Source organism: Copadichromis virginalis, linkage group LG2, assembly GCF_057382275.1.
Source record: "Copadichromis virginalis isolate Kocher_CV1m ecotype Utaka linkage group LG2, C_Virginalis_male_GT1.1, whole genome shotgun sequence".
NCBI lineage: Eukaryota > Metazoa > Chordata > Actinopteri > Cichliformes > Cichlidae > Copadichromis > Copadichromis virginalis.
The window spans coordinates 5,405,034-5,458,613 of record NC_140619.1 but is presented as its reverse complement, the minus strand read 5'-3'; the positions used below and the strand labels follow the sequence as shown (position 1 = coordinate 5,458,613).

Here is a 53,580-nt window from a genome sequence, read left to right as displayed (position 1 = left end):
GCTGGGTATGAATAGAGGTTGTAGTTCCTGGCCTCTGTTAATTGTCATGCTGGGCAAGAGGAGGACAAACAATTTAAGGATAATCTGCTCTCTTCCACCGTTCTCTATAAATTACTCATTCTGCTCATTCCTTCTGGGAGCCAGAAGAACTTCGAGAGATGACAGTATAACACACTGACTCTTCATTCACACACACAGGACACAAAACAGAGGACCTACTGTGTATGCGGCATGTGTAAATTGCACTCGTACTGTATGTATGCCATTTAAGAATGACTCAAAAATACCAAAGGTTGATTTAGTTCCTTAATAAATGACAAATTCAGTATTGTAAGATTCTGTCTGACAACTTTCCATGCAACATCTGTCTCCTTGTCTCTGCCTACCTCCATCTTAAACAGATATCTATCTACATTCACAAAGCACACATGTAAGGGGGTGGGGAGAAAGCTAATAAGTTGTTATCATGTGGGACCTTTTTTCGTCCCTGCCTCATTTCTTGAATATCCCACATTCTGTTGGAGCACTGAACTGCAAATTCTAGAAGATCTTGCACCATTGCTGGACTTGCATGTGCAAAATTTACCATGGGGGTGTTAGGAATTTCAATCTTTGCTTCCAAAACAGACTGGCAGCCCAGGGGCCCAAAGTAGGGACTGAGCAGGATCCAAACATTTTTTTTCTGGGTTCAACACTGCACTGACAGCATTACCCCCTTATTCTCTATCTCAGTAGGGTTTTGCATTCCCTTTAGTGTGACATCCACGGGTATGTAAAGCTCCACTCTCTTACTAGCTTTAAAGCATTAGACAAAGGATGCTAAGAGTCCACAAACCTACAGTACGTAATCCTGGAGAATTTTTGTGGGCCAGTGCTGATAGTGGGAATGCTTGAGAAAGAGTGAAGAAGACCAGCAGGGACAAAGTGCAGGATTATGCCCGAGGCAATGATAACAGTAATATTGATCTATTTTATGATGCAAACCGCTGGAGCCTTGCTGCTCGGTACGACATGCTGGGATGAGCACCTATTGCAAGCAGGGAGCAACAGCAGCTGTACGGGTGAGTATGAAACCTCTCCTAACCAACAGTCCCAACTGACCGTACTGGAAGAAGTAATGTTGAAGTGTACTGCTGTCTGTGTGGTCTTTTCACTTCAAAACAAAGATTTCTAAAATACATATCATGATAGAAAATGAACTAGCTTAGATTTAAAGACAGATATTACAAATACATATTTATTTAATATTAAAAAGTGTGATTGTTCACTGTATAACACTTTGTGTCCTAAAAATTAGTGAAATTAGTGTCTTGGGTTGTAATTTCAGTTACACAAGTTCTTCTGTACTCCACATGGATATAAAGCATTCATGCAACAGCTGCTATTCAGTACTGGAATGATGCTTAGTTTAAAAAAAAAATGTAATCAAGTAGAACCAAACATGTTGCTTGCATTAAACATGCTACAGTAAGCGGTACAGCAAAGTGAACTTGGCAGACTTGGCACTGTACTAAGCCAGACTGTGTTTGTGTGGGTGTATCTCAGGTTGAGTTTTTGTGGAGTACCACAGAGACGTTACTTCAAAAATACAAATGGTGATGACCAAAAAAACCACATCTCAGCAGGACATAAAATATTAAGTGCAGTACCGTGATTTTCATCCAAAAAATAATAACACTCCTGTCTACCAAACAGAAGTCAGCTACAGAACATCATGCGCTGATCTGGCAGCACAGATTTTTAGGAATACAGGTGCAAAGCAGAGTCATAACAGGACCTTTTCACCTGAGCTACATAAATCTGTTGCCCAAACACTGTGCATGAAACTAGAAACTATGTTCTACTACACTACATATTCCTTAAATATCATCACTGTTTTCAGCGTGTATTTGGGGATGCTAATAGAGGTATGTGATATGGCTGCAATCGTTTAAATGGTAACTTTAATTTATTTTGTGTGGTAAAACAAAATGTATGGCATGACCTTCAAGCAATAATATAATAGTATTATTATTATAGCATTTTTTTAGTTAATATAATTAATTAATTAATAATTAAATACCTAGTCATTATTGATTCAACAGGACTGCAAATCCAGTGCTACCATATAATACTAGCACCTCAGCTAAAATCAAATATGTGACAAGATCTTTCAACAATTTCATGTTATAGTGTATATTGTTATTTAGCCCAATCATTTTAGTTACTGTATAGTGATGTTTATTGCAGAGTTAACAATTCTTTTTTTCATATTCTTGCATTTCTTTGTTTTTATAGGTAACTAGTCTGTAACTATGTGAACTGAATTATCATCTGAAATGCCATTAAATACATGTTACATCAATGCAAAATAGTAAATCAATGAAGAATTGATGAATTGTAGTATATTTTGTGTTAGAGTTCACAAATAAGTCCAAGTGACAAAGCTGAGTCAAGAATCATACTGACCTTCCAGTGAACTTGTCAATCAGTGATTCAGCAGGATGCATCCTAGCAACTCATTAGCAATGGCAGACATTTCATTATGTTGTTTGTCTGGTTTTGCTCATTGTTTTCTTCATTCCACAGAGTTAAGAGCGGCGTCTATGGTTGCATATGACAGTGTCATTACCTTGCCAATGTCATTGCTCACTCCAAGAGTAAAAAAAGAAAGTTTAGTTCTAGGACAGCTACATTTATCTGACAACAAATGCACAGCAATCATCCAATATACAAAATCAGAATATGTAGAAATATCATTGTTGATCATAACTTCCCAGCAGAATCCCAGAGTGATGTTGTGACCTGAATCAAAAACCTTTTAGAGGACACTAACTGCCTTCCCCTTCATTCATTGCAGAGTATTGTCAGAGTCAAAGGAAAAAGCAAAAGCTATTTGTTGCTAAGGGATGAGGTTTTACACAGAGGCAGCTGTGGTTGCCTTGAACTTCCCATTGCAGGGATGAATAGGTTTTTTAAATCAAATAATGTGCCAAATTGAACGACAACAGCAGCGACACAAAGAGGGGGGCAGGAGCTATTGAAACGTCAAATGCTGCCATAGTTACCTATATATACTGTGGATTTATTTGGTTAAGATAAGAAAGTAAATATGCTCATTCACTGTGAAAATGATAAAAAATTTAAAATGTGGCGTGATTTGTGACTTTTTTGTGAATTTCCTATTAATTAAAAATGCTAAATGTTTGCAATTATATAATTTTTATATTTTATATAATGGCATTTTAGTCTGTTATTGTAAACCTCACAGAATCATTAGTCACTAAATCTAAATATTGTTGAGTCATTATACAACTGTGTTTACTTAAGATATTATTTTTACAGAAGTAAGGCGTTCAAATGATCTTCACTGTAAATTTTTAACTTTAATAACGTGTGTAATGATTTGCTAAGCTTCACAGCCTTTCCTGATATTTGGCCATGGTAAAGCTATTCATCGGATGGGCCTTAATGGCAAGAATCACAGAAGGCTTGTGCCTGGCGTCGGAAGCTCTATCCTGCTTGACTTTCATTTCAAAGAACAGAGAGTTTACTGGGTTGACAGGCACACTGGGGTCATCTACAAAGCATCTGTGAAAGGAGCACACAAACAGGTGATTATGTAACTGTGCCCAAGTGTAAGTGGACTTTTTCTCTGTTTGATTGTTTTCCTGTGTGTGTAACTTATTAGTGAAAGCCTTTTTATTTCCATGCTAGACTAAAAGGGTGTGCACCATTTTATTACAAATTGCTGAATTATAAAATGACAGGTTATTTTGCAAGTTTTAAAACATTTTACGTACTACTACTTAGTATATCCTTTGGATGACAACACAAGAAAATTTGATATTTAAAGTATTTTTGTGTTTTGTCTTAATTTACAAGTAGATTCCATAACAATGTTAAGATACAAAACTACCAAATATTTGCATAAAACTACTTATAATGTGCTCACAGTCTGACCAACGTTTCACACACTTTAGAAAAGTCACTCTAAAAATCCCAACAAACACATTTTTTAAACCAGTAAAATAAACAACAGCAGACCTATTTTCCTTAATTTTTGCAAGTATAATGGAAGTAACGTGATCTGCTTTATATGTGCTTTTCTGAATCATTTTTGATCTTCTAACAAAGAAACTTCCAAGGTCCCCAATAGTGTGAAATGTCAAAGTATGGAATACAGCGCTAATAAGACTTAATACCCCCAAAGCTAACCAGCAGCTTAGGATCACTTTTAATGATTTAGGAATTTTTAATAACCTAATTAGTACAGCATCTAATTTGGAGGCTTTTAAAAGATCTTTCAGAAACTGTAATTACCATAATTAAATTGTTTAATGTTAATGTTATCCTGCATTGTTCTGGAAACTTTCAGAGCCGCAGATTTAAAATGATTAATTATGAATGCTTCTTTTGCAGAAACTGTATTCATATGACAAACACATCTCTGGCCTCGCAGTGGACTGGATTTGGAACAGCGTATACTGGACAAGTGGAGAAAAGGGGGAAGTAAAGAGAATCGATATAAATGGGAAGAAACAGAGGACTCTTTTAAGACACTTGACCCAGCCCAATTCTATAAGCGTTGACCCCTCTAATAGGTAATCTATGCAGATGTCATAATGACAGCAGTTTTTTGTTTTGTTTGCTGTTTTTCATTTGATCCTTCCGATACTATATGGAAGGATCAAATGATATAAAAATTGACTGACTGACTCTCATATACCTCTGATCAAGGACAGCAGTAGGAATTTACTTCCCTTCAGTTTGGCCTGATGGATAAGCAACACTGAATAATTTCATTTAAAAACATTTTTCATGATTAAAAAGTGCCAAGAGCATATTTAAATTGCTTTTTACATAACTTATTATCGTACACTTCTCTCAGGCTTTAATTCAATTGGGCTACAGTTTATTAAGCATTACCAAAAATGAGTTTGAGGCAAAAGAATTATGAGTCTCCTGATTTGGCAGGCTTAACATATGAGGAAATGTCTAAGCAGTGCCCTTACTGGAAGCAACTAAGTTTCCATATTTCATAACAGATGCAAAGCTAACTTCAGAAAAAAATATTTTGGAAAGGCTCATTGCAAAACCTTTTTTCCCCCAAAACATGCATATTGCAGGTTTCTGTTTTGGTTATCTGGGGGGATGTCTCCAAGTATCCAAAGGTCTGATGTCACAGGACAGATGAAAATTACACTAATTAAGATAACTGAACAACTGAGAGCACTGTCGATTGACCGAGTAGACAAAAGACTGTTCTGGGTTCAGTTTGGGCCACAAGGAGAAAGTGCCATTGCCTCTTGTGATTACAATGGGAACGCCCTACACACCATGAATCTTCCACTTCAGTGAGTATTTAGTAAAAATACAATTTGTTACTCATCCTTTAACTTTGTTAATAAAGAAAATGTAGATCAGAGTGTTGATGTAAATGATCAAATAAGCCAGTCGAAAGCCACTCATTATGTCTTCTTTTTTATCAGGTCTCATTCAGTTGGAATATCTGTTTTTCTGGAGCACATATACTACACCGATTCTGAGTCTCGGGTTATAAAACAAGTAAACAAGTACACTGGTGGAGAGCCACATGTTGTTAACATAAAACAAATGGGTAAACCTCCAGTTGATATCAAGATCGTGCATCCACTTAATCAGCCAACAGCAGACCCGCTATCACCATTTCCAGGTTACAGCTCAACATTATCATACATTTAAAGTTCTTCTTAGTTAAATGAATTGTGTTTATATTCTAGATAATGTATCAAGCAATCACTTCCAACAGGTTGTGATGACCAAGGTGGCAACTGTGTTAACGTCTGTTCCAGTTTGGCAGACCAAGGCGTTTGTCAGTGCAGTGAAGGTTTTGTTCTCAGTATGGAAGGCACTTACTGTAAAGGTTGGTATTAAAATAAGAAGGCAGTTACAAATACACCAGCAAAAACACATTTTTACTTTAGTCAGAATAACACTGGAAGCTACTTTAATCAGCTAAGAATAGGAAAAGAAGGATACTAGACACTGAACAGTAGAAGACTTCCTGATCTGATGACATTAGTAGGGTCAGAATTTGGGATAAATAACATGAAAGCCAACATAGAGTCATCCTGTCTTCTATCAGTGTTCAAGGCTGTGGATGGTGTAACAGCATTGGGGATATTTTCTTGGTGTTCTTTGGTCCTTAGTACCAACTTCATTGTTCAAACACCATTGACCATCTCTATTCCTGTATGACCACAATGTACCCAACTTCTGATGGCTGCTTCTAGCAAGATAATGTAACATGTCACAAAGCTCAAATCATCTCAAATCAGTTTCATAAACATTACCATTCAGTTCAGCTGAAAGCCCACTACAGTCACCAGTCTCAATTTAGAAGAGCACCTTTAGGATGTGGTGGATTGGGAGACTGGCATCGTGGATGTGCAGCCAACAGATCTGCAACAACTGAATGATGGTATCATGATAGCATGGCCCAAATTCTCTGAGAAAGCATGTTGTTGAATCTGTGCCACGAATACTTAAGGCACTTCTGAAGCCCAAAGGGGTCAAACCTAGTACTAGCAGGGATCACTGTTACAGGGGACAGCCACAATTAAAAGGACTTATATATAAAGCACAGAAAACATAAATATTAGCATCTACTTGCAAAAAATATTACCATCTTTGTCTGTGTGTACCATAGATGTAAATGAATGTGCCCACTGGAATCATGGCTGCTCGCTTGGTTGTGAGAACATTCCTGGATCTTATTTCTGTACCTGTCCTAAAGGATATGCCCTCTTACCAGACAGGAAAACATGCCAAGGTAAAGTATAACCATGTTTATAATATCAATATAGCTTTGTCATGTGTTTTACAGTGAAAATAGAAAAAAAAACAAGTAAAATGTATATTCAAGATCTGAACATGACTAAAGCTTGGGTTGCAGATCTTCTTTGTGCTGCTGTCAAAGGTAGCATTTATCTACCAGATACTACTTTGACCCTAGAAGGCTTGAGGGTCACAGGCCTCAAGACAGACTAGATATATGTGAGCTGACAATTGTGTGTTAGGTCACTTGGGTCAAAACAAAACACTGAAACTTTGTCCAACTTCTAAACATTTAAGAGCACTGAGACGATCAGGTAGAACAAAGGACATCACGATAACGCGATTATTTTTGGCTTTCAGCTAAAAGTTCATTTGTCAAGGTTATGTATAAGAAATAATTATTTAGTTAAATAAACTTGGATTTTATTTTATTAAATTTTATTTTTACTTGTATGTAATTTTGACTTAAATTTGATGATTTTTTGACATTTTTTCAAACATTTATAGTTTCTGTTTTTTTAATTTCAAGATATAGTAAAACTTTTTTAAAAAAAGTATATTTTTATAGTCAGATCATAATCTCTTTTCTACTCTCACAGCAATATGCTCAAGACAACAGGAAAAGTTCACAGACAATGAGATTAGATGATGAGGTGACATTTGCAGTAGGGAACATATCTGGTCAGCAGCTTTGTCTTTCTAAGCTGCTTAGCTGACAACCTTTGCCAAGGTCCAGTATGAAACAAACATAGAGCCAAGCAGCAGGTTAGACAATGGAGATTACAACAGAGTTTACTTGGTTGCACAGACGACAGAAGAACTGTAGTTATTTACCTACTTGAAGTGCCATTTTTAATTGTTTTATATAAAGACAAAAAAATGAAAAAGCAGTAGTTTTACCACATGCACTGTTGACATGGAGCGTTTCTGGCCTAACTGAAAGGTTTAATGGAAGACTATAAAAAGATCTGAAATAAATTTAGCCATGATAAGAAGAATAAACTATCCTATTGTTTACTGTACAAAACCTATATATGAAATAAATGCAGAAAAAACAGCAATAAAATATCACATTATACAATAAATGATAATGTTCTCAGTAAGATAAAACTTAAATGACTTGTCTTATGATTCACTTATGATGATGGCCACTTGTGTCCTCTGATACATCTTTACACGATTCATACTTTATTCTTATAATTCTGCAGCATAAATAAAACGATAGACACTTGAGTAAATGAGTAAATCATGTGTCTTATAATATAATACATAGAAAACTTAAATGTCACATTTATCTACTGCTTTTTAGTACTGGTACATACTCACCTCAGGATCTCTGGTACAGGAGACCCCATGTGCCTTTTAACTAGCATTACATCACCCTCAGTGTTTGGGTTTGACTTTCTTATCACACTTTCCACTATTTTGATAGGATTAGAGCTGACTTCATCAAAGGATTTTACCAGAACAGGGGCTAAGAAGCTTGCTGTCCATCCAGCTGATCCACAGTCTACTGGCCCAAAAATAGACTCAAGTCTATTTTATTTACATGGAGCATCACGTTGCCTTTATTGGCACTATGAATGACTGTAAAAAAATGTAATTAACTCACATCAGTTTGAGTTGAAGTTCATGTAATCTTTATGTTAATCTACATGAATCAAATCCATTTGATTTTTTTTCTTTGATTTTTTAATTGTTATTTTATCGTTAAAAATCAAAGATTTCTTGTTTTTATTTTTGATAGAACTGTCTTTTTTCTATTACAGAAATCATACCATGTGAAAGGAATATGACAAAGTGCGGCAATGGGTGCCTGTCAACAGGAAATGGTGCTGTCTGTGTTTGCCCTGAGGGATCTATACTACAGGAGGATGGACAAACATGTACTGGTATGGCCAGTATTACACCACTTTGCCCCATGTTCCAATACTAAAATCTACCTTTTATTAAAAAATTATATAAATACACTTAGTAAAAAAATGTAGCGTTAATAATATTCTCATTTACAACACTAACCTTATAGTATATGGCTAACATACAGAGTATACACATACTGGATTCAGTTTCCCATTACGTTTACATTTTAACTATAGCATCGTAGTAAAAGAAAAGGAACAATAGCATGAATCTATCAACTGACTGAATGACAGTTTAATGGAACATATTGGTTGCTCATTTCCAAAAAACTAAGCAGCAGATACAGTGCCTACTTTGTGATTTGGAGCCAAGACTGTATAAATATTTCATGAATAAGAGTTGAGTTGATGTGGTCAAACTGAGGATAGATGGATCAAAGAGATGAATGTGCAACAGTGTAGTAACTGTTGTAATACTTTCAGTTTATTGTGGGCCAATATCTTGCATCAGTTTAGAATATAATAATTAAAATGATTAACTTTTTTATGCATATGATTTAATGGATAAACTGGATTACAGTGAAATCTGATGCCAGAACCAGTGTTGACACAACATAATTTTGTGTTAAGAGTAAATACTGCAACTAAGCAAAGGTCTGTTGAATTTTAACAAATTCATAAGCTTAGCTGTGCCCACATTGTTTTTCATGATTCCAGGCTGTTCATCTGCAGATAGAGGAGGATGCAGTCAGCTCTGCAACCCTGTCACCCCTGTAAGCTGGGAGTGTGGCTGTCTGCCTGGCTACCAGCTCCACCAAGATGGCAAGCACTGCATTGCAACTGGTGAGTCAAACAATGGCATAGCAGATAGCTGAGCTACATGTGCCCACAAAGACACACACACCGTCTACCTTTTTGCATCTGTTTCCAATGCAAAAGTCAAAAAACACAAGGTGAAAGCTGCAGTGCATTTGACCACGAAACACTGTATTTTCTTATATTTTTCTTCAGGACCTCCATCTTATCTACTAGTTGCTAATCTAGTAGATGTCCGGAGAATTAACCCTGATGGCACTGTGGATCAAATCTTGGCAGAGGAGCCCAGAGGAATAATCGTAGCTTTAGACTATGACCCTGTCCAGAACAATGTAAGATGGAAAGCGTTCCAAGAGTATGAGTATAAGGTCGAATGACTCATTGTAATAGAATTGAGTTAAATCAGGAAATGATTTTGCTATGGATCTGCAGTGTCACCCAGTGGACAAGCACTGTAATGCATGCCCCTTACTATTACCTCATTATGCTTGTTTGGACAATGATCCACATGTTTTCCTTCCAGTTTATATTATATAATTATTCATATTTATATTATAAATGCAAGTATTCATAAATGATATATTTTGCATTTAAAGGTGTACTTTGCAAGTACAAGCCAGAAAACAATTGAGCGAGTTGACATAAAAGGTGGCCCAAGAAACATTCTCATCTCTGATGGTTTGGATTCACCAGAGGGGCTTGCAGTTGACTGGGTTCATCGCAAGATGTACTGGACGGATAAAAGGTGTGCAGTGTGTGTAAGAATTACACAATGAAAACAGTTTCTTCATACAGTGCTGGTCATTTGCTGTTAGTAGATGTTTGCTTTCTAGTTCTATTCAATTGTCTATCTAAAGTTTATCGTTTAGGTCACACCCAGCTTTCTTAATCTCTTTTAATCTGAATGAACTTCATCAGGAAATAACTGACACTGGGGAAATTAAACTTCTGCATGCACATATTTTGCCCCTCAGGCGGTCAACTGTTGATTGCAGTACTTTGGATGGACTTCACAGGGAAACTATTGTGAGAAAAGGTCTGGAAAAGCCAAGAGGAATTGCAGTTCATCCTCTTGCAAAGTGAGTATAGCCATATGCATCACTCTTTCACCAATACAATTGACTAAAGACTAATCAATAAACAACAAATACCACATTAATAATTACCAAGCAGTTTGATTAACTTTGACTAACACTCACCAGAGTCAGTTCATTAGGTACACCTTGCTATTGCCAGTTTGAACCCGATTTTTTACCCCCATTTGTCTTTAGAACTGCCTTGCTGGAAGCACTAACCACAGATTTTGGTTCATATTGTTACAGTATGTTAGCATCATACACTTGCTACAGATTTGAATCTCCAATTTCACCACATCCCTAAGATGCTGTACTGGATGGACCATAGAAGTCATTGAGTACAATGAACTCAGTGTGTCAGGGTTCCTGGGTCGTTGACCCAGTGTTTTCAGTTTAGTCATGTTCTCTGTTTAGTTTCCATATGTACACATGTCCTGTTTTATGATGTCAGCCCTTTGTCAGTCTCTGCGCATTATGTTCTAGTTCCGCTTCCTGTGTCATTAGTCGGATTATGTTCAGCTGTGTACTCACCGGTCTCCAATCGTCATCATCATCAGTCAGGGTATTTAAGTCCTCAGTTTCCTTCTGTTCACCGTCTTGTCATTGATGTTGTCTACTTCGCACGTGTGTCCAGTCCAGCCAGCCAGTTCAGTCATTTCAGTCTGCCAGTCATCTTATGCTCTGCTCATCCGTTCGTTATAATAAACTCCATCAACCCTCACCGTGAGTCCTGCGTTTGGTTCCCTTCCTCTCATCCACACACGAAGCCCCTGACACATGAAAACTAGCATTAGAAGATGAGTATGCTGTGGTCATATAAGGAGCCACATGGCTAACAGCAAAAGATGTTGACAACAATGCTGAGTTGGTCCCAAAGTGCACCAAGAAAATACTACCCCACACCATTACACGACAAGCAGCTTGAATTGTTGCTACAAGGCAGGATGGATTCATGCTTTCATGCTGCTTACACTAAATTCTGACCATTCATCTGGCTGTAGCTGCATAAACCAAGACACCAGGTACTGTTTTCCAGTCTTCAGTTGCCCATTTTGTGGAGTAAATTGCATCTTTAATTTCATTTTTCACCCCTAGAGATGTTTGTGTGGGGAAATCCCAGAAAATGAAGAGTTTCTGAAACAATAAATATTAAATATTTACATTAAAAATTGGTTAAAGAGATATACCTAACAAAATGGATAGTGAGTATATAATCTCACAGTGATCTGGCCAATAAAGGTCATGTTTTAATGACATTTTAAACAAAATATTTTGTAACAATGAATATCACAAAAAGATATAGATGATTTGTATATACAGTGCTTAACAAATTTATTAGACCACCACCAAACTAAAATTATTAAATTATATCTTCAAATTTACTGTTTTACAAAAAAAGCATACAATGCAGTAAAGCACATCATTATTTTTTGAATAAGATGCCAAATTACAGTTATTTATTTGCATGCCTGAAAATTAGTTTTAGAGGTTGACTGTTATGCTTGAACAACTGAAGACTTCTCAGAGTAGTCCAGTTTGGGTTTAAAGACATGAATTCAGTTCAGTTTTTTCAGATTTCTAAAATATTTGTATTTTTGTTTTCTTTTTATCACAGATGGTCTAATAGAATTTGTTAAGCACTGTAAACAGGTGGTTTAATAACTTTGTGTACCACTTGCTCTCTATTTCTTTCTTTTAACTTTTTGAGGAAGTTATTCTGGACTGACATAGGGACCCATCCTGTGGTGGAATGTTCCTCCCTGGAAGGGAGAGACCGTGCTGTCATTGCTAGGACCAACCTTGTGTCGCCCACTGGCCTGACAATTGACTTCACAGAGGACCGAGTATTCTGGTGTGATCAGAGGAAAGGCACAATAGAGACTGCCGCCCTGGATGGTTCAGATCGACGAGTCCTGTCAAAGAACCAAGTAGGTGAGGTTTATGTGAAATGTATATATCTAAAAAAGCAGATATAAATGCATGGGGAATAAGAATTTCATTGTTGTAAAATGAATATGTAAGTTAATATATGATAAGTTACTCTAGGATATATGACAGATAATTAATACTAAGTATAACTGATATAGTACAGCTGTCCTACTAATCTTGACTCAAATGGCAAAAGTATACCTCTTCTTAAGTTAACTTTCTCATTCATAGCATCATCCACAATTCAAATGTGAGAAAATCCAGTTTAACCAGTATCACTGCATTTACAGCTGAACACAAGCGCCTCTCACCTGGAATCACTGAGTCAACTCAGATTTTCTTGCCGTCTGCCCTAATTTGTTCCAGGCCAACCTTTTGATCTTGCACTATTTGAAGACAGGCTCTGGATCTCTGATCAGGAACGCCACCAGCTGACCAGTGTGCATAAGCGGACTGGGAAAACATTGCAATGGATCCAAGGGAGCATGGTGCAACCAGCATCTATTGTTGTAGTTCATCCCCTTGCTAAGCCAGGTACAGAGGAACAACCATGATTACAATGATCTAAAAAAACAAGTGCCATGCATATTTAGATACATGCAGATTGGACACATGTGCCAATAACAAAAACAAGTGGCACACAGCATCCATCAGTTCTAAAGAATTCCTGGGCTTATACTTCTGTCCTGTTTTTTAGGGGCAGATATGTGCCTTCACCTGAAGGGAGGTTGTTCCCAGGTGTGTGAAAGCAAGATGGGTTTTGCCCACTGCTCTTGTTTCTCACACTATATCCTATCAGCTGATGGAAAAACTTGCTTGACTGTTGACGCTTCAAATGGAACAGCAGGTGATGTATCCTGTGTTCTTTTCTACACAGTGTAATGTGATGATAAATTTGAATGTTTTCTTTATGTATTAATTTTATAGAATATGGAAACAGTGGATCAGTTGATTTAACACCTCTGAAAAACAAAACATTTAATACTGCGAGCTTGCCACTGACAACTGATGTAAGCAGCCAGCCAACTTTCTTCACCGACAAAATGATTTCAGGTAACAGTGCACCTTGAAAGGCGTTCTATCCACTCAATATCTTGCCCAGCCTAAATGTTACGTTTGCATATGCCCCCTCTCTGTCAGACCAGAATGAGTGCTACTCACTCCGCTGCGATGTGAATGCACAATGCCTGCTGAATTCTGGTCACCCAAACTGTTTATGTCAAGAAGGTTTCACAGGTGATGGACAGTTATGTGTGGGTGAGTATACCTTCAATTATACTGGGAATATGCATTAGAGAGATGAGGTAACAGACCCTGAAATAAGCTTACGGGATTACATTTGATACAAGTGAGCTTTTTTTTAATCTCACCTACAGTAGCAGGGATCTAGCAGAACTGAGTTTTGGATTTTGAAATAAAATTCAGAGGTAGGGTTGCTCTGAAAGTAAAGGTAATGGTATTATTCAAGATAAGCCTTAATGGAAAAAGTCAAAATGTTCAAAAAGTCCTAAAACCATCCAGTAATTCCTCCTATCGTTTCCTTGCAGACCAGTTGAAGTGTTTTGAGATTATCAGCTGAGTTTGTTTGCAAAGTAGGAAGCATCGAAAAGACATAGTGTGGCAACTTTGTTAAATTAATAAAAACTTAACTTTTTTCACTGTACCAGGCCAGGTTATGGAGGATTTAAAAAAACAAACAGTAATTACATTTTATTTAGCTAGTAAATAATGTCACAACATTTTTTCGAAGCTTATGATTCTTCTTATTTGGTAAAATTTTAGGTTACAACTTACTGCTCCTATTTTTGTCCTAGATATTGATGAGTGTAACCTGGGAATCTACAACTGTGACAAAAATGAAGAATGTCAAAACACTGCAGGGAAATACTACTGCAAGTGCCTGGCTGGATACTACAGCGATGGGCAGACATGTCAAGGTGATCGTTTCCTTTTGTTAACATATCCTGGGCCGTATTGGCACATTCTCATCGTCTATCATTATCTTATCTGTGAAATCAGATAGTTAATTTAGATTGAATACAGTGTTTATATGAACCATCTCTTTTAAGCAGTAGAAAATGAATCTAAGTTAATGAACTTATATCTTCAATTCTCTCTAGAGTTGGAGTCCACATCACCATGGGTGACACCTGGTACCTCTGCTGATGTTACCACCAAACGCCACAACGGAAATGCAGAGAGTTGTCCTGCAACCTATGAGACCTACTGTCTGTACCATGGTGTTTGCTTTTACTTTCCTGAATTGGACTCTTATGCCTGCAAGTAAATAAACCCGCTTGTCCTTCTACTTGACCCATGACCCCATCCCACCCCTCATAACTGTTTGTTTTTCAAAGAAGGGCTCACGATATTCATATTAGGGCTGTGCGATACCACATCATGTACAATACTGCAATTATAAATTATTACATGATATAAGTGTCAAATCATAATACCATTGTATTGGAGCAAAACTCTTTAAAATCCCCTAGTGTGCACAACAGGGAAACAAGCCATGTCTTGTTTCCCACGGAGAGCAAGACTTAAACAACATCCAACAATACCTAGCAATTTGAAAAATATGAAGTAAAACTGTTACAGTTTAAGGTGAAAACCAAAAAAGGTATCTTAAAAGAGGCAAAAACATACCATCAAGTATAACCTTACTACAAAGGAGTTGATATTAGCAACCTAAATGTAAACAAATGACTCAACCAATCTTTGCTGGTGCACTAACTAAGTGCACTCCATATGACAGGAAGAGCTGATGATGGATGGAAATAATGCAGTTACATGGTGGACATGCACGGCTTTAAGCAACTGGTTAAAAAGATCGACCCAAGACACAAAATACAACAAATATTCTTTGGTTTTATGCGACATTGTGCAGGGTGCTGAATAGTTACAAGGTTAAATTACTTTAATTATTGTTAAACTAAAGTGTTAAGCAGTGATTTTATAGTTTAACTTAAAATTTCCAAGCACCTCCATACTTGGCTACTTCTGTACTGTCGCTGCTATTTTACTATTATACTGCTGTTGGCGCCTTGCTTCAATAGGGTCTCTCTTTTTTTAAACAGAAATATGATTATGGCTAATTTTATTAAATATTGTAATATAAATATAATAATTATATAATCAAATATTTTCTCAAATATTCAGATATATTCATGCAGTCCCACTGTTAATTAAGACAAGAACACTTAGGTGAAAAGTATTTTATGACAGCTGACAAGCAGCAGGTGTCACTGTTGTTCCATGATTAAAGCCCACGCCTCACGAAAGTGTTTACAGCAGAGACAGTCTACTTCTGTCCATGAAGTATGCACTTCAAATCAGATCAACAAAAATGTAAATTATGAGTTCTAATGCACAGACTTAAAAATATTTCATAATTTCAGTGGAAAGCTGCAGATAATGTATACACATTTAATACAAATTATAATGAAAACGTATATTTAGCAACAAAAAAGAACAACTGCCTATGAGTGCCCAAACAGGTTGAAGAGTTGAAGAACCCCCAAGTGGTATCTGGTCTCTGAGATAGTGGGCAGAAATGTCAACCTGGCACTAGGTATGGATAAGATTGGCCCCAGGATGCTGACAGTTCTGCACACTTTTGGACCAGCTTGTCTGACCTTTTCAGTGATCTGTCGAGTTCTCGGGGGGTACCCTTGGCACACTGAGGGGGTAGCTGTTTTTTTTCCCCCTCCAGTGTTTTCCAATGATTCTCAGGATTATGAGGATCATTTGAAAAACAAAATAACTGAATTATTACTGAAGCCAGTCAATTCCATTTTTTCACTAACCTTATGTCATATAACTCCAAAACCTGTGACTGTAATCTTCCCTGTGTATCTGTTCTATGAAATCCAATCCAGTCTTTCAAAAACGACATTTAATTTGCCAAGGGAGCCCAAACATTTAAACACAAAACTAAGCAGTTGCTTAAGCAGTAACCGTTTTTGAATTATAAAGTAACTGGATGTGTTTTAAACAAGTTTGTCTTAAAATATAAATTGTTTGCAGTTAACCAAAAATGATTCCTGGATATGATTTTTTGTCATGCAGTTGTGTATCAGGCTACATGGGGGAACGATGTCAGTTCAGTGACCTGGAATGGTTGGAGCTTCAGCGGGCTGAAAAGGAGAAGAAGAGGAACGTGGTCATTACAGCGTGCATGGTGGTCCTCGTTTCCTTGCTCTCTATCACAGCCTGTGTCACCTACTGCTATGGGTAAGAGAAAAAAGGGAAAAGGAGAAAAAGGAGGCAGCAAAAAGTAAAAGGGGAGAAAAAGGAAGGGAAAAGAATAGACAATGGGTAAAAAAAGAATAAGGACAATGGAAAAAAATAAAAAAGGAAGAAAGTAGGGAAATCAAAATGATCAAGATATGCTATTCGCTGTGAAAGGATCAAAAGTGACTTCCTAAAAAGAAAAACAAAAAACATCTATGAATATTTAACTATTTCCTCACTAAACATACTAAATATACTATTCAATTTGTATGGGTTTTATTAGACTGGTAAAAATGAGAATCATGTCTTCATCTTAAGGGACTATCATGCTTTTTCTAACTGATGGTCAAAAAATAGACCAGGGAGGACCTGCTGCTGTAATGAATGAGCTGACAGCATTTAGAGATGTCTATCAAACCCAAGATGCATGAGGCGTGTAATGCCGGTTTCTCAGTACGACAGCAGGGGGTCAGGGAGCACATCACACGTGGAACAAATGACAGCATGCAACAGTGGTTAGCTGAGTGAAGAGCACGCATAAACTACACACTGTGGCCCCTCCTCCTTTTTATTTCCACCTGAGATGTTTCTAAGTAGCTGATTTGTTTTATGGTTGTTTCGCTGGCTTATGGACAAGGCTGTTTGGCATTCTACACTCTTTTGACTTACAAAGCACACTACCTACTACATCCTAACGTTTACACTCTTGGTTCCCCTGTGGAAGTGGCACGCTTTCAATTACATGGTTCGTTTAGCTTGTTCTACAGCAATTACACATAAAAATAGGTCATTTCTCAGCTACAAAATGGAGCCGGTGAGGTATGACCCCAAAGGAAACGCTACATGGCCGCCAATAGCTCTGCCTTAAATTGCCTTCTGCACTTGACTGCAGGTGCACTTGTGCGGTTTTTGAGTTTGGTAGTTTGGTTTCCCCTGTAATAAACACACAGAGAGTACAGAATCACACTGTACACAAAGATAGAGTCTAAAGAAACAACTGAAACTTATGAGCACGTAGAGTAAATGCACACACGGCCTCCGGCTTGGTCTATCACAACATTCAGATGTATTATCTTTGGTCAACATTCAGGGGGTGAGATATGCAGAAAGCTAAGAAACAAACATTAAATAAATCAAATGTGGTGAAATTATTATTTTATAATGCAGTGATAAATGATGCTGTGAAGGGCAGTACACAGCACAGACACTCATTTCTCATCACGATGAATTTGAGTACACAACTTCTGTTATAACCTATATAAATCTTCTTTAGGTACCTGACCTTTTATATTTCTGTGAGATAAACTCTCCATGTGTATATTATTCTATACATAACTTGTGCAGATTTTATATTTACTTTTCAGAACGAGAAAACGCTTCCACAAACAGCCATCAGTGGATAATGTGAGTGAGACCAGCATGACGGATGAGAGCATGTCAGAGACAACCACTACCACTGTTCCTCGGGTAAGGCCATTATTACAAAGCTCGGTCATTAATACATACAGTTTTTATGTCACGCAGTAATATAATACATCAATGTAACAAAAAGGACAGTTAAAATTATGTTGTTAATTCCATTATGTGGGCTTTTCAATTATTTGCCAGATGGGGAGAAAGAAAGAAAAAACAGTCAAACATGCCTTGCATTCTCCTTGATGTTGGACTGAAAAGAAGAGCTTGCGAGTGTGTCCTCATTAGGATACATACTAGGGCTGTGCGATATGATAAAATATAGCGGATGACGAAATTAAAACATCTATCGTTTCATATTATACGCTATCATTTGTGTAGATTGGTCAAACAGAAGGATGAGTCAAAACAAATCGAGGACCTTATTCCTAAACGATGGGCTACCTCTGTAGCATGGACATGGTTTGATTATGAAAAGTCTGACACCTACCAGAAAACTGCACTCTGCAAATTATGCCGCAAACCGGTCCCCACCACAGACTGGTGGGGACAGAAAATGCCAGCCGTTGCAACTTATATCTAAAAATATAGTTTCATGCATCGGTCGAAACACTTGACTCCAGGTACATGATGCCCAGCTGAAAACACTTAACACAAGTCGAGCACTATTTTGTGATATATACTGTTATCGGGGTGAGAAATGTCCTATATCGAGATATGAGATTTTGGTCATATCACACAGCCTAATACATACTTATGTCAGTGTATGGGACTGTAGCCTAGGGTTTAATTGTAATTATTTTACAAAGCATCTCAGATCAATGTAAAAGTAATGGAATGAGTGGTGTAACAAATTACTTTTTACGCAGAGTAAATATGTAATGGCAGTTCCCAGCAGTCATAACATTTTTGTTCGCTTTGAAAGTAACATTAAAGACTGCAGTTTAAATCCCAATGTCTTATCAGAATTATATGAAATGTTTCTCTTTGCAAGAGCAATTCATGTCCATCACTCACTCTGGGAGTAGGTAGGCTGCCCCCCCCCCAAGAAAAATGCATAAAACTTTTAATGTTTATAAAAACTCAAACGTCTTAATGTATAAATCTGCAGTTCTACATTGTGGCAGAAAATGGTGTTGAAGGGAAGGTAATTCCTGCCATGGGCTGTCCAAGGAGAGCTGTGTGTACATCCTGCTCTTCAGAAACAGGTACCTGAAACTTACATTATTCATATTATATATGTAAACAACTCCAGTGATTTTTCTAACTATAGTCTAAATTCATTCTTATACAAGTTTTTTTTTTACCAACTGCTTAATTCCGCATTTTTTCCAGGTGCCAATTCTGAAAGTGATGAGTCAGGAAAACTGTCCCAGCACAACAAAGGTTACGAGTGTTCCATGGTGTCTGCTGCTGCCACTGGAACAATGCAACCCACTGTGCACCTCTCAAGTCCATCACTGTCAAGCTGTACATCTTTTAAACCAACAACGTTACCCCAGACTTCGGGCCCAGAGTCATGGCTCAATGGAAACAGCGTACAATCAGCTGTTCAGCAATGAAACATTAAAAAAATAAAAGCTTTTAGAAATGTATACGTTTGTTTGAGAAGTCAAAAAATATCAAGCGCAAAGTTTAAAAACATAAAAATATCATCATTATAGTTTATGAGAAGAGTATGCCTCCTCAGATGAGTATGGCCGAGGCAGTTTAACAATAAAAAAATACTGACCATGTTTCTTAGCAAGGTGGTCCAGAACCAGCTTCAGTATTTCGGCACTGAGTCTCTGAGACTCTGCTGGAGGGATGGCATGTTGTTCCAACTGTAATATTGTTATCAGTGACATGTCGGTCTAAATAGTCCCCTTGGCATCAAATTAGGTTAAGACCTAGTGTCTATACAGGCCAAGGCATATCATTTTTACACTTGACTGATTCATCAAGCCATTCAGTGATCTGGGCGTTATAATTCTGAAAAAAGAATAACCCATACCGATCTGTGACACTTTCCTCTAAGGGGAAACGTGGATCTAAACCATGCTATTTTTTTTTTTCCACAACAAAACAAGAGCCACTGGATCCTCTCACTGCAAGTGTAAAGAGTTCAGGCATCATGCACTGAGATAAATCTTAGATAAAGAGCTACTCTTTTGTTTTTCTTTAGATATTACACCAGTACACAAGCATAAAGGTCATCAAATCTGAACTGTGAGCCACACCCTATTTACAGATGGCTTTCCCACTGATCTAAATGCAGTAATTACTTTGGTCGGTTCACACAGTAGTAAGTTCTGGAGTCTTTATGACCCTTTGCTGCAGATACTATGATTACAGCATTTCTGAATTACCCCAAATATTGTTTTGTGCATTAAGTTAAATGTTGAAACTTCAAAAAATAAATACATCTAATTGTTGTTCATCACATAGTATACAGGCTATGTGATAGATCAGAATAAACTCATCAGTGTCAGCTAACCAAAAGATCACTCATATTCTCCTTGCACTTGCAAAACTTTTGAGACTATTTCTATATTATCATGTTAATTTTAGTAAGTTCAGCGAGTTTTATATATTTTAGCTCTTTACATATTTTTGTGTTTGAAATGTTTAAGTCACTATAATTTGCTTTGCTCAGGCTCGCTGCTATGTAGAAAAGTTGTTTTTTCTTTTGTTCCTCCCATGTATCAACTGGTGTAGATGCCTTTTTGTAGCCTTTTCATCAAATTATTAAATGTTTCATATAGGAGAGGGTTAAGGTTACTATTGCAGTTATATATGTGAACATTGTAAATTTCATTGACTTGAGGTAGTTATAGGAGAAATGAACAGTAACTGTTAGCTATTTTTTACAGTAAAAGGACAGTGCTGTTTAAAAATCATCTTCCATTTTTTCTTATAGAGTATTAGTGTATTTGAGGTTTTCCCATCAGTGTGTTGTATTTTGACATCCAGCTGTCTCAGTTTCAGTGCAGCAGGCTTCATGATCACATAATTTCAAGATTTAAGCAAAAAAACGGACATTGAGCTCCTTTTGATATAAATAACTAATGTGTCACAGTACAAAGAACTGCCATGTAACTGCCATGACACTGCACCACTAAACAACCCTTAATTGTGATCATTTTAAATATTTTATTTTGATTATTTTTACATTAAACTGTGGTTATTTTTGTCTAAATTTTATGATTCCATGATTTATATTCTAAGAAATAAGAGGGCAATAAACTCAAATGGGCTGAATGGTCAATAAATTAAAGTTGAATGTGGTTTGGAAAGGGATGATATCTTATCTTCTTTACAGTTAGAGGCAACTCTCTTCTTTGCAGAGTTTATAATTAAAAACAGAGAAAAACACTGCTGAACGACTGACTGATATATACTGTGGTTTGGAAAGGGAAGGTATTTTAGGATTTATGTTCATTTTTTTAGATTCTAATTAGTATAAAAAAGAAAAAGAATAAAATGCAGTCATTATGTTAACAGACCAACATTCAACATTTTCATTAAAACTGTACCTAACTCGGATTGCATATTATTTTCAGCAGCTATGGGCTATAACTGGAATTAGAAATTTGCAAGATGAAACTTGCTTTTTTTTTTTTTTTTATCAATAAAGGCATATTTAAATAAATGTACACTGTGTCAATAACTTCCTTTAGCACTGACATTTATTTGTATTTGTTTTTATAGCAAAACACACATGACATAATTTCCTCTCCACTGAAAGACTATTTTGGCCATTCTGTCTTTCTGTTACACCCCATCACTGTCATCATTCTTCTTTGAAGGCCTTCTGTGGTCCATTGATGGTGCTTTTCTATCCTCCACCAAATCTAATGCTCTAGTGATGTCGGCGCGAATGCCGCCACCCTTCACCATCACTCCATCTGTCTATTTCTATTTCTACCTCTATCTCAGTCTGCAAGTCTGTCTCAAGGTTGACTGGGAATTGTTAATAGACGGACCCACAGCCTCTTTGTTTCAAGGCAATGGCAGAAAACAAAGCACTTCAACTCAAAAACCATCAGGGGCCACATCGATATTGATTTTCGTGGCAAGACACACTTATCTATATATTGGGCTCCATTAGGGCTGACAGATAGGTTAGGCCACCACTCTAAACAGCAGCAGATCAGTGTTCAAGTAAAGATGAAATTGGGCCGAGTGTCAATTTATCTTGTATTACTTCTGAATTGGGGCAACAGGGGGCAATCGAGTCACTGACACTGTAAGTAACAGAAGATGCAAGGGACTCGTTTTTGTATCGCTTTAGGAATAAACAATGCTTCACAATACATATAAATACATTTTTAATGATATTTCTTCATAGATTTGTATTTTTTCCTATCCAAAATAAAATGATTGTGAATTAATTGGAGTATGTTCCACAGGTTTGTACATCAAGTTAATGCAGTGGTGTATAGCAAAGGCAACAGCAACACAGTTTAGCTTACTGTAACAGAGAAAAAGCAGGCACCAATGTGAGCATAATAAGGGAAATGCTATACCAATGCTAACTACTTGCATAGGCTCCAAGGTGTCAGGCTACACCACAGCTGATTTACACCACCTTATAAATAAAATAGCATCTTGAGACTGTCATGTCATCAACAGGGATGTTGTAGTAATGGATAATTTATTAATTCTGTGGCAAATTTGTATTTCACCTACTACATTGCCTATGCAAGTGTCCAACACTGTTGCCAGCATTTATAATCAAGCTGGCTTTATTGACACCAAGTTGTAGTTACATTTCTAGGAAGGTCACTGCAGGTTAGAACATTAATACTGGGTCACAGAGAGGTATCCACCACACAATAATAACCCTAAAAAGACAATGATGCTGGAGACACCTATGCAAAAAAGGGTCCAAGACCCAAAAATGAGCAAACAGGTGAAACTCCCCAAATTTCAAAATCAATACCTGTTCCTCGTGGAAGTAGGATTAACTCCTTAGATTGCTAAAAGTGACAAAGCCCACCAAGCTGATGCACACGCTGTAGCAGTCTTATTCAGCAGCCTAGCCAAAGCTACTTGCACACTTCTAGCTTAACTCATCAATGGCAAAATTCAGAACTCAACACTCACACAACACAGAGATTTCAAACTGGAAACCTGAAGACACAATTATGTTGTTTAATCCATCAGAAAGCTACATTTCTCAAAAGAGAGGTCTTAAAGAAGAGAAAAAGTTACACTAATTTTACTTACTTAACTAGATACACTGCACTGTGTTATTCTCAAGTCATTAGCTGTGAACACTTTTAAGTTTCAAGTTTATGTTTTGTCCACACTTGTTAAGTAATGAAATGTCATCGATTGTATCCACTGATAGCCAATGACAAGAAGCCAAAACCCCCCCAAAACATCTGATGCTTACTTTACTTTTTTGAATTTAAAACCTGTTATCCAAAACCCCATATCTAATTAAAACTGTACAAATAGAACATAGCATTTGTTATCTTTGTACAGAAGAGAGTCCAGAAGCACTGTGTTACCTCATGTCTTCTTTAAGCAACTCCCTAAAAGCATTTTGTAACTCAGGAGATCAAGTTTTAAAAGCCAAAATGTTATCCTGTCCTTGCTCAATATAGGATTCCAGCTCTTTGGTTTATGGCCTCCTGGCCATATTTTTTATTTGATAAAATGTCAAATGTTTTTAACTGGCAACCGGTCAGGACTTTGGGAATGGTTTCTTACATTCTCTAATACACTGCGGTGGTGCTGTGCTGCAGAGTATGCCATCTCTTTGTTTTGCTGAAAAAGATACTGTCTGAATGGTAGCATGTGTTTCTCCAAAACCTGTAACATTTGGAAAGACTTGTGCAGATGTATGAAATGTGCACATTCAAAATACAAAAAGCAAACCAAAGCATTAAAATATAAAAATGTGAAAATATTTTCTTAAATAAAATATGGGGTTTAAATGATATTATTGTATTTTTTGTCTCAGATTTTAGGTTTTGCAGACCATCATAACTTTTTGTAACTGGGGTTATAGTTTCTGCCAGATGGGTCTAGCTTTGTCTTATCGCTCACGGTCCCATTCCTGCCCAGAGGACAGCTGATGAGGGCTAAAGCAGGAATTAGCCACCCACTCAAAGGCTTTGCCCTGATCCTTCAGGTCAGTATTTGGTCCCTTTAGCTCTTGAGCAGGATAGCGCAACACTGGTTTTCGAGGATTTGTCCAGAGTTAAAATCAGAAGGGGAGGGAAGGTCTAATGCATGTATTGGACATAGACACGTGAGCCAGAATGTATGATTGCACCATTGACAGGAGGGAAAGTCCCAAATCTGGCAAGCTGTCTTGGTAGTTTTGTCTCAGGGGAGAAATGAATAACATAACAACAATGAGCACAACTAATCACAGATACACCTTCACTTAAGTGGCACACAATCCCAACTTAATTTCAATTAGCCAATTTTCCCATTACATAAACTGAATAGGATAGTTCTTCATCACAACTATTTAACAATTAAAGAGAAATGCTCCACAGTACTATCATTAATGACCTAGAAATCAATCGTCAAGAAAAAAAAAAAGCCAGGTTGGCTTTTTTTCACTAGATGGCAGCAATGTTACAAAGAAATAAAATAGCTCACCGATGAGAAACTAATAGTAATAGGGATATATAAGGATACAACTGCAACCAATACAGAATAATCGGTTATTAAGTAACTCTGTTCTTATTCATTTTTCATATGTAGCAAATGCTAAATATAAACACAAAAACAAAAACAAAAAAATGCTTCAGTGACCTCTCTTTACATCAAGATCGCAATAGCAGTTCGAACCTGCACTCATTATCATAATCTGCATTCAGTTCAGATAAAGAGCATTCCTGTTTGAGAGGGGCACCTGAGATTCAAGCCTTTTGTAGCACAGAGCAAATCATTTTATGGTTATGAATAAACTGAAATTAGATACAACTTCTAGACTGTAATCAATTCTGCAATAATTCAGGAAAAGCTGTCAAAATCGCAATCATTATTTTCTTGTAAGATAATATAAGAATAAAGTAGCCATTTTTTTTAAATACCTTCAGAAAACTCAGAATATTAATAGGAACCAAATTGGTATGGTCTAGTTGTCTCTCACTACTAGTGCATATTACTGAACATTTATACAAAGTATAGCTTCTGCTGTTAATTCAGGATATCATCAGTAGTTTTGTCACCGGTAAGTTTTGCCACTCCCATGACTTCTATACTAACATGCTCCATCACCCGCTAAGCCTGTAGGAGACATTTAACTGGAAAAAGACCTTTGCACGTTTCCATGATGTGTGTTCTGGAAATGGTCCATTAGGCTGCTTTGACGCTTTTATAATATAAATTGTATATATAATAGATAATATATAATATAATATATAATTGTGATATATTACACATTCAAAACTGAATAATTAAACCATAAAAGTATTCAAGATTTGTGCTTGTGGGAATTTGTTTTTGAGTTTGTTAACACTTACCACAGTTTCAAAGCCCCTTCAGTTTCTTCAGCCTGAACAAAATATCAAACTTGTTGAACAAATTTTACTCCCCTCTTTTGTCTTGATAGCGTAGCATTTTATTTCGTTGGCTAACTCATTAGTTACCAAAGATGGTAGCCGGAAGTGACAGGAACGATAGGCGGCCACATCCTGCTGTTTTGTTTAACTTATTTAAAAATTATAATATGATGGGGCAACGTGTTCTTTTCCCTATAGAACATGTATATTGCATAAATTTACCATTTGTTATTCTTTTTATGGCTTATGGAATTGTGTCTGTACAACAAGAATAAAACGCAACCATCACTTCACAGGATTTGCTTTTTGGTCTTTCTTGATTTGCTTTACTAGGTCTTTCCAACTAAATGATTAAGAATCCATGTTTATTATGTGATTAACTTTTCTCAGATGAAAACATTTTGATTCATGCCATGTTTGTCTCACTCCAACCTCAACTAAATGGAGCCTCAAACAACCTGTAATGTGACCTCTAGGGGGCGGTCAGCACGCTTTTTCAATACTGAACCAACAGTAATAGTGGATTACTATCATTATTTAGATGAAAAGCTGCTTAGCTTAACTACTCGTGCCATTTATGCCCACAACTACCGAAGTGCATCCAGCAATGATACAGATCAACTTTAGTGACTCAGCTAAAAGCAGAAGTGTAACACCTGATGTTGAGAGGTCAGGCATAAAACATGTTTGATTGCTGCTACACTTTGTCTTTCAGTTCTTGTAAAGAAAGACTGGATGTCTGGGAGTGATAATTAAACTCTGGTAATTCTTAATTTCAAATGCTTAGTAGTACTTTAGATGGCTTTTCAGGTTTAGCACTAAAATAGTTTCAATGGTGTGCAATACCAAGAGGAAAAAAACAAAACAAACACAGGCATGTCACATTTTTGCACTTTGTTCATATGTTAAGTTTGTCAGCAACATATTTTTTACATTGATACAGTGCAAATGCACAATAGCACAACAGACACCATTAAGGATACATACTATTTTTTCAATACAGCAGATTTTGACAATTTGCATGTTTGAATTTTTTTTCTTTTGCTAGACAGAAATATGCTCTTCCTCCATTTAAGCATTCATTGTCCAACAGACTGGTTTCGTCACTGGTAGGGACACTTTAACACAGCGAAGTGCTTGGAAGTCAATGGCAAGTAATTTTCCAAGTGTGGTCGGCAACTTCTGCAAGGTCATGACAAGTGGTGAAGCAGGGCACTGTCAGCATCTGTTTCCCATCACGGCCGGGAGCGGTGTGGTCAACAGTCAGTCCAATCAGCTCCATTCATACTTTTTTTCTCAATTATGCAGACATTCTAGATGAAATTCAGCCATACTGTAAAGTGGTGCAGATGTTAAACATGTCTACTTTGTCTTGATATGCATATTATATTAAGAAAGAAATAACCTAAGACCTGAGAAAAATATCGCATTTTGCAATGTAAGACAGACGACACAGTGCCGTTCACCCCATCAGCTCACCTCAACCACCAACACTTCAGCTCCATGTACTCACCAGCGATCCAAACTTTTGCTTTGACAGATCTAACCAAAAAAAAAAAAACACTGACGACAGACAGACACACAAACAAAAACATACTCAGATGGCCTGTGTTAATGTTAACTCCATCTTCATATGTACCTTCTTTTTTTCAATATACATATATATTTAAAAATATATATATATACTATATAAGTAAACTTATACTTGTGGTAGATGTAATTTGTTTTTAATCTGGTGATTTTGATCCTTTTGTTATCCTTTACATTTGGAAAAACTTTTAAATGTGAATTTAAAATGGGGGCTTTTAAACTTCAGGTGGACAGATTGTGATGGCTTCTGATCATGGTGGTGCTGTTTCTATAGCATCCCTCAAGGGAGACAGAACCTTCAATGTTTTTTTTTTTGTTTTTTTATTTTGTTTTTTTTAAAGACCTGCACATTAGTAATAATGCTCAAGCACAAACACCAACCATTTCATGACCCTCCCACTCCCACTAGACTTCGTGGGCTATATGCCACCTCTCTCACACCTAAACCCATTCATTTCTCAAGACACTGGTCCCTGCTCTCAATTTCAAACTCCCTTTTTACATTATCTTCCTTCTTTTCATACTTATGGCATTTATTTTTTACTCGCTTTTCTTTGTGGCAGCCATAGCCGATGATTTGGACTTGCCGATGTAGGCTTCAAAGAAGAACTGGACAAAGAGCACAAAGTAGCTGAGGTACATGAGGGAGGACCAAACAATGTTCTGCATGTGGGATGGACACTCCTGGCCCTGCTGCATCCACGAGTACACCAAGTAGTTGACTACGCAGCCCATCAACATCTGTGTGATTTGGGTCAGTGTGATGAACATGGCAAACTTGCGTGACAGCTTGAAACCAGCTGCACGCAGTGCGTAGTAAGAGTACATGACAGCATGGACCAAGTAGTTCATGGTCATGAACCACCCGCCGCCAGCCACCATGTCCTTGTAGGAGTACCAGGAGTAGAGCAGCACAGTAATGTGGTGGTACCAGTGGAGAAAGATGAGCTTCTGTTTCCTCAAGACAATGAACAGAGTGTCACCTGCGAATAGGAGAGTGGAAGTTAGGAGTGGATAAGACAGAACGGAGCAGCAGAAAAAGGAACATGGTTATTATTTGTCCAACAAAAAGTAACTGGCTGTGATACAAATCACTCTCAAATATGCAAAGCTGTGTAAAAACACAAAGCTTTAGGCACACACAGAGAAGCACTGAAATGTTTGACAACTTAGGACCCAATAAACTGATAAACACAAATACAAGTGGTAGCAAAAGCAGTTTTTATTATACCATTTATCACCCATAACAAGGCTAAGGCCGATAAGTACTCTACAATAAACAGTTGCGGTAACTGCAAAAGCTGAAAAAACAGAAAACATGCCCTATTACAACAAAGTACATAGTAAAGTACTGCTACAAATACAAAACACCATAATATCAATGCTTCATATCAGTGGTTTCCAGGTTACAAAATGTATTTTTCCTTATGAAAATTTGGGGCTTTTGTTTTCAAATTTATGTATAAATGTAAATGTAAAAAAATAAAAATGTAGGTAAGTGTACATCAGTCAAAAATATTGCAATATATATATTAGTGAATGTAGTGGCTGAATGACTTTAAATGCATGGAAAACTAATCCTGCAGTAATTGCAGTATGTTAAACAGTTGGGATTTTAACACAAAGCATGATTAACTCAAGCATAATAGAGACTTTTAATAACCAAGTAAGGTTCCACTAGTCACATACAGTGGGGCAAAAAAGTATTTAGTCAGCCACCGATTGTGCAAGTTCCCCCACCTAAAATGATTACAGAGGTCAGTAATTTGCACCAGAGGTACACTTCAACTGTGAGAGACAGAATGTGAAAAAAAAATCCATGAATCCACATGGTAGGATTTGTAAAGAATTTATTCGTAAATCAGGGTGGAAAATAAGTATTTGGTCACCTCAAACAAGGAAAATCTCTGGCTCTCACAGACCTGTAACGTCTTCTGTAAGAAGCTTTTCTGTCCCCCACTCGTTACCTGTATGAATGGCACCTGTTTGAACTCATCATCTGTATAAAAGACACCTGTCCACAGCCTCAAACAGTCAGACTCCAAACTCCGCCATGGCCAAGACCAAAGAGCTTTCGAAGGACACCAGGAAAAGTATTGTAGACCTGCACCAGACTGGGAAGAGTGAATCTACAATAGGCAAGCAGCTTGGTGTGAAAAAATCAACTGTGGGAGCAATCATCAGAAAATGGAAGACATACAAGACCACTGATAATCTCCCTCGATCTGGGGCTCCACGCAAGATCTCATCCTGTGGGGTCAAAATGATCATGAGAACGGTGAGCAAAGATCCCAGAACCACACGGGGGGACCTGGTGAATGACCTGCAGAGAGCTGGGACCAAAGTAACAAAGGTCACCATCAGTAACACACTACAACGGCAGGGAATCAAATCCCGCAGTGCCAGACGTGTTCCGCTGCTGAAGCCAGTGCATGTCCAGGCCCGTCTGAAGTTTGCCAGAGAGCACATGGATGATACAGCAGAGGATTGGGAGAATGTCATGTGGTCAGATGAAACCAAAGTAGAACTTTTTGGTATAAACTCAACTCGTCGTGTTTGGAGGAAGAAGAATACTGAGTTGCATCCCAAGAACACCATACCTACTGTGAAGCATGGGGGTGGAAACATCATGCTATGGAGCTGTTTTTCTGCCAAGGGGACAGGACGACTGATCCGTGTTAAGGACAGAATGAATGGGGTCATGTATCGTGAGATTTTGAGCCAGAACCTCCTTCCATCAGTGAGAACTTTGAAGATGAAATGAGGCTGGGTCTTCCAACATGACAATGATCCAAAACACACCGCCCGGGCAACAAAGGAGTGGCTCCGTAAGAAGCATTTGAAAGTCCTGGAGTGGCCTAGCCAGTCTCCAGACCTCAACCCCATAGAAAATCTGTGGCGGGAGTTGAAAGTCCGTGTTGCTCGGCGACAGCCCCAAAACATCACTGCTCTCGAGAAGATCTGCATGGAGGAATGGGCCAAAATACCAGCTACTGTGTGTGCAAACCTGGTAAAGACCTATAGTAAATGTTTGACCTCTGTTATTGCCAACAAAGGTTATGTTACAAAGTATTGAGTTGTATTTTTGTTATTGACCAAATACTTATTTTCCACCCTGATTTACGAATAAATTCTTTACAAATCCTACCATGTGAATTCATGGATTTTTTTTTCACATTCTGTCTCTCACAGTTGAAGTGTACCTCTGGTGCAAATTACTGACCTCTGTCATCATTTTAGGTGGGGGAACTTGCACAATCGGTGGCTGACTAAATACTTTTTTGCCCCACTGTATTTACCAAGGTCACACTGACACCGCCATGCTTACTGTCATGTAACCTTCAGACCCCAAGTTCCATTCTAAGCCAGGAAACCAGTCAGTGACAGCACAAAGTACTGTTTTGGTATTATATTTATACTGCTAGAATTTGCCCTATTATGCACATAATAGGGCATTTGTGGGAATTTCTCTTTTACAATGCAAAATTATGAATTACTTAATCATTCAAACATGATTATTATTTATATTGATTTATTAAGGCTTGCAGCAGCCAGTTTACTACAAATAAACCTGAGTTTACTGTTATAAATTTTATGTTATTTTCCACCTGATTTTATTGCAATAGTTGTAGTGTTAATTCACCTGGAATCACAGATGAAGATGTTGTCCATATGAGTGTGTATTGGCAAAAGTGGATGGCTAAAAGATGTGAACACGGTGCCAAAAATTTGGCTTCTGACCTGTAGCTCTTAAATGAGTACTCAACTCAAATCCTTAAAGCCAAGCCATACATATTTTTGGTCCTGATAATAGTGGTATTTTGATGAAACAGAGCAGTACTTCATTGAACATAACTACTTATATGTGCCTTGTGTTCGTTTTTAGAATGTGCAATGGGATTGCAGTGTCTCAAATTTTTAGTGACATATCTAGAGAGACATCCACCCATGACAAAAAGGTCTCTGTCCACCTTCTTATGTTTCCCTAAGCCGCCTGCACCTTTCTGTACCTAGTAGATACAGAAACAACCAAGTCTCCAGTTTCCAGACTTCACAACATGATAGTTTGGACATTAGCCAGACAGAGAGAACATGGCATCTGCCACTCTTTATTCCTGCTGAGAGGAACAACTGCTCTAGGTTTAGGCTTGCAGATCTGACACTAGGAAGATAAAGATGAGCAAAAATAAAATTGTATTCACACAAAATCTTTAAAAAGAAGTGTACTGGTGGTGGCCAATTGTATCCATCAGCCTCCTAGCAGATACACCTATTGTATCAATTTCAAAATTGTAGGTGACTTTCTTCTTCAGTCATCACATTCAGACGATTTTCAGAAACTCTGACCCCTGACCTTAAGACTGAGGTTTCTGGGATTTAAACTCGTCCAAGATTATTAGTAAATACACTTTTAGTATTAGTTTGAAGGCCGTATGCCGCTTGGTTCTTAAGTTATCAAATTCACAAACTTGGGTGACCATGTTGACCACCTGCCTGACGGGGTGATGACATCATCAGCCTTTTACAGTATTTGCAGTATTGTAGAAAAAAATATGCAAAAGATACTTAAAATAAATAAATAAATGAAATGGACTTACCCAGCTCTGGTGCTTTACTGAGTACAAAAGCATATGCCCAGAATTTGCTGACAGGCCCGTTGTAGAAACTCTGGTCACAAACTGACTGTTTTAGCCCTTTCGTCATCAGGATGTACATCATGTAACTCCCAGTACGGATGGCACCAAAAATACTACATGGGGGTGAGGAGGACATACATATACAGACAATAATTTGTGTTAAAAGTGTGAAAGTGCTTCCCACATTATAGCTAAAATGTTTGTATTTCTAGCACTTTCTACAAGGCTGAGGTTTTCTTACTGTGCACATTGCTACTGTTTCTAGTTGTTGTGAAACGCAGCGACGTTTGACAACTGAAGTCAGTTTACATTAAATAATCATTAAACAAATGTTAACCCTCTTACCTGAATACAGCGAGGGTGAGTGACCACAGCACCAATGGTTTCCTCAACTCAAACTTCTCCCTTTGTTTCATGACATGGCGGCCCCCGAGGATACAGGCAGCATAGAGTGCAGAGAAGAGAAAGGACTTCTTCCTGCAAGCAACAAAAAGAGAAAGCATGACTTACTATACACAGGAAAATATACTGATAGACTGATGTTCAATGCAACAAATTAGGAATGAAGGTTATAAAGTATCACTAAAGTGACTAAAATAGCCGAACGTTAAGTCTTGAAACACCCATCAGTTCTTTATATTTTGCTCCCAAAGACGTCAGACGTTCTTGTAAAGCGATCTTGAGCAAAAGGTTTCAGAACTTTCTGACACTCTTTCAAAGTTTTTCTTAGGACACTGGTTCCTTTTCACTCATTTTCAGTCCACTACTTGTACCTCACTTTTTTTAGATGAATGCTTTTAAAGTCACTTTAGACTAACTTATGAATCATTCAAGCATAAAACGGCACCTAAGGATTGGCCGCTGTTTTGTCTACACAAAACAGACAATTTAGCATAGAACCTTTTTTAAATTGTATCTCTAGGCACTTTGTTACTAGCAGCCTGCTGTAAAAAACTTAATCTGTTCCCATTTCTTTAGCTGAACTCATGGAAAAAAGCCAAAGATAACACTGTTTGACAGTAGTGTTTTTGCACCCACAAGGCAATTCCTTGTTGACCATAACCAGAGTTATTAGCCACACATTTGGCATAGAGAGCTGTATCTCCCTTAAAGATTTTAAAAAGCTAGATAGGTGGAGAAAGAAGTGGCAGGCCTAAAAAGCTATATACAGCAGATGGACAGTATCTCAAAGTCATATCCTTGAGAAATAGGAAAGAAATACAGCAAAGATGTGACAGCCTTCAGTTGATCCATCTACTCTTTGGTGAAAACCCATCAGAAATGGAAGGATGGCTGTCAAAAAGCAACTCTTAAGAAAAGGAAACAGGAAGAAGAGGCTGAGGTCAACACTAGATTCTGATGCACCATATAGATGATTGGCAACAGCAATCCAGTGAAAGCATATCTTGACTCACTGTATTCCACTGTATGTTTTTCTATCAATCATGGATTGGCTTTCCCAGAGTCTGGGCCTCAACATTCTTCAGATGTAGAACCATCTTGACAGAGAGCAGAAGAAAAGGCAGCCAACATCCAAAGAAGAGCTTTGGAATGTCCATCAAGAAGCTTGGACACTATTTGAAGAAATTCCAAAAAACTTGCCTAAGAGAGCTCTGGCTTTATTCCACCTTTTATTCCTCAATAAAGGTTTACACAACATATTGATTTTCAAGCTTCTTTTTTAATATATACACTATATTTTCATGTACGATTGGATTTCAATAAATTGCTTCACTGCTTAAGACTTGCACTCTACTGTAATCCATCAAAGAAGAAACAAACATTATCAAAGAGCAAGCTGGCAAGCTTCATCCTTAGATACTATGAGGGAAAAAAAACTGACATTTTAAATGAAAGCAGTGTTTATTTGCAATTTATTCCCACCATAAAGTAATCATTTCTAACAATGTAATTTTTGTATGCACAGAAGTTCTTCTTCCAGCACTGCTTCATAATGTACACAAGACATGTTTTACATAATAAAGTGACTTCACATGCAATGCCTGAAGCAATGATTTAATGATCAGAGTCCAGTTCCAACTGCCATTTAATACTTTGCTGCAAGTTAATTGCTATTGCCGGGATTCAGTTTCAGCTCCTCCCATCCTGTGATTTAAATTTGTGTTAATTGACTTGTCAGTGAAACACCACCTGGCTCAACTGAATCTAAAGAAAAGTATTTGTCAGTGCTCAGCACAATTACAAGGTGCAGGTAGTCTGACTTGACAGACTGGATGCTGAATAGGGCTGAAAAACACTAAACCAGCATTGTCGAAAAACGATCTGCTCTATTGGACAGAGAGCAGAGTAACTGCTTCGAGCAGCATAGCCAAGAAAATAACCCCCCAGGAAACCTTCAGGAAAATAAACCTTATGAGAGTAAGTTAGTAGGTTCCAGTTAGTCAGGCATCAGACCTACAGCAGGGTAGCCAGAAGTAGATATGTGTATGTAACGGCAGGGTGATACTGGAAAAAAGAAATATCAGCAGCAGCAACCTTGGAAACATTAAAAAAAAACAAAACAAAAAAAACATTGTGTTTGCTGTCAAGAGGACAGTGCACAGCAACTAGGAATGAGGCATTCTTGGAGCTTGACCAACAGCTCTGGGATTAATTAGCTGAGTAAAAGTAGCCCAAGGAGTGATGTTCCACTTCAGTGAGGTTTGTGTTGTTATTTAGAGGTTATACAAAGACAACAACATGATTTTAAGCCCTAGGTATTTAGTGCTTTATTATACAAAATTAAAATAAGGCCTCTAAACAGAATTGCCAATTGAATTGTGATATATGGTATATAAGCACAGGAGTACTACATCAGGCATTTTTTGCAGTTTATTCTTTAAAAGCATATCATGCAATTTATTTCAGTTTTCCATGGGATGGGGGTTCACACTGATGTAGACGTCCCAAAAACGCGTGTTTTAAACATGATATAGTTGGCTTTAAAGGGTTAAGACTTACATTGCTAACACTGCTGAACATTTCTCACAGAGCCCACACATGTGCAACCTTGTACACAGTGAACAAACCTGTTCTGCTGCCTTAGCAGATGACACTCTCGACAACAGCGCTAAAATTTGCTGATCAAGAATGTAGCCACACAAAAAAGGCGTAATTTATTTTCTTTAAAAAAAAAAAAATTTAAAAGGCTATGTGACAATAATCAGTTAAATCTTTAATTCCATGACATCAGTTTCTCAAAAATGAACTTCAAGAATGAACTTGATGCCAACTTTAGGATCCCACTTTGTAATTTCAATACAGGAGGGTTGTGTAAGACGGTCAGTCAGGTTAAGGTGTATGTCAGTAGATGGTTATGGGTCAACCAATGCTAGAAGATAAAAAAGTAGTGCTGCTGATGCCCTTTCTCTTTTCAAACTGAATAAATGAATACTTTTACCATCACATAGTGTATCAACTCTTTATTTTCCATCTTTCAACAAAGGATATAGGATGTCACCTAACTGTTCTTGCAGGAGACCATAAAATGCTTGAGACCACCTCTGAAGAACAAAGGACAAACCTGTCAAAGTCAAATTCAGCTGCATTTACAGAATGTCAACAGGGTTGGACTGCAGAATGACATCACTGTTTTTCAACTACACAGGAAGGAGGGGGGAACGGAGCAACACACAATACAGTGCCCTATATAATGTGGAGTGGCTGGAGGGGATTGCAAAGGAGAAACAATCTCAGCATTACCCTTTGGTTTACTGTCATTCACGGTTAAAGGTCAAAGGGTAGCACGATGAACATAGTCTAAGCTGTGATTTCAAAGGGGTAGCCGTGGCTCAGGTGGTAGAGCAGATCAGCTACTGATCGGAAGGTCAGTGGTTCGATCCTTGGCTTCCCCAGTCTGCATGTCAAGTATCCTTGGGCATAAAGGAATTTATTGAGTTAAAGTAATGTGCCTTGAGCTACCCCTCATTTTTTTTTTTATATTGTACTTCCTAGAAGCCAGGCTTTCTGGTATTTTTTTAAGCACTCGAGCACTAATTCGCTAGGTTCTCTGGAGCCCTTTTTCTGTAAACACTGGCTTATTATTCACAACTTCTCAGTCCTTATCCCTGAGCATTTTCTTAAAAAACATTGATAACGGATGAACACTATGTAAAAGTCATGTCCTTTAGAAATACAAAAATGAGTAAGTAAACAAATAAATAAAGATACATCAGATGCATCTGGCTTTTCAGTTGTTCCATCTACTATTTGTTGAAGGCTTATTGGAAATAGTCTTGGTGAAAGGGTGGCTGTCAAGGAGCCTTACAGAAGGGAAATGGGGAGGAAAGGTGAAAAAATCAGCAGCTTATGGAGTGATTACTGCACATTTGAAATTTTTGGTTTTAAAGACTATTGAATTTTCAAAAAACAAACAAAAAATATTGTTATGATGTACAGAGAAGCTTAGGAGAGAGGTACAAAAGTGAGTTTCTACAACCACATGGAAGAAGATGGTGGAGATTCTGTCATAATTTGGGGGCTGCATTTCAGCTAGTGGTGTCAGAATCTGGCATGCATCATCATCTGGAAAGCATCTCATCACTTTTCAGTGTCACACTGATAACAAACACACTGCCTATTTTCCTAGCATTATACAAAGAAATAAGGAGTGGCTCACGGCTGGCATAGTACTGCAGTTTGCTTGTGCTACTGATACAAATTATTTTTTACATTTATTTGTAATTACCATGTCTATCATCAGTGGTCACAGTTTGGCAAAGGTTACACAGATTTTATTTTAAATAGTCTTTTGTCATCTATTAAGTAAAAAGTCCATTAAAAATAGTCATTTAAAAGCATTAAAACACAAAGCACTTGACATCATGTGACATTTTAATTACCGTAATTGTCGGGCTATATGCCGCTACTTTTTGCACAAGCTTTGAACCCTGCGGCTTTTAGTCAGGTTCATTTTCAGTTTATTCTCTCATAAATTTTGATTACTCCAGAGACTCGATTCTGTTTGCTTGCTGGAGATTAGGGGTGGGCGATATAAACGATATACGATAGAAATGATATAAATTTGGCCAACGATAGAGATTTTGACTGTACCACTCTGCTGACCACAGTGTCAGACGTGATGGTGGTGAAGATAATGCAGAGGCTGATTGGCTCAAAAAAGGCAGGCGAGAAGATGATTGGACTAGAGTAATGATGTCAGTATTGACACTGAGCGTGTGAGAAAACGGCAGTCACGCAAAGAACAGGAAAGCAGCTGAACATCCGGGAAAGCAGGCAGAGGGATGATTACAGATTTTCCATACTGAACTTACCCATAAGCTTAATTTAATTATATTCTGCTTGGAAAATTATAAATAGGTTAATCAAGTTATAGAAATCAATATTTGGTGTGACTGCAGCACAGTCTGAATTCTCCTCAGCAAGTTCTTCAATTAGTTTTCTGTGATTGTTCTCAAGGCTTCTTGAAGCACTCTTCTTTGAAGCCCTTCTTTGACATATGCTTTTATGAAACAGGTGTTTATTGATGATGTGACTAGTGATAGAACCATCAATCACAGTGAATTGTGAGATGCATAGGTGTCAGACTGCAGCAAAGGCATTTACTGCAGCTACACACCTGTATGTGTGTAATTTCATTGTTTACAAATGATAAGAATGACACGAATATAATGAAGATAACCTTTATAACATCCTATGGTTTAATTTTCATAAAGCTTAAAGTTAATTATGAACTTAAATTTGAATGAATGAAGAGGTTGACAGGTGTTTTTTAACAGGCCAGTGTGAGCTTCTTTTTGCCCCACACCTTTAGAGCCACCCCTGTGGTTTTTGCAAGTTGCTCTGTCAGCATCAAGCAACAGCCACAGACAGGCGAGAGTAAAACACTGTACTGGTCTGATAAGCTGCTCAGAAAAATGTAAGCTGCAGTCTGAGGCCTTTCATTATGCTCACATGCACTCTGTTGTAAATGATTAGGTCTATCTTCAGATTTCAGTCCCTCATACAGGAAAGCTCCATGGATTAAAGTAATCTTCGATCCAGCAGGTTATGCTGACCTGCCTTGGTTGTAGATGAGGAAAGCTTTCTGTAGTCATGACAATATAAGCTGAATGTTGATGATGTCATCAAACTGCGCCTGTTTTGGTCGAAAGCATCGCAGCGGCTACAACCATTATCATCTGCAAATTATGCCGGGCGACAGTCATAGCAAAGAGATGAAGCACTTTTGAAATATGGGGAAAGCCAAAAACTGCACTTCCTCCACTTCCGTAACATTGATTCATTAATGCTGAATTCTCTCGCAGTTGCTCTATTCCCATGTTGTTGCAGTATATTAATAGCTAACCTCGTATTGTGGATGAATAATCTCAGTTGTTCACCTGACTGAATTTTGCCCCGTGTATAGCATCCTGCTATGAGATTTCATTTATCCCTGACCACCAGAATCCCTCACGTGAATTTTTATCGAGTGGAAGAAAAGTTGGCGTTCATCCTCCAGCTTTACTGTGCATCAAAACATTTTTTAACAGATTTCTGCACGCCCAAATCGGTTCGAGGTCAGTAAGCACAACCAGAATTCATACATAAGGCACACTCGATTTTTGAGAAAATTAAAAGATTTTAAGTTTGCCTTATAGTGTGGAAAATACGTTATACAGAAGAAAAGAATATATCGCGATATATATCGTTACCGCACATGCTTCAAATTATATAGCGATATGGATTTTAGGCCATATCGCCCAGCCCTACTGGACATATCGTTTTCAGGGGGAGAAATGTTTGACTCTTATCATCCCCACAGACACAGCGGCCAGGGAATCAGAATGACATCATTACAAAAAGGCCATGAGTAAGTGTGATTATCCCAGCTGGACCTTTGTCAAAGCTGGGAAAGCCCCTACAGAATGCTCCAGGCGATCCAGGAGAGAAGAAAGACAACTGCTGCCTAAATGAAAACCTTTAACAGAACAGCTGAGACGCATTTTGTCAAAACGCGGTGTCTGTAGCTTTCAAACCCCACGACACACTATGCCAACAATTGGTCCACCTGACGGATCGGATCCTCTTGCACAAACAGAATAATATAGTGTACGTGGTGAAGTGCCAGGAAGATTGCTGTGAATTACGCATCGGGGAAACCAAACCACCTCTGGATAAGCAGATAGCACAACACCGAGAGCTACCTCATCATCACTCTTTCAATGACGATGGTATGCACATCCTGACAAAAAGCAAGACTGGTTTGAGTGGGGAGTCAAGGAGGCCATTTACAACCATCTCTAAGGATATATGTTTCACCATCTTACAGTACTGTGATTACAGCCATTCCCCCAACTGTAATGGTAATGCACAGACATTTCCATTGATCAATGGTAATGAGAATTAGCACAATAATGATCATGACTGATTGCAAGGCCCATTGGTAGTCATTGGTGGTAGTTTTGGTTAATATTAAAAAATATTATTTATAAGGTTGGGAAAAGCTGCAGTCACGCATCCTGTCACTCCATTGATGGTTCAATTCAATTCAATTCAATTTTATTTATATAGCGCCAAATCACAACATAAGTCGCCTCAAGGCGCTTCATAGATACAGAGAAAAACCCAACAATCATATGACCCCCTATGAGCAAGCACTTTGGCAACAGTGGGAAGGAAAAACTCCCTTTTAACAGGAAGAAACCTCCGGCAGAACCAGGCTCAGGGAGGGGTGGGGCCATCTGCTGCGACCGGTTGGGGTGAGAGAAGGAAGACAGGATAGAAGGAAGACAGGATAAAAGACATGCTGTGGAAGAGAGACAGAGGTTAATAACAGATATGATTCAATGCAGAGAGGTCTATTAATACATAGTGAGTGAGAAAGGTGACTGGAAAGGAAAAACTCAATGCATCATGGGAATCCCCCGGCAGCCTATGTCTATTGCAGCATAACTAAGGGAGGATTCAGGGTCACCTGGTCCAGCCCTAACTATATGCTTTAGCAAAAAGGAAAGTTTTAAGCCTAATCTTGAAAGTAGAGATAGTGTCCGTCTCCTGAATCCAAACTGGAAGCTGGTTCCACAGAAGAGGGGCCTGAAAACTGAAGGCTCTCCCTCCCATTCTAGTTTTAAATACTCTAGGAACAACAAGTAGGCCTGCAGAGCGAGAGCGAAGTGCTCTAATAGGGTGATATGGTACTACAAGGTCATTAAGATAAGATGGGGCCTGATTATTTAAGTCCTTGTATGTGAGGAGCAGGATTTTGAATTCAATTCTGGATTTAACAGGAAGCCAATGAAGAGAAGCCAAAACAGGAGAAATATGCTCTCTCTTTCTAGTCCCTGTCAGTACTCTTGCTGCAGCATTTTGGATTAGCTGAAGGCTTTTCAGTGAGTTTTTTGGACATCCTGATAATAATGAATTACAGTAGTCCAGCCTGGAAGTAATAAATGCATGAACTAGTTTTTCAGCGTCACTCTGAGACAGGATATTTCTAATTTTAGAGATGTTGCGCAAATGGAAGAACGCAGTCTTACATATTTGTTTAATATGTGCATTGAAGGACATGTCCTGGTCAAAAATGACTCCAAGGTTCCTCACAGCGTTACTGGAGGCCAAGGTAATGCCATCCAGAGTAAGAATCTGGTTAGATACCATATTTCTAGGCTTTTCAGGGCCGAGTACAATAACCTCAGTTTTATCTGAATTAAGAAGCAGAAAGTTAGCGGCCATCCAGGTCTTTATGTCTTTAAGACATTCCTGCAGTTTAACTAATTGGTTGCAAACATGTTTCAAAAGCAAAATGCAGATTTTCTTGGTTCATTAATGTTAAATGTGAAATGCAAAATTAAAGTTTTGAAAAGAGTGAGAACAAAGATTTAGTAATGATTCTTCCACCTAACCAAAACTCACTGCACTCTTTCTCTGTTCTTAGCGCTACAAGTAGATCGCATCTGTTGGAGGCAGTATTCAAAGCATGTGGTTCAACCTGTTTGTGGGCAACTCTTTCATCATTTTTAGTCCTTCAGCCAGCTGCAAAGTCCTACATACAAAGACCCAGTATTACCAACAATCAAGTGTCCACTGCAGTCACCATTTGTGATTTTCATTTCTTAATCTTTGGAGTTATTATCTTTGCTGTCCCTTCTCTCTTGTCCAACAATCAGCATTCGACCTACACAGTGTCATCTACATTTGCATAGGCTGAAAACCCCTGTTCATAGGCTCTCCATAAGCAAATTCCTATGCAAATGATCACAATGGCAGTACCATAAAACAAGCCCAGCACTACCCTTGAGGAAGACTGTTTCCTCAACCCATTAGAGAATGCTCTACACTCAATTTGCTTAAGGCAAAGGTTAAAAACTGGTTATGGACAAATCAAGTGTGTGATCATGTATGAGTTGTATAGTTTTAATGTTTTATTTGGGAACAGAATGGTGTGTATGTGTAATTTTGGTGATGGAGTTTTTATTATGAATGAATGATGAATTTTTATGAATTATTATGTCTATTTTTTATGGTTAAGGACAACAGATGGAAATTAGCCCTTGGCTATAATCTGGTATGTTTACATTCATGTAATTTTTTTTTTTTTACATTTATGTTCATTAACATGCACTGTCCTAAATAAAATAAATAAAAAAAGATGGCCAAATGTTAGCTGAATAAGAAAATTCTTATTTTGCCAAAATGTAATTACTTGGTTGGCTGCAGGGAAAAAACCCCAAAATAAATAGCCTAATGTTAGCCATGTAGCACAGCTACTCACCCTCACATTAGAACCTGTCATGAGGGTTTTTTTGCTGCTTTCGCTCATGTTTTTAAGACCTGACTCACGTTGTGCATGTGCTTGTAAAGATCACCGTATATATTTTAAGACTCCTTATTACAGTTTTCTGTTCAGTTCTCTCTTAAGTTTCCTCAGTCCTCGAAGTACGTCATAATGCCTCCCAAAATATAATTTAATAAATAAATTAAGATAGTAAACTGCACAAGGTAAAAACTACTTGTGCAATATATTAAAGGGTTGTGGCAAATGGCCTGACTCTGCTGTTTGCCAAAGTGGGCCGAGGCAGCACAAATAAAAAACTACAAAGTCAGAGCTCTTTTGGGAAGGATCAGCATGAAGCAGTAACAGAATCAGCAGAGATTTCTTTCTTGCAGCAAGGCTGGCAGCTGCATTCATCTAAATGAGCACAAGAAGCACTAGCTTAGAGGTAAAAAACATTAAAATAAGGTGAAATCTATGACTGCAGAGCCGGCTCTCTATGTAAAACTGCACACTGAGTGTAGTCTACAAGAGCTGCTCAGTCAAATCAGGAAAGCATCACACTCCCTCTCCCTCTGGTGCGTAACCATTATTACAGCTTCAGACGCTGGGCGTTGGCTCATTTTTCACTGCTGCCAAATGATGAACAAAAGTTTAAAAAGGGAATTTAATTTTGAGAGAATACTGATGATGGAGCCAACAAAGCACAGCTCCAGAGATGTCCTCTGACACTACAGTCTCACAATATTATCACCACCATAAAGGTTCAAATGAAAATGGTCTTTTAGCCTGTAAAAGTTGAGTAGTCTAACTTCAAACATGACAAACGGAGAGCCAAGCCATCCAGCCCAAATTACAGTTTTATAGCAAACAATTCGTTCTAGACATCAAGTTGAAGTATGCCAGCATATCCTACCACCTTATGGTTTTGGTTTTGTTGACTTATGTACTAACTTCTTTAGTACATTGCACATTATAATAAGAATGTTGATCCCATTGGCCATCCCCTCCCCCACTGACAGTGTCGTATAAAGCTGCTGGATAACCTGCTGTGAAACTTGGATCTGTATTAGCTTGTCCAGGAGATTTCATGTCTTATGTAATCCTGTGCTTGCAGTCTGAGGATGAGTCTGCATGCCTGTGACACTGAGCTGGTGTCTAACTGTGTGTGTGTGTATGCTATGTCACAAAGACATATACAACTATATACACACAGCAGAACTGTGTATCTGTGCGCACACTTCCAATATTTTAGTTTAGTTCAGGACAGTTAACTCCTTGGCAGTACTTTCTGTATCCTATAAAGAGTAAAAGGAGTAACTTTGTCAAAGAGCAGACAAGCAGAAAAAGAGAAAAAAAAGAAAAAATACCGCAAGTTGCAGTGAATATAATCTAACTATGTTACATAATAACCAGTCATCATCCAAGAATCACTGAGATGCACTTACAGGTCACTTAGCAGCATGTACAAAAGTCAAAGTTACTTTAAGAAGTTTGTGCATGAAGTATTAACATTTGTTGTGCAATAATTGACATTATCACACAACAATCACGCTGAAGCTGTGATTGTCATTACATAATTGACAAAAGTTGTAGGATTTATAAAATAATTAATTAATTAATTATTAAGTAGCACTGATTTGTTTTTTTTTAAAGAAAGGATGGCTTTAAAACCTTTAGTCTGAGAATTGCATCACCAGTATGTTATCTATGTGCCCAAACTTTGTTTTCATTGGAACGCACATCATCAAGTACAACGTGAAAAAGACACACACTCTTGTAACTACAGTGAGAAGAAATGTAGTCCAACTGCATTCATTCCATATTGACTCATGTATGTAACTACTCAAGAAAAACTGCAATTCACCAGAGGAAATGGGGAAACAAAAAGTCCACCAACTAAAAACAAATGTAAGTGCCGTTTTGAAAAGATTTTCCAAACGATTGTAAAAAGTAAAAAACTGAAAATTCTGTAGAAATATATTTTTGTGTTAGTGGTTTATAATTTGGGCTTAATGTGTTATTTCCTAAATGTACATTTTAACCAAAGGTATCCATTATAAGGACAAAAAGCACTGGGCCACCTACATATTACACCTACAGAAGCTGGTGATTTACATGGCCACACTAACAGAGGGTCTGTTGAAGAAATGACAAGGCAGTCAGTTGGGTTGATCTCACCCATACCAATGTTCAGTCTTTGCATTTCTAGCTTGAACAAAATAAGGTAATAAACACAGGCTTGCAAAGTCACACATACACACTAACACAAAATAGCTGTAATATGAACTGCTTTTGCTTGCATTAAAGATTTTTACTGGCAGCCCAATAAAAACTGAAAGTGTAACAAAACTGCAGCAACACCGCAGGCAGACATCAGTTCCCGAGGAGTCAGCGCATGTCTCTACCTCGCCTCACCAGTGGTGAGAAGAAAACAGGCCAAACAAACATCAAGCCTGAAGCATATTCTTGGTTAACATGGTCAAGAAAGATTAGCATCACCATGTGCTGCTCTTGTTACAAAGGCAGCAGCATCCATTTACTTATAGCTACGGATCCAATTCAGGAAATCATCTAAAAAACACAACAAAGTGTCTCTAATACCTAAAAATAATTTCTTGGATAAAAATACTCAATATTCAAAAAGGATCTCTCTAACGTCGTCTGCGCTGCTTTGAATCATGAATTTTTTTTAAAAGTTGCATAAGAGAATGCACACAAATGCATATATTATTTTTCAAGAGAAAAATGAAAACAAGCTAGTTAACATTTCAAGCACTTTAACTTTAGTTTTTGAGGTGGTTGCCCAAGTACAATTGCTAAATCATTTTTGAATTTTTATTATTATTTTCACAGATTTCCAGAATAATAAATGAACTTTTTAGTGTAGTCCCTTGCTCATATTTTAAAGGTTGACTCACTACTAATCCCAGATCTTTCTCCTCATTTTGGTCGGACCAAACAACTTGCGAGTCATAGTAATATTTTTTCAAAAGAGCATCTCATCCTATCAAACATTGTCCAACTGCACCTTCTTGGACTGTAGTTGCTCAAGCATATGTGCATACTCTACTCAATACAAGTAAAAGTTTAAATCTATGGGAAATGCCACTATGCACTAACCACTGATGCAACATAATTTTTTAATCCAGTCCATCTACTGGTCTCATCTGTACAATAATAGGGCATGAGAACTCCGAAACAATGGAGAAGGCTGCACTTGGACTGAATAAGTAATATGAAACTGTGATGGAAGACAGCTATCTCCCCAACTTATCGAGTTCCAGAAACATGATCTTCAAGATTAGTCAGTGAGCCAGGATACTTCTGAATTGAAAGGCAAATGGTTAGCTAAAAAGAAGCAATGCTACTGTTAAAAGTAATATTCATAAACATTTCATGAAGGCAGAGTCTAAACATTATTATTTTACTCTAAAAATACGTTTATAAAGCAACAGCAAATGAAGCAAATTTTAGAAGAAACATTAACAGTCAGACCACACTCAAAATTTTCATTATTCATTCCCTGCAGTATTCTACGACTGTGCAGCCCGTGTTATCAATCCAAAGCAAAATCACCAGAGATCCATCAAAAGAGCAGAGACCCATGGGGATGCTATCCACACAAGGGGATTTTCAAAAAACAGAACATAAGGTTCTAAACAATCTGCATGCTAATGAGAAATGATGACGTTTGTGGAAGTGCAGACTGAGTCAGCAGGTTGAAGGTGAGTGTATAACACTGAATAATAACAAAGTGTCTTTTATGGATAGTAAGGAACACTGCAATCTTAACATACATCAGGCAATATTGAAATGGAGCAGGTTTTATCCATTGCACTGGATCACATCTGAGGTTTTAATATATTTAGGAAGATAAGTGTTTTCATTTGAAGTGATGACAAACCAGTTCAGTCACACAGTCACACCAGCTGTAATAACCAAAGACTGCAGTCCAGATATTACCACATTAGACTGGACATGCTATCGCCTATCAAAATGAGAGAAGTGCTTGTTTATTCATTTCTTCCCAAAATTTGAGCTGCAACAACAAATACAGAAACCCATGCATGTGTTTTTAAACAGACTTTATTCAAAACAGTAACATGATGCACATGTTATGCTAAACAATTTTATATCAAAGACAAGTTTGCAAAGTTATGTTAATAAATGCACTATATGTGCAATTACAGTCAGGCATTGCATAAGGTTTACTGTGTGTTAAGTGATTAAGTGTTGAAATGGGTTGTGAAGGGCCAAGGAACTGAGATGAAGAAAAAAATGATCTTATATTAATATGATCTAGCTGACGAGTGCATCTGACTTCAACTGACTCAGGTCCCAGGAGAAACATGCTGCTGAGACTTCCGAGGTAAATGGAAGTCGTTATCTTGGGGTTTTTTAAATTTTAAACTGGTTTTCCAATTTCCTAGTGTGACTTAATCACAATTAAATTTGGGTTGTGCACCACAATTTCCTTACCAAAGTCAAATCAGACAATCTTTTGCCACAAGATTGAAGTGGAGAAAAAATGAAAACACCCTGCCCCTATAATATTTAGGTTTATATTGTACTGAATACATTTTGTTGTCAAAAAGGCAAGATGCTGATGTTATCACACAGTATTTAGTTCTTCCTCCTCTTCTTAGTTCTTCAACCGACTCTTTGACCTTTCTTATACAATACTGAGCTGTCTCCTGTCAGTGTCCAACAAAGACATTAGATCAGGGCACCAGTCTCCATTCATCCCTGCAGAACAATGACATACACACAGTATATAACAATGTACACTTATGTCTTGTCCTGTTTTAAACAGAGGGGTTACTTTAGCTGGGACTTGGCTGAACATGAAACAAGAAAAATTAACTTGTGCATATTTAACATCAAATAATACAAACTGAAACAGGCAACACTGACCACACTAGAAATAATACATAATATCTGACAGCCAAAGAACAGGATTCATGGTTCAGTTAACATACATTTTGCTTGAAATGTAAATGACCGTCATGACTAAAGCTGATGCTTTCCTATATTCAACAATGAGAATACAGTACATGGAAATATTAGGAGAAAAATGTAACAACAGTGTAACAAATATTCTGATTAAAGATATCTTTGCTTTTGACTAATAGAATAGTTTTAGAGCTGTTTGTTTTTCCAGCTTATCATCATCAACACTATTACATAACTAGGTTCAACAGTCACAGTCTAATGGTGTTAACTTCAGGGCCAATTTCATGCTTTATCAATGACTCCTCTGTCATGCACACAAGCTTTTATATAACTCACGCGTCTACTCAATAGCCAGTTAAATGCAATGCAAAATAAACATTTATTGTGATTTCCAAAGATAAATATCAGATACATATGTTATATGATAAATATATGATCTGCCTTACCTTCAGAGTCTGAATTATTCCCTGGCACATCCATCAAAAGGGATCCTCCTGTTCTTCTAGTCAAACAAGACTGAAAACAGCCAAGCCAGAGATCTGTATGCAATTCTTGACATTTGCTTTTGCAAATATGAACTGAAATCAGTTCATATTTGCACTTGGCCTTGTTAATGGTTTGCAGGATAAATACACAAAATAAATACATAAACGCAAACTGTGCAAATTAGATTAAAGTTATTGTGTGGTGGTTTAAGTACTGCACTGAGCTAACCATTAAACAGAGGCATTTTTTTTTCTAAGGCACATGCTTTCATAAGAGCTCCTTATGTCTCACCCTTAAGCCATAAAAACATGTCACCCTTTATTACATTCCTAATGTCAACTCATAAACTTATACAGTCCCTCTTTCCATAGTTGTTGTCTCTATTAGCCATGTGCACTGGCCCTGTCTGACATCTTCCACTACAGGAATAGCAGAGAGAGGTCATCACAGATCAGCTGCAACCTGATTGGCTAATTCTCTGTCAGCAGACATCAGAAGATGAACGTTATTGGTTGGTTGTCAGTACTAGGGTATGGACAGCTCCTACACATTACTCCCATGTGGTCTCTCACTCACTCTCTCTCTCGCTCGGTCTCTTTCTCTCTCTCTCTCTCACACTCACACACAGGTTTAATTTTACTGAATAAGACTGAAACTGTTCTATAACTCATTCCAAGCACTCAAGGAAAATATGCTTTAAAAATAATCTGCCTTTTATCAGGCAGTTGAAACAGATGAAGCTAGACAAATACCTCTTACTTTCTGTGTGCTGCCTTCTAAAAACCCACTACCAGTGAATGAAGCTCATACTAACTTTACCCATGAATCATTTTGTTTTGCTTGGAACCATTTCTTGCTCAACCTGGCGTGGACCTGGACAAAAATAACCCTCTATTAATTCATGCAAAAGATGGGTGGACAGACCAGTACATGACCCACGATTGCAATGCATGACTGCACACAATCATGAAGAATATTTACTCATCCGTTAGTAGCAACAGGGAAATTTCAGCCTGGAGTAATGTTACAGATTGTGCAAAGCATAGCAGACACCACCCTAAGTAAACAATGAGACATTTTAAATATTGACGCTTCTTATCAATGAACAACGATGCCAGAAGGTGACTTCAGCTTTAATTTGCAGCATCTTGTACTAGTACAGGGTATTTTGAGGACAAGCCACCTCACTCTTATTTTGAAGAAGAAAACAAGAATATTCAGCTGCCTTCCACGAAAGGATCTCATCCTGCTTTCTCATATATACTCCATCCACACCACCTTGGACAGCTGTTGGGAGAATAGTCCTTCTGTTCTGTAGATCAGCTGCAACTTGAAAGGCCACTCTAACAGAATCTGCAGCATGTGGAGAACTGCTAATCCAGTTTCTTAACATCACTCAGATTTTTGTTTTGCTTTGTTTTTCCTCCCCCTAACAAGATACTTAAAAATGAAATGTCTGTAAAAGGTCAACTTATACACTCTATTGTAAAAAAAAAAAGCTGTTTAAAAAAAATGCATGTTTACGGCTAGAGGAAGAAAACACATTTGATTTGTGGGAAGCTGTGATTCATCAGTGACTCCAATTAGTACGGTTAAAAAAGGCTTTTGCTGCAAGTTAGTCTCTTATATTTTGTGTAGCAATTAATCTTTAGGTTAATTGGGATTTCATATTCTTTCATTTGGAAAGGCGTCTTATTTAGAGCTAACAGAACTGGGTTATTACTCAATCAATAAAATATCAACAATTTTGATAGGTTAATAATAGTTCCAGCCATTTTGTTTAAAGTAGAGCTCCAAACACTTTCTCTTTTCATTTACATAGGAAATGTATTGGACCAAGCACGCTATTAGACCCCTTAGAGTCTGGGGTTTGTGATGACAGTTTTTAATCATTTTATACTCCATTGATTGAAAACAATCAATATATGACTCATAATGAAAAATAAACTGTTTTAAAACACAGAACAAATAATTCCTAAATTAATAACAAATATCTTTATTTTAAAGGACAAAAATAAACCATGACTGGTGCCCACTCTTGACCATGGAAAATCAGTCAATCAGTGGATAAAAACATACTGGATGAGTGGTGCGTGGATCCAGTGAGTGGATGGCGGTGCGACAGCTGGAGGAATGGATGACCTTTATAATACTATCGCGGCAGTGATGCCGGGAGAATAAATCACAGGAATTCAAGGACAAATCCTTCTCATGAAAGATGCACAATGCAACAGTGGAAGAGCATGTAGCATCCAATGAGAGCAGACAGACTGAAATGTGGCAGAGCGGCGTTTTCGCACGCGGCTGAAGGCCTGCATGAATTTGTTCATTTTATGAAGCAGTCAGAAATTCGCGGATGATGACAAAGAGGCTGATGTAAGAGGATACGGCTAGGTTTAATCCCGGTAAACGAGGTGGATGTATGTTCCACGCGACAGGCTCCAACACACATTTAGCACGAGCACGGCGCGTTGAATGTGCTGTAGAAAAACCGTTCATTGCTATATATGGGATTATAAACGGGGCGCTAAGATTACAGTGTAGCCTTACCAGTTCTCCTGCATCCATCGGATAGCTTCGTCCTCGTTGAACTGTCTCTCGAATTCATACTCTTGCAAAGCTAGCACCGACATGCTCACTGCACTGTGTTTCTTTTCACACCGCTGAAACAAGACGATACCCGGCTGAGGTGTTTCTCTCTAGTCTGTTTCCTCGCAGCCCCTGACTCGCATCGCTCGCGCCAATGTCCTGACCTCGCGGTTGTACGCGTCACTGCGCGAGCAGCTCGCCAGTCACAGCACCTTCCTCCTCCACCGGCTACCGAGCCGACGCCCTCTTCCTGAAGAAGGGTGACGTTAGGGTCCTAAAGCCGTCATATTACTCCCTTGAAAGTTCAATTTGATGCCTTCATATTTTATTCTATGGTCATTGTCAATAAATAAGAACACAGAACATGTGGGTAATATTGAAGCCCAGTTTATAGGATTATATTGTGTCTTGTGTAAGCAGTCTGTTTAACCAACATTAAACAATGGTTGAACAATAACTGCTTACAGCTAAACCTGCCAAAACAGAAACTGGGTGACTTAGGTTCCTCACAGAAACATAACCTTAGAAACTTGGGTGTCATTTTTGATGAAGCTTTTTCTTTGGAGGGACATTTAAATCAGACAGTAAGAACCTGTTTTTTTCACTTGAGGAACATTTCTAAACTTAGATCCATCGTGTCAACAAGTGAACTCGAGATGATAATGCATGCTTTTATCTCTGCAAGACTTGACCACTGTAACAGCCTGTTTACTTGTCTAAACATGAAAGGGCTAGCCCGCCTACAGGTTGTTCAAAACTCTGCAGCGAGGCTACTGACCCGCTCAAACAAGGGTGCTCATATGACCCCTGTTTTAAAGTCGCTGCACTGGCTACCAATCAGATTCAGGTTCCATTTTAAAATTCTAGTTTTAACTTTTAGAGCATTACAGAGACCCCCCCCCCCCCCCCCCCCCCCTACATTGCTGATCTGATTCATACACATACCTCCACTCGTAACCTGAGGTCAGCAAACCAAAACCTTTTAGTGGTCCCCCACAGTCGTTTTAAAATCCGAGGGGACCGATCTTTCCAAGCCGTTGCACCCAAATTGTGGAATGCACTTCCCCTATTTCTACGGGGTTTGGAGACCTTCAAAAAGCAGCTAAAGACATTTTTATTTCAAAAAGCTTTTAATTAGACCAGGGTTTTCATGGTGTATTTTATGACTGTATTATGTTTTTACCTTGTAAAGCACTTTGTGACATATGTCTGTGAAAGGTGCTATATAAATAAACTTTACTTTACTTTACCTACAGTCTCGTACTTCTTTTCGTCAAATTTTTGTCATAGCAAACATTTTCATTTTGTTTAAAATTAAACATTATTTTACATTCAATGAAATTTTTATTACTTTAGCATGAATGACGTGTCACTTTATTCTGCAATCACTAGGCCAGTAGCTGTTTCCCAACATTTAGAAAGGCTTTTGTAATAGCTGCCTTATCTGCTTATGGGGTGAACTATCTTAGTAGTAGAACTTTCACCTATAAACAACAAAGCTGATACTTTCTCATGGAAGTTATAGAATTTCATCACTGATATGCAAACTGTGCTCTTTCACAGGCTTTAGATAGTGTGCTGATGATATTGCAGTTTTACTTGGACTTTTAGCACATTCATCCATGGTCCCATAGAGAAGATGGCAAATTCCCCACTACTTATGAAACATTTTTAAGTTACTGGGGAATTTGCAATTGAACTGCTTCTTTCTGGTGAGATTGGCCAATTTATAATCATCTTGTTCAAGAAAATGATTTGGTTGAAAGTTTATTTTAAAAAAGTTTACCATTTGTTCTTTCACGAATACAAACAATTCTGTAAGAATTTTTGAATTGTGTGGAAGAAAAATTGTACTAAAGGTTTTGTACAGACAAATTCAGCAAGTTGAATGTGATTCCTTGTTTTCTAAAAGCAGTGCATCACATCAAACATATAATTTTACATTTACATCAAACGTTGTTTCACCAGACTTAGACATCACAACACCCACAATGCAGGTGTAAGAGTTACTTGTACTTGTAACAAGTTGTTTTCCTGAAAAACGGAAAACAACTTGTTACAAGTAATGTGGCAGAATTGATGACCATAAAGCTGCTGAATGCATGAAAATCAGAATCAGAATACTTTATTAATCCCTAAGGAAATTATGTGGATTAAAAACTATCCACTATCCACTACCCCTTATGATAGTAACTCACATACCTAAGGGCTTGGAAACTGCCAAGCAAAGACTTTCAGCCTAAACCTGCCAATTGAACCTGAGAAATTGAAGCTAGGAAAATAAACCAGATGTTCTCCAATAAATCATCTAAGGTGTACTCTCAGCGGTAGGTGAACAACATGAGAACAAGTACCTAAACAGGATCCTGTAACTATCATAGTGGTAGACATTTAAGACACAGTCTTAAGTATGAAGAGTTGGACGTCATCAGGCCCTGACATGATTCCGCCTACTGGTTAGAGAAAGTAACTGCACTCTGGCACCACAAATGAACCAGCTGCTCATGGATGAAATACAACCAGAATGGCTAACTGAAGGCCGGACAATCCTGTCCCCAAGAATCCCCAGAAGGAGCGAGTCCCATCTAACTACTGGCCAATAAAGTGCCTCAGTACCACACAGAAGCTTCTGTCAGTCATAGCAGACAAGATTTAAAGATTGTATGATAATAAAAACAAAACAGAGAAAAACATAATTGACCCCATACGAGTAAGTGCTTTGGTGACCGTGGGAAGGAAAAACTTCTTTTTAACAGGAAGAAACCCCTAGCAGAACCAGGCTCAGGGAGGGGCAGCAATCTGCCACAACTGGTTGGGGTTAGGGAAGGAAGACAGGACAAAGACACGCTGTGGAAGAGAGCCAGAGATTAATAATAACTAATAATTAAATGCAGAGATGTTTATAAACACTTAATGAGAGAAAAGGGTGAAAAACAGTGCATCATGGAAATCCCACAGCAGCCTAGACCTATTGCAGCATAACTAAGGGAGGATTCAGGGTCAACCTGATCCAGCCCTAACTATATGCTTTATCAAAAAGTTTTAAGAATACTGGCACATGGCTCAATACATGAGTGGGGCTCAGAAATAAATTGTCATGAACACAACATGGAAAAAACTCCAGCTCCTGGTAGGTAGGGCAGTCACTTCAAGCCAGTTGCAAAAGTCAACATCAAGTGCAGGATTCACCAAGGAGATGCTCTGTCCCCACTGCCGTTGTACGTAGACCTCAATCCCCTCACCATATCAAGCCATATCATTGACAAGGCTTGGTACGGATACTGACTATGGAATGGAGAAATGGTCAGCCACCTCCTCTACATGGATGACATCAAGCTGTATGCCAAGAGTTAGCAAGACATCAACTCAGTAGTCCACACCTCTAGGATCCAAGTGTAGTCAGATGGAAAGAAAGGGAAAGTAGTTAGAACTGAGGAAACTGCACTACCAGAAGGCAGCAATGCAGACATCGAGAATAGCTACAAGTACCTGGGGATCCCACAGGGAAACAGGAACTGTTAAGAGGAGCCTAGGAAAACCGCAACCACCAAATACATGCAGATAGTAAGGCAAGTCCTGAAGAATCTGCTGAATTTGAAGAACAAGATCCAGGCAAAAACACCTGGGCCCTTCTCATTGTCAGATAGCCTGCTAGGATAATCAGTTGGCCAAAGAAAGAGAAGCCACTGACATCAAGACAAGGAAACTCCTTGCCATGCGTGGAAGGTTTCAACCCAAGTCCAGTACTGTGAGACTGTATGCTAAGTGGAAGGAAGGTAGCCAAGGATTAGTGAGTGCCAGAACCACTGTCCAGGATGAAACAAAGATCCATGGGTACATCAGGAAGATAGCCTCAACTGATAGTGTGTTTCATGAATACCTCAAGCAACAGAAACATAGCTGGAAGAGGAATAAGAAGAGGAACCATCATGGAAGGAAAGGCTGCTGCATGGGATGTACCACTGGCAGATA

General features: G+C 38.0%; 2 protein-coding genes across 2 annotated transcripts; one reads left to right on the top strand and one right to left on the bottom strand.

The window, feature by feature from the left end:
• The first annotated feature begins 784 nt into the window (after positions 1-784).
• Positions 785-21,762, top strand: egf (epidermal growth factor). Its single transcript, XM_085469010.1, has 23 exons — positions 785-1,061; positions 3,394-3,593; positions 4,402-4,583; positions 5,109-5,336; positions 5,472-5,674; positions 5,771-5,884; positions 6,671-6,793; positions 8,568-8,690; positions 9,375-9,500; positions 9,669-9,805; positions 10,070-10,218; positions 10,448-10,552; positions 12,258-12,481; positions 12,845-13,012; positions 13,176-13,325; positions 13,406-13,531; positions 13,619-13,735; positions 14,293-14,415; positions 14,599-14,761; positions 16,550-16,714; positions 18,079-18,181; positions 19,239-19,335; positions 19,463-21,762. Exons 1-23 carry the CDS (start codon positions 935-937, stop codon positions 19,687-19,689), a joined length of 3,480 nt encoding a protein of 1,159 aa, XP_085325136.1. The 5' UTR covers positions 785-934; the 3' UTR covers positions 19,690-21,762.
• Positions 21,763-26,517: 4,755 nt separating this feature from the next.
• On the bottom strand, positions 26,518-49,849 carry elovl6 (ELOVL fatty acid elongase 6). The gene is made up of 4 exons (XM_085468996.1): positions 49,570-49,849; positions 32,211-32,342; positions 31,827-31,978; positions 26,518-28,211 (listed from the first exon to the last, which is right to left on the bottom strand). Exons 1-4 carry the CDS (start codon positions 49,650-49,652, stop codon positions 27,769-27,771), a joined length of 810 nt encoding a protein of 269 aa, XP_085325122.1. The 5' UTR covers positions 49,653-49,849; the 3' UTR covers positions 26,518-27,768.
• Positions 49,850-53,580: the final 3,731 nt, after the last annotated feature.

Excerpts from the sequence above, each read along its gene's own strand:
- egf (XM_085469010.1), top strand. The coding sequence starts at position 935 with ATGCCCGAGGCAATGATAACAGTAATATTGATCTATTTTATGATGCAA. Across the intron at positions 13,532-13,618 it reads CACCGACAAAATGATTTCAG|ACCAGAATGAGTGCTACTCA; the intron begins GTAACAGTGCAC and ends CCTCTCTGTCAG. Across the intron at positions 13,736-14,292 it reads TGATGGACAGTTATGTGTGG|ATATTGATGAGTGTAACCTG; the intron begins GTGAGTATACCT and ends TTTTTGTCCTAG.
- elovl6 (XM_085468996.1), bottom strand. The coding sequence starts at position 49,652 with ATGTCGGTGCTAGCTTTGCAAGAGTATGAATTCGAGAGACAGTTCAAC. Across the intron at positions 32,343-49,569 it reads CGATGGATGCAGGAGAACTG|GAAGAAGTCCTTTCTCTTCT; the intron begins GTAAGGCTACAC and ends TGTTGCTTGCAG. Across the intron at positions 28,212-31,826 it reads CAGTAAAGCACCAGAGCTGG|GTGACACTCTGTTCATTGTC; the intron begins GTAAGTCCATTT and ends TCCTATTCGCAG.